Source organism: Enhydra lutris, unplaced genomic scaffold (genome assembly GCF_002288905.1).
Source record: "Enhydra lutris kenyoni isolate GAN:26980312 unplaced genomic scaffold, ASM228890v2 scaffoldscaffold4, whole genome shotgun sequence".
Classification (NCBI taxonomy): domain Eukaryota; kingdom Metazoa; phylum Chordata; class Mammalia; order Carnivora; family Mustelidae; genus Enhydra; species Enhydra lutris.
Window position 1 is genome coordinate 45886389 of NW_019154088.1, and position 72089 is coordinate 45958477.

The window sequence follows — 72089 nt, forward strand, 5'->3', positions numbered from 1 at the left end:
TAAAATGGTAATTCTTTATGAAATCTCATTTATGCTTTATATGTTCTAGTGTGAAAATTTATCTTCCTCCTCAACATTATGACAAGGTTTTTAATTTGTCTGAATATATCCCTGACTTAGAAATTGGTAGGTTAATTAGCTGGGAAATAGGTCTTTTTTCACTCTGTGCTCACTTTTGCCACTTATGTTTATTATTTATTTATTTAGATGTATTTATTTATTGTTAGAGAGAGAGTGTGGGGGCAGGGGCAGAGGGAGAGAGACAATCCACAAGCCGACGCCCTGCTGAGCAGAGAGGCTGGCACAGGGTTCAATCCCAAGATCCTGGATCAAGACCTGAGCCAAAATCAAGAGTCGGCTACATAATTCACTGAGCCACCCAGGCACCCCTTTCCACTTATTTTTAATGCTGTCTTACTCCTGACTATGCAAGCTCACTGTTCGCTGAAATGTTTTTCCTAAGTTTAAAAAAGAAAAAAATCACCTCAAAGGCCTATTGATTCTTCAAGCATGTTCTAATTTTGCAAGTTAGAGATAGAGTGGCTAGTTACCTTGTGGTTGAAGGTTGATTTCCTGTTGTCAAGAGCCAGGATAATGTATTATACTTATTAGTAATTAATAACTTAGAAATTGTTAGACGTAGATTTGCACTCAGGATATACATGTAGAATTTGAAAGCTGCATAGCCAGTGCGTATCATGGTAAATACGGAGCACTTTTTATTCCCTTGATTACAAAATGATGGTCACAAATGCCTGGTCCTTCCACTGGACACACCATTGGATTGTACTCTTAATATTCCTGTTTGAGTCAGGTATGTTCATGTGACTGGCCATTTATGAAATATGGACAGAGATAACGCGTCATCTTTGGAGAGGAAGCCTAAGGGCCTAAATGGCCTAAAGTGTACTCTGTTGCATTTCCTTCCCTATGAATTGCCATATCTCAATCCTGAAATGAAGAAATAGGGCCTCTACCAGCCCTAAGGACCTGCATTTAACAGAACTTCCTGCTCCTTTACATCAAAAGTATAACATGGATGAAACACAGATATTTGATGTTGATAGCCATGAGATTTGGGGATTATTTGTTACTACAATATAACATAGCCATTCTGACTTAGACGAAGTGAGAGCAAAACTGAGTCTAAAAGAAGGAATAGGAGTTAATTGGAAGAATGGAAGGGGAAGAGTGTTCTAAACAAAAAGGGGTGTCATAGGCAAAAGAACAAACAGATTTCAAAGTCCATTGTTGGGGGAGAAAACACCGAATTAGGGACTTGGATTTGATAAAATCAGCAGAGAAATCTCAAATAGGTTTTTAACTACGTATTGAAGAGAATGAACAGAGCTGGTGGTTTTCAATGGAATATGGTATGAAGGACACATCAAGAATATATTGGGAAAAAATCAAGTTCTACTTTTCCTAGAAAGTATATGCTTCTTGGAAATCTTCTCTGAGATACCCTAATCCTTCCTGTAGCCCCTGACAATTATGAGGACTTCTCAAATTCAGCTTTTGACCTCTCAGAAAATCTGTAGATTTTTTTTGATGGCTTTTATGGCCTGCATGTGTTTAAAAAGGTGGACAGGAAAATTAAGCCAGATAAAACTTATGGATGCTAAGCATTTTAGTGAAACATAGGATCCTGCCCCAATATAAAACAATGCAAATAAGGTTGAAACTTTTAATGGAATAGAAGTTATAACATATTTCTTTAATATTAATAATCATTTTACAATATGTAATTATATCAAGTGAACATATTATACACTTTTACCCAATGGTGTATGTCAATTATATCACAATGATGCTGGGAAAAAATAAATAAAAATTAAAAAAATAAATGTTTTTTAAATATTATATTTGAATAGTAAATATTACATAGGGATACTTTTTACTTTCAAGCTGAACTTTCATTTAAAATGTAAAAGAAGGGAGCTTGGGTGGCTCAGTTGGCTAATCATCTGCCTTTGGCTCTCATCATGATCTCAGGGCCCTGGGATCAAGTCCCTGCATTGGATTCCCTGCTCAGTGTGGATTCTGCTTCTCCCTCTTCCACTGCTTATGCAGTCTCTCTCTCTCTCTCTCTCTCGATCTCTGTTAAATAAATAAATAATAAAAATTTTAAAGATTAAAAAAAATGGCTCTTGAAAATACTGATAAATAAAGCAAAAGGATACAGTGCTCTCTTTCTGCTAGTCAGTCAATATATCTATGGACAGGGTAATAGGACCTATGTGCTCATAGAATTTTACAGTAGCTTCATATTAGATTATGTAGAGTTTCTCAGCATATGATCTCAGTTCTGGATGTACATCTTTACTGAGCATGAACAAGGACTCCTGCTCCATAACCATAACCAATCCCTGGTGCCCAAAGTTTTTTGCATAGCATCCTTTACAATAGATTTCATCTTCTTGGAGTTGTTGAGTCAAGATCTTTCCCACAGTTGGCACCTAGGAAACAGTTTTTTTACTAGGGTTTTCCAGCTCCAATTATCCTCTCAGCAGCCTATTCAAAATCCCTACATGTGGGACACTTTTCAGTACCACTGTACTTCTGAGCAAATTTGGAAGTGTTTGGGTGTGTTGTAGCCATGTGAGTTTGAACACACTTGGGTTTGATACCCAGCCTCTCCTCACTGTCCATGTTGAGTGCGCCAGTGCCCTGGCTGCAACAATAGCCTTTCAGCCCATCCTTCTTTCCACAGCAAGATTTGCAAGTAGATCTCTTCATCATGCACCACTGCCACTGTGCCATCTAAAATTGTCCTGCAATCCATACACAGAAAGCAGCAGCTGTGGAAGCTCCTCCCAGCTCCCTGAACCTCTTCCAGAAGGTTCACAGCGCTCCCACAGGCCCCACACTTGTTTCCAGCTCTCCAGATGAGCATTTGAATTGGAGGTAGGACCGCACACTGCTGGTGGGAGCTAGGGAGGCAGGGCAGAGGGAGCCCAGAGGGGAGTCAGGAAGCCCAGGAAAGCCTTTGCAAGGCTGGATGTATGGATGGCTATTTCACGGAGACTTTGTATTTTTTTTTTCCTAATAATCTTATATTCTCTCAGTACTGATTAACTTGTATATTTAATTGCTACATAATGGCCCCTTAAAAAGTACCAGTTATTTTTAAATTCACTAATGTTATTTGAAATTATTCTTGTTCTTTAAGAACCTTTATTTATTTCTTAATACTATGCATGTTCAATTATTTTTCCTTAGATTCTTAAAAATAATAACTTTATTGGGAAAAAACAATTCAAACAAAATGTACAAAGTAATTTGATTACAAATCTTCAAAATAACAGTCAAACTTCATTGACTATTTCATCGTTCTATAGTTAGTATGGAAATAAATGGGCTATAAATAATCAGGCTTGTGAAGTATAAATCTAAGCTTGTCAAGCTTAGCTAGTTAGAAACTGCTTTTTTTTTTTTTTTTGTATTTCCATTAGTCATGAAAGATACGCAGAATTGCTTCCATGTCACTTTTAAGTAGCTGAACATTTCTATATATGCATATTGCCTGAGGATATTGGAAATAGAAATTCCCCCCAAATTAAGTACCAGATTGTCAAGAAGCATAAACACAAGGGGTAAAATTTTACCTTTAGCTATGTTAATGCAAATCTAGTCACAGTCATGAATATATTATTTTTATTCTTCTCCATCTGAGATTGCTATATCAGAAATGGAATTTTAGTCCATTTATCCTGTGGGTATAACACATTACATATGTATCAGAAAGCACATCTTTTTGTTGTTGTTGTTCCTTTTTTTCTTGGTAATGCAAAATAGAGCCAGTAGCTCATTTTCTTACAGAATCTGAGAAACCTCACCAATCCTAATATGGCTATCCCACCAACATATTATCATTCCAGTATAAACCAGAGCAGTGCTTAAAGCTGCTGACCTGGGTCCACTCTCTCTCCAGGGTTACAAGATGTTATAAACTGACTGAATTAATCAATGAGCTCAGTGAACCACTGGCTAATTCCATGAAGGAACCCTACCTCTCATGAAACTGATGAGTTGTTTTACAGTCTTGATCAAATTGAAGAATCCTGTTATTACTGTGTAGACAAAGTTCAAATTTATCAGACTGCTTGGGTCACTTTTTAGATGGCCATATTTCCCATAAATGTATATTTGAAGGTATAGTATAGTGTGTGTGTGTGTGTGTGTGTGTGTGTGTGTGTGTGTGTAGAGGGGAACTGGAGTTTGTAGTTCTTAGAAATCATGTAATCCATTGCTTTATTATTTTTGCTTACTCCATCCACTCAAAATGCAGAAGCCATAGATAACAACTACACATGATCTCAGACAAGAAAATCCAGTATCTTTGAGTTTTTATTTAAAATGGAAATACACCAAGATAATTTGAAACTATGTCTTCATTAATATTTTAGCTTATATTCATATTGCCAAAGTGCATATCAGAAGTATTATTTTTTCCTGTCATTTATTTTACTTGTTTTCATGAACTCCACAGTGTGATTGTAGATGGGCCTGCTGGGATGGCGAGCTATCCATGTATATACACACAGGACAATCTATAAATTACACTGTATTTAACTTGTCTAGGAGCTGATCTTGAGGAGATATCATGAATCATAATAATCCATGTGCTGGGTCCCCATACATAAAGATAGCTAGTATTTACTGAGAAGTTGCACAGGCAGGCACAATCCAAGGGTTTTACACGAGTTATTTCATTTAATCCTCTCAACAGCTCTGTGAGATATGAATGGTTACTGCCTATTCTTGCACATGAGGAAAGTAAGACTTGAAGAATTTAAGTCACTATTAACAGTATAATTTGTGGTCTCTTTCTCCTCAGTTTTATTGAGAAATAATTGACATATATCACTGTATAAGTTTAAGGTGTACAACATGATGGTTTGATTTACACGAATTGTGAATTGGTTTAGCTACCCTCCATCATCTCACATAGATTAAAGAAAAGAAAAAAATGTCCTTTTGTGATGCATAACTTGTCTTCTTAAAAAACATGCTGTAACAATGTAGGCTTTTCCTCAGTGTGAGAGTCCCTTGAATGCAAGACTATATGTGTGTAACTACTGGTGTGAAATTCAAGCCAGGCTTTCATTCTGTCTTTAACACTAACTACACATAAAATTGAACACTGGACATCTCAATGTTGTTGCCAGTGCCTCTTTGGTTGCAACACTCACAGGGTGAATACAATACCATGACCAAAAGGTAAGAGGAAAAGCCATGCGGGGACATAGAAAGGAGACTAACAACATAACCGAGGCATGTCACATGGCTACACTTGAAACATCAAATAGCGGAGTGTTTAAAGAATCAGAGCTAATAGGTCAATTCATTTCTTTACATAGGTGCTCTTATTCTGTTCAGATATAAATTAGCCCAATCATATTAAATATCACGCACTGTGTGTAGAGTTGGGTAATGATCTCCATCAAATAATGAGTGCGGAGGGTACACTTCACTCCGAGTGCCTTCTGTTCCAGCTGTTTCTACTTACATTAATTTTCTTAATTGGGTTACGATTAGGCTGTGAATGAGATGTTAACATGGGAATCAGAGCTTTTCAACAAAAGGGTTTACTTTCTTTATTGTTTTGTGGTTCTTAACTTTCAGAGGCCTATTTTTTGCTACATGTTAATTAAAAAAATATTACAAAGTGTTTAAGACAAGCTTATAGCATATAAGGAATAACCTATTTACATCTCAGCAGATCTAACAACTTGCCTGCAAGAGAACCACTGTTCAGGAAAAAATTTTCAGTTTCTTTAGGGGATGAGATAATATTTATTTTAAAAAGATTATAATCTCTCATCTATTTCTTCCATTGTCTGCAGGCCTGATCTCACTTGCTAATAGGAATGCTCTCAGCTAGACAAGGCTGGGGTTGGGATAGTACAAGTGAGGTCCAAGGCCTTGCTAGTCAAAGTGTTATCTTCACATTAACACCATCAGCATCGCCTGAGAAATTGTTGGAAATTCAGAATCTTAGACCCAGTTTAGTTTCAATCCTGTTGAAACAGAATCTGCACTCTTACAAGATCCGCAGATAATTTATGTGCACATTAAAGTTGAGAAACCCCATAAGAGTCTGATTATAGCAACAAATGAAAGGCAAATCCAAATTTTTTTTAATTTTTTTTATTTTATTTGACAGAGAGACAGATCACAAGTAGGCAGAGAGGCAGGCAGAGAGAGAGAGGGGGAAGCAGGCTCCCTGCTGAGCAGAGAGCCCGATGCGGGGCTTGATCCCAGGACCCTGAGACCATGACCTGAGCTGAAGGCAGAGGCTTAACCCACTGAGCCACCCAGGTGCCCCCAATTCCAAATTTTTTAAAAAGGAATTAATCATCATACATTCTGATCATAGATTAAGAACATATGGGGGCATCTGGGTGGCTCAGTGGGTTAAGCGTCTCCCTTCAGTTCAGGTCATGATCTCAGGGTCCTGGGATCAAGCCCCGCATCGGGCTCTCTATTCAGAAGGGAGCCTGCTTCCCCCCTCTCCCTGCCTGCCTCTCTGCCTACTGTGGTATCTCTGTCAAATAAATAAATAAAATCTTAAAAAAAATATGAAATCCCAGCTAGGTTGAAGTAGTCTTTTGACAATTAGATTTAAATTTTTAGTAATATCACTACTTTAGATTAAAAAAAAATCAGTTAAAGTCTTTTAACTTTAAAAAATCAGTTAAAAGACTTTAAAAGCATTATGTAAGAAAAGTACAGAGCCAAAGTTGAGTTGGCAAGTGTTACTACCTTGGTTCTTTAGGCTGTTGTTCTCTAAGGAAGCCAGACAATCCAATTTTCTTATCCTCTATGGGTCAGTGGTGCTGTATGTTTGAAGACTAATGTAAGAGTCTGTGGAAAGCATTTCACTTCATCCATAATTTTCCCCATTGTTTTCTTACTCATTTTAATCATTGTAAGCCTTTTATTTATCATTTAATTTCACAATTACTCAATTAAGTGCACTTTACTGCTAAAAATTAATCAGTAATATATTTTCAAAACTTCTGTTCCAAAAGAGCTGATTTTTTGAGGAATGCTGTGGAACTGTTTATTTGGGTTGCCAACCCTTGATGTCAAGTTGACTTAGTTGAGATTGCTGCGGTTATCCTATGAGAAGCAGAACATACCTGTGAAGATTTCCTCCAGTCAGTGATCAATCACTGTTACCTTTCTTCACCTTGGCTGTCCTGAGATTTTAAAATGTCATCCACAAATTTTATCTGTACATTAATTGTTGGACTACCCAGTTCCTGGCTGAAGAGGGGCTTTGTAATTTCTGTAACTGGTTTGATGGCTGGGACTGGTACTATTTGGAATAATTTACCCAGGCTTAATGGCTATTTCTGCAGCAATTTACCATGTACTTCGTTTTATCCACATTATTACCAGCATTCGGAATGTCAGATGTCCCTGTCCTTTCCCTTCACTCTCATCATCAAGTATTCGTCTTCCAGATAGCTCAAGCTCACAGGGGCTGGGCTTCTGCTGCTCTCATAACAACTATAGAACCTGAATATGTCTCCTGATCTGTAGCTGTATTCTGAGATAATGGTGGGACTGCCATCTTTTGCATTCTGTTCACCTACCACATGTTGATTAAGGCAGCATACACTGGTTCCGTATATTGCTGGCCAAGTATATCATTCCTCATTTCTCCATGGTCTCTTCACTGGAAGAAGTTTACATACTCCTGATCAACTCAATCCCTTCCTATAAACTCCCATAGGTGCTCATTGGTCATTTCTCCCAGTGGATCTCTGTGGCTTTCTGTACTGTTACTGCCCGAGCACCATTTTTTGGGATAAGGATCTACGTTATGTGTTTACATCTCATCCTATCATCAAAGAGTATGACAACCTTTGTAGTCTTTGCTCCTTGTTACATCTGTGCCTTTGTGGATTACCTGTGTAGAAAATTGAATTTCCAGATTTCTTTTCAATAGTGTCCCCTCCCTGATACTTTGTCCTTTTCACTGTGAGAACTTAATCCCCAGTGTCTATAGAGAGAGGGACATGGTGGTGAGGTCACAGGGTAGTTATCTACACTGAGGCCATCTGTACGCCAGTCATTTCTTCTGGCTAGCCGCAATGGAGACTGCTATGTTGTCCCTTTAGGGAAAATCAGAAGACTTTCTGCATTCTGGTCAGGGCTTACATTAACCTCCAGGGGGCCTAGAACATGTATCCCCAAAGCGGGGAGGTCCTTGTTTGGATATCAACAAGATGGAAGGCCAAAGGTGGAGTCAGTGTTGTCATCACTCTCACAGATGCTTTACTTCCTTAAAAGAATTTTGGAAAACGTGGCAAAAATTTAAGTTTACATTTAAATATAGGTGGTGAGTATATGGATGTTTGGCATGTTCTGTTTATTTTTTTTAAAGTTTACATTGTTTCACAATAATACTTGTTTTAAAATTCAATCTTGTTATGTTGAGATACTTCTACATATTTAAAAAGCAGAAAACTGAAAATCTTCTATGAACATCTTCGTCAAGTTTCTATTGGTCATTATGCTATTGCTGACTGGCAGAGCAACCATGCCAGGAAAACTTAAGCCTTAAGCCAAGCAAAGCTGTCCTGTGGTTCCTTATGTCTGAATACTCCCTCCCCCCCCCAAATAAATTTTGGTCCCTTCTGACCTGATATTTTATTAATCTTAACCTCAAAAGGGCCTTTCCTGCTCAATAACTAAGTCTTTCATCTCAATCCTTCCTATTTCTCTTCCTATTTTACTTTTCTCTACAACAATTAGCATAATTTCTACTTATATATGTATTTTTATTGAATGTCTTCCACCACTAAAATATAAATTCCATGATAACACTATATATCCAGTACCCATAAAGTGCCTGCCATATAGTAAGCACCAAATAAATATTTGTTGAATGGGTAAGTGAACAAACAAATAAGAAACTTAATATCAGATTGTATGCCCTTACCCCCTTAGAATGTCTTAGTGCATGAGAGTTGGGATTCATATTTATTCAAAATCCCACTAAACTCTTGAAAGTTCTCTTTTCTTGATACCTTTGCTTCCAATACTTTGCAGCCTCTTGACATCAGGATTCAGGCAGATAAACCCATGAATGGCTCAAAGACATAAGAGCTTTGATTAAGATTTACTACCAACAGGAATAAAAAAAATGTGAATTACCACAGTGATCCAAGATAATTTAACTCTGTGTGTAGCAGACACTGTGTCCATGGAGAAGATCTTATTTTCAGGATTCTTTATTTCTCATAGCCACTCTACTGTGACTTAGCTGAAAGAAATTGAGACTCTTTCCTCAAGATCTACAATACTCAGAGGAAGGGTAAATAAATTTTATGTTTTTTACCCTCCTCAGAGCTAATAACAGAAAGAAAAGCAATGATAAGCACTCAAAACACTTATAGAGAAATGGTCAACTAGACTTCAGAAAGCCCAGAGAAAGTGGACTAGCATTGTCATAAATACCTATCTGAAATGCCAGATTTCTGATGTCTTCTCATACTTTCAATGCATCTTTTAGACAGGGTTTTTTTTTTTTTTTTTTAAAGATTTTATTTATTTATTTGTCAGAGAGAGAGAGGGAGAGAGCGAGCACAGGCAGACAGAATGGCAGGCAGAGGCAGAGGGGGAAGCAGGTTCCCCAACGAGCAAGGAGCCCGATGTGGGACTCGATCCCAGGACACTGGGATCATGACCCGAGCCGAAGGCAGCTGCTTAACCAACTGAGCCACCCAGGCGTCCCTAGACAAGGTTTTAAAGCAGATGTCTACGCTGAGTGAGTGTTGAGTGTGCTACTTCTGCTCTATAATGATGTGCTTTCAGTTGAGAGGTAATTCACACCAGTTATTCCAACTCATGTTAAAATCACAAGATGAGAAGCATTCAGGCCAGGCCATCTCTTGGAGCAAATGTTTATGACTACACCGCAGCTGTACCATCATGTGATGATGTAATATGTCTTAAAATGATAAAGAAGGTATTTTAAGTGAACTAACAAAAGTAGAAAAGTTAAAGACAAGCTTTTATATTTAGAGTTACAAGCTTCCTAGTCTTAGAGTAAAAATATGTTTTCTTTTCAGTTTTTTTCTCAAGGAATTCTATGGACTCTGACCCAGAAAACTTGCCACAGTAAGTGCATTTCTTTGTCTGTGAAGTGGCTATCAAGAATACATAAGGCTCCAGGATTTTGTTTTTTTGTTTTGTGTTTTTGTTTTTGGCTTTTTGTTTTGTTTTGTTTTTTAAGGAGACAAATAGCTTTATGTTGGAAACACATGGTGTTACTTGCAATAAGGTCATGAAAAATGTAGAAATGAGAAGCTATGGTTGGGGGCTGGAAAGATATCTTCTGTACTAGGTTTGAATAACTGCTGTAGAGATTATTCATTTAAATTAGCAATTATTTTGTTTCCTTAATACCATGATTTTACATATGACTTTTTTTCTCTTGGATAAGATGAAGAATCCAATGAGTTCTAAAGTGTGTATACCTCCATCCCCTCACACACACACACACACACACACACGAATCGTGTCTTTAGTAGTACCTATATAGCACACTATACCCTGTGTAACTAGAAGCTGGGTGCTATTGTGAACTGAGATTTCCTCTACTGTTTGAGCCCCAGTGAAAACTATCCTTGTGTTTTTATGATAATTCTTATTTCTACCACTAGTAAATTATTCCTGGAATTTATTTATGAGATTGTTTGTTATTTTGACAAAGATATATTTGCGGAGATTGACAAAAGACAAAGATCTTCTATTGTGCATTTATAATTTTGCATGAGTTAGATTCTTCTTGCTCTGCTCTTCTCCTTGTCGCCCTCCTTCTCTGCCTCTCCTTCCTTATTTCTTCTACTCTCCTCTCCTTTTCCTTCCTTCTTTTCACTTCTTTGTCCATGTCTGAAATTACTATGGGATCACTCAGAGCTCCCAGAGAGAATGGAAAAAGCACAAAATCCCTCACTCTTTGCAAATATCTGTCATTCTAGCCAAAGGAATCTTGCTATTTAATTCTAGTCAAATGCAAATATCAGACTCTTATTCTAAGAGGTTGTGTGTTCCACCAGAAGATTCATGGCTAGGTATCAATGGATGGTTACCAATCCTAGCTCTCTCAACAATAAACTCGGGAAAACTGATCATTGGTTCTGCCTCTGCTTTCTCATCAATGAAGTGACAACACTAACAGTTGTGTGTAAGGTAAGGTCATCTTTCAGTGGCAGCTCTTCTACTTTGTGCTAATCTCCAGGAATGCTTAGAAATGTGGTTCTGACACTGGATAGGAATAGGGATATGTTAGCTACTGATAAAATGCAAATTACAGTTTGAAACTCCCATATAATATAGGTGCCCAGTGCTAAATTACCCACACTGTTTTGGGATGGGTTGAAGGTTTACACTCAGTTCAATCTGCACAGCCTGGCTTTAGCTACATAACCAGTTAGGTATTAAAAAATACCATTGTAGGGGTGCCTGGTTGGCGCAGTTGGTTGACCATCTGACTCTGGATTTTGGCTCAGATCATGATCTCACCTCATGAGATCGAGCCCTGCCATGGGGCTCCAGGTTCAGCCCAGGGTCTGCTTGAGATTCTCTCCCTTTCTCTCTGTCCCTCCTGATGGTGCTCTCTCTCCCTCTCTCTCAAATAAATGAATAAGTAAATCTTAAAATACTGTTGTAAATTTTTGACTGGGCAATCCTGAAAGCAAGATGCCTTGCATGTCTTATTGATTTATAATCTGATGAAAAGAACATCTGCAGTTGAGAATAAACATGGGACTGCACCTGGAAGTGTCGGACCCTCCATGATGGGTATGTTCTTCTTTCTCCTAAGGTACCATACTCTTGACTTTTACTAAATGTTTTTGTCACCACATCCGATGGAGACTTGTGAGTCCTTTCTACCAATTATCAGGCCTTTTGTAACTGATGCACTTGAACTTTTTCAGATATAGTTGAGAGGTTGACTTGGATTTTTTCTTCTTTGCATTTACTCTTACTAAAGTAAACATATTTGCAAAACAGAACATAAGGGAAATAGTAATAAAGGATTTGTTCTTATCTCCAAAGCTGTTTATCATTATAAACCACTTTAGAGAAATATCAGATTGTAAAATATAAGGGTATATAATTTCTCAAGGGATTTTTTGGGAAAACATACATACACACACACACACACACACACACACACGCACAAAACCTTCCAAATATTAGGAAGTAGTGTTTAACATTTATTTTGACTCAGCAAAACAGATTTTTATGGTCATAATATATTGTGTATGTTGATGCTTAGTGTTATTATTGTCTTTCCTAAAAATCTGCAAATAAGACCTTTTAAAATTAACCAGTAGCTATTTCCAATTTATAGATAGTAATTTATATTTATATCTTAGTGAACTTAAGAGTCTTGACCAGATACCTTTTTTTTTTTAAAGATTTTATTTATTTGACAGAGAGAGATCACAAGTGGACAGAGAGGCAAGCAGAGTGAGAGAGAGAAGGAAGCAGGCTCCCCACGGAGCAGAGAGCCCGATGTGGGACTTGATCCCAGGATCCTGAGATCATGACCCGAGCTGAAGGCAGAGGCTTAACCCACTGAGCCACCCAGGTGCCACCCCCCTTTTTTTTTAAACAGTAATTTAAAGTTTATTCCACCTCTAATGCAGGTTAGGTTATTCTGACTTTAAAGTAGCATCACATGGCATTCCTCTGAGTCCTTTCCAGAGATGTTTTGTGGTACTTACCTCTGTCTGTTCTATACATCCATGCAGTCTCTGGCACTGGGGGGTTATCTGGGTTTGGATCACACAGCAGTGAACAAATGGATACAAGAGCTTGAGAAATAGTTAAAGCAGGAGACCACTGTGATCTTAGAATATCGAGACAAATGCTGCCATTACTGTTAATATTTGGATGATAAATTCTTGTTGCAAATGCAACCTTAGGTGGTGTGAAGAAGTATCTGTAGGAAGATGAATTGTCCAAAAGAATACACCACCTTGATATGGGCTGTCATTAGGTCCTGTAATTGTGGCTTGCCAATGAAACACATCATCTCCAACTGGACTTGCCGAACATTGTGCTGGAGGATCATGGCCCAAATACCAAAATACCCTTTAAGGGGGTCTTAGTTTGTAGTTATTTTATAATCATTCTTATTAAGGCATTTTAAAATAATGCTTTATTTTCTTGTTTATCTTCCATGCTTTCTAAAAGAATTATCATTAGCTGTCTCTACCACCTTTCTATAAAAGCCATAGTCACTGAAGGGTGCATTTTAGCATTTGAAACCTCAGTAGTATTCATAAAATGAATATAAAAAGACACATTGCATTTTTTTATTATCTTGAAAAAAGAGAATATTATGACTTCTGTGCCAACTGTCAAACTCCACTTTAGTAAAGAATATATGCATATATTTATAACACATTGTACTAGCACACAAGCACACACATGTGTTAACTTTTAATGTCATGTTTTCAAACTGGACAACAAAAGGAGAGATACTAATAAGGACCATCTGCTACTTTAAACTTTTCCCTATGTTTTTAATTTCAGTCATGAGTCTCTTAAAGGAAAACAAAAAACAAAAAACAAAAGTGACATCAGGGATGTCTGGTGGCTCAATTGGTTAAGTGCCTGCCTTCAACTTGGGTCCTGGGTCATGATCCCAGGGTCCTGGGATAAAACCTGCCATCAGGCTCTCTGCTCAACTGGGAGTCTGCTTCTTCCTCTCCCACACCCTTTCAAATAAATAAAAAATCCTGATATCATACACATCCACATTAAAGATGCACCAATATAATTTCATTTAGGGGTCAGCGATTTCTAGCCCCCAGGGTTTAGGACACAGAAGAGGTTTTAACACATTTTTTTTTTCAGTTTATACTACCCTATCCCCCTGCTTCACATTTTATATTCCTATGATTGCCTGAATAGAAATAGTTGTATTTTTTTCTTTTGAAATAACACTGTCTATCCTAGTTTCTGAGATAATACTGCAACATTTTCAAAGTGATATTCACCTCGGCTCTCTTGATCTCTCCAATTAAATTGGTTTTACCTTTTCTACCTTTAAAATCAACTTTACTTTAAAAGATACCCCAAGGAAATTCAAGCACAGAAAAACTCAGGTGTGATAAATCAGTTTCTGATGATAAAGAAGTTTTTCTCTTTCTATAAATGAACATTTCAGTTGTTGTTTGACTAGATTTGTCAGTCTAAAGAAAACAGAAATGTTCTTTTTCTCATCTTCATTAGATCATAGTTTTTATTAGGCTTGGATGTTGAATGCCAGATGCATTCAATGAAAACAAGATTGATTTATCATCTTCATTGTAAAGTGGTGATACCAAGGTAGAATACAAGTAACTGCTTTGCCTTTAAAGTAAATTAAGGAAATTATAGTCAATATATTCTTTAGAAACTCGGAGTAAACTTGAAGTCCATCTTGAGAAAAAGACCAGATATTGGACACAGTAACCCAAGGAACAAAGAATAACAGTATCCCTTTACCTACTGAGAAGAACAAGGAAAAATAAACTTTGACATAGTCTTCCAGCGCTTGAAATTTTATCATGAAAACAAACAAAGCAAAACAGCAATCTAGTATTTTTAACTTCTACTATAAATAGACAAACTAAAAGGGCTTATGTCATAGCATAAATATATGAGATTCTCATATCCTGAACATGAAAAATGATATAAAATTTTAATGGTTTATTCAATATATTGTCAAATTTTAGCTGAGTGTATGTGGATTTGATGATTTTTAGAATCCTCCCAGCTCCACAAGATGCTGAGTCTATCAAAGTATCACCTTTCACTGTTTGATGTGGTTATAACTGCAAAACATCTTTCCATCATGTACAATAAAAACAGACTTCAAAAAACTAGATGAAGCTAGGAATGTTTAATCTAAATTCATTTTACAGAAGTGGAGAAAAAACCCCCAAGATTTTGCAGTGCTTGGGTTTCTTTTTCTTTTCTTCTGTAAAAAAGTAACTTCATTTTTGAAATAAAAACTGTCATTAGATAATTTTTTACATCTCAGTGGTTTTGTGTAGCTTTGAGCAATATACAATATGTTCTCCTTTCCTTGAGTTGTCTGATATAAGTGAATTTGTGGTGGCGTAAATATATTAAGGGGAACGGATGTTTCACTGATTAAAATTTGCTAACATCAACACTTCCTTAAAAGGGGAGGACCAAAAAAAAAAAAAGTTTATCTTTGTGTAAATTGTTGTCTTTACCCAAAATAAATGCACCCCAAAATAAACGGCTTCATTTTCATAATAGCCCTATTTAACCAAAACATAACACAAAACCAGCATGTAATTGGTAAATTTCACAGTACTTATGTCTATATATAGCAATACATTAAATCATTATGTATTTTCAAAGAATGATAGCTTCAAGATGGGCCAATTCCCTTTGAAATGACCACCACAAAATGGCTTAAAAATTATCAACTTCTTCATGTTTATCTCTGATACACAGATTTATGCTTTACCTATGATAATGAGATTATTATAAAAAGCCCTTGGAAAAAACCTCCCCCTATCAATCTATAAAGATAACCAAAGGCTAACAATTTATACCAGTTCTTTCAGGTATAATACTGAAACCAAAGAATTATGTCTATATAAGATACAATACAAAAATGAAATTGGGTATTAGAGTGCTATCTCTCAGAATAATAATAGCACAAATAGCAAATAATAAATAGTATAAAAATATTAAGAAAACTATACATAGGACTTCCTCTGTGCTTGGTAATATTGATTGTAATATCAGGTATATTTATTTGATATAATTTTTGAGGTACAATTATTATTTCATCCACTATAAAAATGAGAAAGTGGGGCCACAGGAATTAAATATTTTCTTAGGATTACCCACATAGAATACGGTAAAGCTAGGATTTGGAAAAAAGTAGACTATTTCTAGAGACTTTCTTCTGAACTATACTGCTGTCCCACCTGTCTATAGAAATAATGTTTTTAAAGGCATAAGTAACTTCTGATATTTTTGTTAACTTACTTGGCCTTAATAATATATTTCTAGGCTTTTGAATATTTTACTTCATTCTATTTGTTTTCTGTTGTTGCTGTAACAAATTACCACAAATAGTAGCTTAAAAAAGCAACACATATTTCTGGAGCTTGGAGAACAGAGATGGCCTTACTGAGCTAAAATAAAATTGTCAGGGCTGCATGCATTTCTGGAGGCCCTAGGAGAAAATGCATTTTCTTGCCTCTTCCAGCTTCTCAAGGCTGCCTTCTTTCATTGCCTTGTGGCTCCCGAATATCTTCACAGTGAGCAATGCCCAGGAGAATATTTCACTGGGCTCACAGAATTATCTAGGATAATCCCTTTATTTTAAGGTCATTTGATTAACAACCTCAATTTCATCTGCAAATTTAATTGCTCCTTGCCATGTAATAGAACATATTCAAAGGTTCAGGAGGTTAGGACATATGCATTTTGGGGAACCATTATTCTGCCCACCATACTCATGACATATTTATTATACAGAGTATTTTGTACGTGTGCTTGTGTGTGTGTGTGTGTGTGTGTGTGTAAAACATTATCATCACAGTTTAATGGGAGGATAAATTAATTATCCACTTAATTGTACCTTTGACATTTTGGGTTATAAAATTGTTTTGTTTCTAAAATTTAGAAAACATTACTTGTGTTAACCACTCACGTGTTTGTTTTTTATTGGACATTGCCATTTGGTCAGTGAACCTGTAGCAAGGCATGGCAGTTTTATCTACTCTCCCAGACTCTTGGAACCATACTGATAATAACTGCAATTTGAATACTTAACTTCATTCTCTGGTGTAAAATATAAACTCTTTAAGAGTAGAATCCTGTAAGTATTTGTGAAAACTGATTACATTTTGATGACAAGTCTGTTATTATCCTGTGTCACTTGTTTACATTTACTTTGCTTTCTTTTTTAAAATTTTCCTCATGAAAAACAAAGGGAAGTTATATATATATATATATAATATATACACACACATATATATATGTAATCCTATATTATTTAACACATATGCTTATTGTGTCTCAAAATGTTGGACTGGAACATGATTAAGAAAGAGCACTCTTTGTATTGGTATATTTTGTATCTAATATTAAAAAGTAGAAGAAAGGGAGCACCTGGGTGGCTCAGTGGGTTAAGCCTCTGCCTTCGGCTCAGGTCATGATCTCAGGGTCGTAGGATTGAGCCCCCCATCAGGCTCTCTGCTCCGCGGGGAGTCTGCTTCCCTTCCTCTCTCTCTGTCTGCCTCTCTGTCTACTTGTGATCTCTGTCTGTCAAATAAATAAATAAAATCTTAAAAAAAAAAAAAAAAAGAAGAAGAGCACCTGGGTGGCTCAACCATTAAGCGGCTGCCTTTGGCTCAGGTCATGATCCCAGGGTCCTGGGATGGAGCGGAGCCCCACATTGGGCTCAGCTGGGAAGCTTGCTTCTCTCTCTCCTACTCCCCCTGCTTGTGTTCCCTCTCTCACTGTTACCTGTGTCTCTCTGTCAAATAAATAAATAAATAAAAGAAACTGTTCTAAATATTTGGGTAGTAAGTTGAATCATATTTGACTTTTTGCTCCATTTTTAAGTCCTGGCTTATCATTCTGAACCAACATAATCCAGGGGTGCCTGGGTAGGTAAGTCATTGAATGTCTGCCTTAAGCTCAGGTCATGAACCCAGGGTCCTGGGATGGAGCCCCACATCAGGCTCCCTGCTCAGCAGGGAACCTGCTTCTCCCTCACCCTCTGGTGCTCTCCCTGCTTCTGTTCCCTCTCTTGCTGTCTCTCTCTATATATCAAATAAATAAATAAAATCTTTAAAAAAAATACAATAATTTTCTACCTGAAGAAAATATTTATTATCAAGCTGGGAAATTTTCTCTACATTGTATAATATTCCTGAGGGCAATTTTATTGAGAGTTCAAGTCCTTACTTGGAAATAATGACCTAGAGATATAGGCCTGAAAGAAATAAAGAATGTATACATGAGAACAAACATTAGACAGAAAATAATCACTGTAAACACCTATATGTATGATCCACATTACATAGTGATCATATGACTATATGGTATGAATGAAAAAAGGATTAAACAGAGGCTTAAATATGATTTTAGCCTGGGCCCATGAGTTGAGGTGCAAAAATGCATGGAGCAGTGTTTCTAAACTTTTTTGTTGTTGTTTTAAATTATTACTTCCTAAGGAAACTTACTAAATACACTGATCATTTTTTAAAAATATTTTATTTGTCAGAGAGAGAGAGAGAGCACAAGCAGAGGGAGGGAGAGAGGGAGAGGCAGACTCCCTACTGAACAAGGAGCCAGATGCAGGACTCAATCTCATGACCCTGGGATTGTGACCTGAGCCGAAGGTAGACACTTAACAAACTGAACCACCCAGGTGTCCCTAAATATACTGTTTTTAACTGCTTCTTTCCTTTCATAGAATTTTAATACTATGTTATTAAAATTAAATACAGTTATTTACTGTTATGATGGCCCTTTGGAGGGCCACACATTAAGATGTCATTTACTGCCCCCCCCAAACAGTTTTTACATCCTTGGAGATAGTATCATCCCCATTGAGAATACAGAAACATAGAGTGACAGCAATGTCACTGCTTGACAGCAGTGTCAGAGCTTGACAGCAAGCTCAAAAAGCTCTTTTCAAAAACCTTCATTTTACTGACAGGAAGCTTGGACACAGAGAAGGAAATTGATTTGTCTAAAACAATACATTCTTACTAGGTAGTATGGATAACATAAAAGAAATATAAGGCATGGAATATGGCCAATTTGCTTCTATACACAAGTAATATTGATCAAAACAAGAAGCGCTGTTGGAAACAAAAATATCCATAAGTACCTACATTGTAACTAAGTGATGTAACTGTCAGGTATTACCTCTTAGTCTGATATTTTGATGTAAATAGAATGCAACATTATTTGAAAATTCAAAAACTAAGTATTACTTGTATGATAATGTATAATAGGAAAAACAAAAAACTCCTTTGAGAGAAGCTCAGTCACAGAGACTTACAAATTCCAGTAGAAGGCAAGTCTTGTTTAAAGGTCAATCACACGTATACTCTTGGTATTTTCCCTGAGTTAGAGCTTGTTCAACAAAGTAAGGAGTTCACAACTGTCAGATGCTGGCATTTCAAAGGGTAAAAGATATCTTTATGAAATAATCAGGACAAAAATCTCTTCATGCACCATAATGTATTAAATACCACCTGGAAAAGACTATCAAAATTTCTTCTTCTACCTACTTATGAAAAATGATCTCCTTTCTTAGAGTAGTAAAAATAAATATAAATAAATCACAATCAGGAAGTAAAACTGCCATTTGAAGTTAATGTCTTCATATTCCTGATTAAGTGATGGCAAAATATTGTGCAGAAGATTATGGTTGAGATCAGAGCAATAAGCAATGTACTATAATTAAATTCTATCATATAGAGAGGGGAAACGTAAGCCATGTTCCTTGGTCATAGGCATAGATGGTATCTGCCAGGCAACTGCATACAATTCTAGCTGGGAGCACTAGACCATTAATTAAAATTACCAGGATTCTTCTTGCCTAATAAAGTATTCTAAATTTCTTCACATTACATGCTTTAATTTTAATACATTCCTAAATGGTTTAGGAATACCTGTTATAAAGTAACACAAACAGTGTGGATCTCATGGAGAAAACACAATAGTTATAATAAGGGTAATATGTAACAATTCAAAGCAGATATTTAAAATTTGAAGGAAAAAATAAGTAGTTAAGTCCTTGCCTTGGGCCATACCTTTGATCATGTTAACACTTACTCCCCTCGAAACCATCTCTGTTCAACTCACCTATCCTAGATGTGTCTCCAGGCCAGTAACTCAGGCAAACCTCTCTTCATTTCCATTCATATGAATTTCCTAGGCTTTTGTCAGTTTTTTACTAGCCTTGCTCCTAAATTAATTTTGTTTTACCTGGTCCCTTGTTCCTGATTTGTATTACATCAAGGTCTTCCTCCTACACTTCATTGGCTACATCTTTCAACCCAATAGACTTTTGGCCTAATATTTTACTCCTAAGTGTCAACTAGAATATAATACCCAAGCCTCAAGTCCAGATATCACATCGCCCAAATTGATATCATTGGTTGATAGCCAAAACTGCCCTATAGAAATCTGACAACTAATTTAGTCCCTCATTTATTCTTTTACTCATCTAAAGTGTATTTATTGAACAGTTCAATAGGCAGGGAACTCTGCTGGTGTTGGAGACATAATGATAAATAAGAAAGGATGGTTCTTTATTCATGGATCTTACATTCTATTTGAGGAGACAGATATGAAATAAGTAACTGTATAATTGCACAAATAATTTTTCCATTTGATGAATACTACGAATCATCTCAGAGAATGTCGACATTATAGACCTAAAAATTTGTTCTAAGCTGGAAAGTCTGGAAATGCTTCATTGGATAAGAGACATTTAATCTGAGGCTCAAAAAATACAGTTTTCTCTGCATGGAATAAGGAGAAACACAAAACAGAATTAAAAGCATAGACAAAGGACCTAAGATAAGGAGGGGCTTGGGTCATCAGAGGAGGTATGAGAAGAATCAGTGTGGTAGAAAGTAAAGGGAGAAAGAAGGTGTGTAAAGATACTGGTAAGATAGATTGATGCCAGATTATATAGCAAAATTTTAAGCATTTTGAATTTTAACTAGAGAGCTTTGGGAAGACATTGGTAACTATAAAGTTGTGAAATTACAGGATCCTATTTGGGCTTTGTAAGCATTTTTTTGACAAAGAGTATGGATAATGAATTGGGAGCTTATAAAAGAGGCTACTAAAAAATCAGATCAAAGGACACAATTAAGAGTGAAAAGACAAAGAATGAGAGAAGACGCAAATATATTTCTGTAAGGGATTAGTATCTGGAATATATAAAGAACTCCTATAACTCAACAAGGGAAAAATGAAATAACTCTATTTTAAAATAGCCCAAGGACTTGAATAGACATTTCTTAAAAATTATATACAAATAGCCAACAAGCATATGAAAATGTGATTATCCCTAATCATCAGAGAAGTAGAATTCAACACCACACTGAGGTATCACCTCATGCCCGTTAGGATAGCTACCACTAAGAAAAGAAGAGGAAAGGAGAAGGGAGAGGGGAAAGAGGAGAGAAAAGAGAAAAGAAAAGAGAACAGAACAAATGCTGGGAGAATGTAGAGAAATTGAAACCCTTGTGTGCTATTAGTGGAAATGTAAAATGTTGTAAATGCTATGGCAAACAGTAGGAAAGCCACTGAAAAAAATTAAAAATATAGAACTACAATGCCACTGCTGGGTATATATACAAAATAGTTGAAAGCAGTGTCTTTAAAAAAATATTTGTCCACCCATGTTTATAGCAGCATTATTCGTAATAACCAAGAGATGGAAGCAACCCAAATGTCCAGTAACAGATGAATGAGTAGATGAAATGTATATATACATACTACATACTACATATGCATACATACTACAGATTATTATATAACATATATTATATATTTAATATATATTTTTACTATATAATATATATTATATATAAAATATATAATAATATATAAATTAAGTAAAATATTTAATTTATATATTATATTTTATATATATACATACTGCAGTATATACATACTACAGATTATTCAGTCTTAGAAAGGAAAGTAATCCTGTCACATGATGCAACATGGATGAACTTTGAGGATTTTAGGCTAAATGAAATAAGCCAATTATAAAAGAACAAATACACTGATTCTACAATTTTAGGTAGGTAAAGTAGTCAAATTCTTAGAAAATGGAATGGAAGTAACTGTGGGCTGAAGGGAGATCTGGGAAGGGGAGCTTCTCAAAAACTATAGAGTTTTAGATTTGCAAGATGAAAAAGTTCTGGAGATCTGTCTTACAACAGTGTGAATTAATATACTTAATGCTACTGAACTGTACACTTAACAATGGTTGAGATAATAGATCTTGTGTTTTTTAGCCACAATAAAAAATCAATTAGTAGTTATTGCTACAGTTTAAAAAATGGTAGTTTGGATTAGAATTGTAACAGTGAGATTAAGAGAAAAGGATAAATGTAAAAGAGATTTGAAGTAGAATAAACATGCATATTACATGAAATATGTGGGACAAGGGAGAGGAACCAGGCAAAGAAGTGTTAATATTTTTTTGAATTATAAAGCTGTATTTGTGTCAGTATTGTGCCTGAGATACATATTTAAAATTTGTCAGTATGTAAGTAAGAAAAATTATGGCATGAGATGAAATTATGAAGGTAGTAAGAGGCTAATAGTAAAGAAAGAAGTGAGCTATAAAGAGAATCTAGAGCTTTATCTGAACATATCCAGATTTTATAAGTCAAATCAAGGAAAATGAGTGGACAAGAAAAGTCTGAGAAGAAAGTATATTAATAGATGTACTCCAAATCAGTTAATCACCTAGACTCATATTTACCAATTCTTTGTTCATTCCCTCTTAATATTGACAAAAAAAGATTACCATAAAGAAAGAATTCCCCATATAGTCTAATCTTAGACACTATGATGATCAGTGAGAAAAAGTGTAAGGTTTCAATTAATTCTTTTTTTTTGTTTGTTTTGATTTATGTAAAGATTTGTTGAAATATAGATCAGGATGTCATTCCTAAATAAGCCACAGACCTGTAACTTCACAATCACATGCAAATCCATATATGGTTTAAATTCATGTGTAAATTTTTAATTCTTAAAGAGTTGAGGAAAGAAAAACTAAATCTTTTCCACTCTCAAGATTACAAACATCAGCCATGATATATGTCAAAACTACTGTCAAAAAATAGCAACCAAGTGCCCTTATTTCTAGCGACACACAAAGAAAGAAACTTGAATCAAAACGTGCTTATCTTCTTACCCCAACAACTGAGAGCAAGTGGAAATTTCATCTGTATTCACATTAGATGGCATGTTACATACACTTGGGTTTCACTTTTTGTAGTTTATTTGGGGGCAGAAAGAGTAAGATTATGTAGAAGTTATTGGAGGTACATTATTAATACAATGATAACTTTAAAGGATAGGTTAAGTTAACTAATTGTGTGTATTCACTGTAACTGAATTTACTGTGTAGATTCACCAGAGTTCAGAATATTTTGTTATAGTGTAACAGATTCAACTATGTATGGGGATTTATATGCATAGTTCATGAACAACTTTTAGCACATAATCATTTCTTGCCACTTTTTATTCAATACCAACTGAGCACATTGAAAAAACACTCAAAGTACCTCCTAATTCTTAAAAGTAATTTTTAAGTTGTAGATACATTGATGGATTAATGTTCAACTCACTCTTTCTTGTAAAGAAAATAAAGTGGGATGTAGCCAAATATATTATCACTGTACTGTTAATCACATTGTAGATGATTTGCTATTAAACAGAGGTAGATATCTTATTAATAAAGAAATTTTAAATCTATCCTTGAATCCCTACCTTATGAAATAGTGAGGGTTTTAGGCATTATAACTCACTTACATTTTTATTATTTGTTGTTCCTCTGTTAAGATGACCTAATCTTAGTTTCTCTGCCTTTCAATTTACATAGACAAATAAATGTAACACACATTTTTAAATCTATGCAATGAAAAATTGGGGGTAGAAGGCAAATAACTTCTTGAGTAAAATTTTTCTTAATTTTAAGACACTACTTGAGTAAAGTATGTCTTAAGATTTGTTTCTGCCTATTTTTTTTTTGAGGGCGCTTCAGTTGATATCAGAACTATCCATTCAATAAAATTAATTGCAAAGACATTTTTAAAATACTACTCCTTTAGAAACTAAACTTTCTTGTTCTGATCATCTTGCTATATTGGAATGTAATTTTCAGTATGTTAGTCATTCAATATGTTAGCATTGATGTTTACTTTGGTATGAGTCTTGCTTTTTGCAAATCTGTTTATTCCTGGGGTAATTTGTAGATATTTGAATTCACTTTTGCCTTTTTTAAAAAGATTCTGTCAGTTACTCTGATATGATTATGAATATATTGAAAGCTGACAATGACATACCATTTCCATGTTATTACAAAAATGTTTTCATTGAGAAGAATTGCAAATATATAAATAATGACCTTAATATTCTTACAGACTACAGCCTGTAATGTAGAACTGTAGAATAAGAAATATAATCTGAAAATAAAGCTCAATTATAAGAAAAAAACAAATTTACAAGAATAAAACAAAAGAACATGAGGTATTTTAAAATAATCTGTGTTTCATTTCAACAGGCATGGTGGGTGATTGCAGGAAATTATTATGTTTTAATGAATTCTAAGGGAAAATATTACTATGATAAAGTAACTTTTAATAATATTATGAGGTGAGTGCTGTGAATTGTGTAAGACTGATGATTCACAGACCTGTACCCCTGACACAAATAATACATTATATGTTAATTTAAAAAAAAAGAAAAAATATTATAAGAAAATACGAATATATCAATGGGGTCATAAACATATACATATTTACTTATATATAAGATATATGTACATGTGTATGATTTACAACAAATTTTATATCTTCTACATTATTTATAAAAATATACCCAGTAATAGTTTAGCTATTTATATGAATACATGAAAATTATATTGAAGATGAGGGAGAATAAATGGATACTGACTATATATATTTTATAAGCTATTATGTTTAAAGTAATTTAAAGTTTAAAATCATCCATTGAAAATGGAGGTTAATGGTAAAAATATATATATATATACATATATATATATACACTATATACACATACATACATATGACACACACTATTATATATAAAATCCTGATATTTTCTATTTAAAAAAAATTTATTTCCAGAATTTGAAAATTGTATAGAGGTTTGACATAGTTATTTCTGTTAAAACTTTCTTGGAATAAGTTAATGCTAATATTTAATTAAAGTCAGGACTTCAGTAAGTGTACACTTGCTCTTGGAGAGACAAATCATTGACTACGGAAAGAAAAACAGAAAGTGCACAAACTTCACCTTCTATTTAGAGAAATGTCAGAGTGACTAGATTGTCTATCTGCTGACCTTTGGAAGACACTGGTAAGAGAGTTTTAACAAAGAAAAAAGAGATACTAAATTGTTGTATGTAATGAATAAAGAAAGGAAGTAGAAGCAAATTTAGGTATTATAATTAACCCAGGGGTGAAAAAAAGATTAATAAAATTTTTAATTTTATATTGTGTTAAAACTTGTTTAAGTGAATTTGTTTTTAGATTTTATTTATTTACTTGACAGAGAAAGAGATATCACAAGTAGGCAGAGCAGCAGGCAGAGAGAGAGAGGGAAGCAGCCTCCCTGCAGACAGAGAGCCCGATGCAGGGCTCAATCCCAGGACCCTGAGATCATGACCTGAGCCAGAGGCAGAGGCTTAACCCACTGAGCCACCCAGGTGCCCCAAATGAATATTTTTTAAAGAAATGTTTGTCCACATCACTAAAGAGTTAAATCACAATAATTATTCATGACATCACAAAGATCCCTTGGACCATTTAAGCCAGTTTTTTATGTGTGGTTCCATATCACGGCCAAATTTTAATAGAGATGACTATCCCAAATGACAGGAAATTCTTTGCTCAGTGTACTGAATTCATGATTAAATCTATACCAATGGAGGAAAACGGAAACTATAAAATAGGGAAGCTCGTAGGAGGAGTCAAGAGTCTAAAATTATGTTGAATACTGAAAACCCAGGGTGCACATATACCCCTTAATGATGAGTACTTTCCTACAGGTTAACAACTCCCATTGCTCGCTCTCTCTCTCTTTTTACTTTTTTTAAGATTTTATTTATTTATTTGAGAGAGAGAAAAAAAACATGAGTGGGGAAGGGACAGAAGAAGACGGAGGAGCAAACTCCCTGCTGAGCAAGGAGTCAGATGTGGGGCTTGATCTCTGGACTCCAAGATCATGACCTGAGTCAAAAGGAGACATTTAACCAACTGAGCCGCTTGGGTAACCCCCCCACCCCCCAACCACTGCTTTCTTATATAACAAGGAAATACATATTGGGCCACAATATGTTATGTTTAGTTATACATAACATATATATATGTTTATGTTATGTTTATTTTTATGTTTAGTGATACATGTTTAGTGATACATGTAAGGACATGCTACCTCTAGTCCCTACAAGTCTTAGGATCTTTTGAAAGTCTTTATTGACCTAAGGTACCCTCCCTGTCCTTGTCCCTAAATAGCTAATGGTGTCCATTGATATTTTCCATTTAATAACTCAAAGGGAAAAGGGAAAATAATTGTATTATTTAAGTTTTTTCTAACCATCACTCCATTTCATTTTGTTTCTTTTTTCCAGTAATAATTATCAAATCCTGATAGCCTTTGTAGTTATGAATAACAAACAGTTTGCTATTCCTTTAAACAAAAACGGAAATGAACATGGAAGGAAAAAAGAAGACAACTTATTTATTACTTACTTTTCTCCTGAGAACATAAGACTTTAATTTTATTAGGAACAAATAGACTCCTGGTTTTCAGTCTGGCATGTAAAGAACTTGAAAATCATCCCTCCATCCTAACATTTCACTGGATTTAAAATTATTGATTGTTAGTTTTTTTTTTTAAACACTAAAATATATCAACACATTTTATTCTGTCCTCTATGAAAGTCAGATGTCAGACATATAGTTGTTCCCTGGAAACACTGTGTGTGTGTGTGTGTGTGTGGTGTGTTTCCTTACTTGAATTCATTGGGCTTCTAGAATCTGAGGCTCGATGTCATTCATTGTTTTGAGAAAATTCTCAAAGTATCTCTTGAAATTTCACTTTTGCATCATGCTCTCCTTTCTTTCTATAGGTCCCCAAATTAACTGTTTTGGTTTTTCACTATGCTCCATTTATCCCTTATGCTCTTTTCTTAATTTTCTTTCACTTTTTCTGCATATTTTGGTCAAAACTTTCATATTTTTAACTTTCCATTTTTACCAGTCCTGTCTTCAGCTATGCCTAATCTGTTAAACTTAACCATTGTATTCTTAATTTCATTCATTGTATCTTTTTCTTTAAAAAAAAAAAAGATTTAGTTACTTATTTGAGGTAGGGAGAGAGAGCATGAGCAGGAGGGGCAGAAGGAGCGGGAGACAGAAACTCCAGCAAAGATGTGGGACTCGATCTCACAACCCTGAAATTATGACCTGAGCCGAAACCAGGAGTCAGATACCTATTCAACTCTCCTGAGGTGCCCCTCATTGTTTTTTGTTTTTTTGTTTTTTTTCATTTGACTGTCTTTTCTCAGATTGTAATATCTGGAGAAACTACTCATCATTATCTTGAATGATTATCAAGATACTTAAAGTCTATGATTACTTCAGTTTCAAGATCATTTACATATCTCTTTCTCCTGGTTTTGTTTCCTCTCCTAGAGTTGGGTCATTTCCTTTGTATAAAATGATTGACAAGACTAACTTCAAGATTTGGTTGGTGTTATCTCCTAATAGAGAGATTTTCTTTTTCTTTGTGATAGGAAATTAGAATAGTTGCATATAAATTTAATATAATATGGGATTTAGGTAATTTGAAACTGAACTTCTTTCTTTGTAAGACCTAGACAATCTTTGCTTTTGTACTTTCTTTGGTAATAGTGTTTCTAAATCCTCACTAGAAATATGCATGGTATAAGGGTGCTGCTTTGTCAATCTCTGAAATACAAATTTTGTCTTCCAGTTGTACAGAATTACTTCAATCTATACTTACCTTCTGGTCTCATAGTCATTTTGTTGGTTTGTTTATTTGACTCTAACTCTCTAGATAGAACACCAGTTAAGAAAGCAGCAGATGCTTCAAAGAGGCTCATTTGACTCTCTCAAAGTCATTGATAAAATTTCACGTTCATCTAGAGGCATTTAGTTTTCACTGGGATTTGAAACCCTCCTCATGTCTGGATGGCTTGATTGCTCAGATTACTTGAAACAAATATTGTCTGTTTTCATTTGTTTTAAAGCACCATGACTTTTCTAACTTTCATTGGTAGATGAACTGGTTTCATAGCATATAACTCTGCCATTACTATAAGTGGGAATTTATATATGCAAATTATCATGCATAGAAATAAGCATACTTTTATGTTAATTATCAAAAGAAGGACTGATTGTAAAATTATTAAAAGAAATCTTCTTGTAAATACAGCATTATAAGGTTTGAAACAGGCTAATATTTTAAAAGTAAAATGTTACGAACATCTCCAAAAAAATCACACAGCTCTTTATTTTCACAAAGTCAACTAGAAGCTGGGTTTTCTGATTCCAGATGCAGGCTCTTAACTACTCAGTTTGATAACACAAGTTCAAGTTTACAAAATATTTTCTGTGGACTTCATGGTTAATTGTGCAGCTCTTCTTTTCTATCTAGGAAATCATAGCAGTATTCCCTGGTTGATAGTATGAAAAGTCAAGGTCCTAATATTGTTATAAGTGTATATGACAGCATAACATTTCAGTGGCTGACTTACTGAAAAACAACTGAAGAAACAATATTTTTTCAACAATTTTTACATTAGTTTACTTTTACCTTATCTTCTTTTTTTTTCTAAGTTTTTATTTAAATTCCAGTTAGTTAACATAGAGTGCAATATTTGCTTTAAGTGTAGAATTTAGCGATTCATCACTTATATATGACACCCTGTGCTCATCACAAGTGCCCTCCTTAATCCCCAACACATATTTAACCAATTCCCCTGCCTACCTCCCCTCCTGTAACCCTCAGTTTATTTGTTATGATTAAGAGTCTGTTACTTGGTTTTGCTCTTTTCTCCCTCCTATGTTCATTGATTTTTTTTTCTTTGAATTCCACATATAAGTGAAATGATATGGTATTTGTTTTTCTCTGACTGCCTTAATTTTACTTAATTTTGCCATCCATGTCACTGCAAATGGCAAGATTTCATTCTTTTTTATGGCTAAGTAATATTCTACTATATTATATTCTTTACCCATTCATCAATTGATGGATATTTGGGCTGTTTCCATAACTTGACTATTGTTGATAATGCTGCTATAAACATTGGGGTGCATGTATCCCTTTGGATCAATATTTTTGTATGCTTTGGGTAAATACCTAGTAGTGCAATTGCTGGATCACAGGGTAGTTCTATTTTTTTTTAATTTTTTTATTTTTCAGCGTAACAGTATTCATTATTTTTGCACCACACCCAGTCTTCTTGCCTGAACCATGTAGTTTTAGTCCTATAGCCAAGCTATTGAAGCTCTATCTTTATGTATGAAAACTTAAAAATGGATTTGGAGCCAAAATGATTCACACACATACACAATCACATACACATACACATAAATATATGCCATAAAACATATTCCTGGCCAATCTTTTTTTTTTTTAAGATTTTTATTTATTTATTCGACAGACAGAGATCACAACTAGGCAGAGAGGCAGACAGAGAGAGAGGAGGAAGCAGGCTCCCCGCCGAGCAGAGAGCCTGATGTGGGGCTCGATCCCAGGATCCTGGGATCATGACCTGAGCCGAAGGCAGAGGCCTTAACCCACTGAGCCACCCAGGCGCCCCCATTCCTGGCCAATCTTAAAGCCATTTCTAAATCTCACACATTCCCACATCCCACCAACATGGCCATGTCAGGAAAGCATGTTTGTAGTGAGTTATGTCGTGGATCTTTGACCCAGAAATAATATATAATACATAATCTTACCTTTTATTATTGTGTTCCAGAGTCTATTATCAGTTACCCTCAGATTGTAAAAACAGATGTCAAAATCCAAACTACACAAGACATTTAATAAGAAAAGCCATACAAGGTGCTTGGGTAGCTTAGTCAGTTATGTGTCTGCCTTCAGCTGAGGTCATGATCCCGGGGTCCTGGGACTGAGTCCCACATGGGACTCCCTGCTCTGCCAGCAACCTGCTTCTCTCTCTGCCCTTCCTCTCACTCATTCTCTCAATATCTCTCATTCTCTCTCAAATAAATAAGTAAAATCTTAAAAAAAAAAAAAAGTAAAAAAGAAAAGAAAATCCATACAATTTGTGAGAATAATTTACTTCTAAGCAAAACTTTCATGGAAAATAAATTATTTTCCTATAGTAGGGATAACTTTCTGTTTCATGTGTAAAAGACTTTGAAAGCTAAAGCCTGAGGGTAAAGAATAACTTATTATGCATTATGTCTTTTTAAAAATTTTATTGAACATTAAAAAACTTTCTCATGGATGTTTATTGAAGGAATATTTTTCTCTCTTCATATTATATAGTATGTCAATTACATATATTATATAGTATGTCAATTCTTCTTTTGTTTTCAAAATATAAAAATAATCAAATCTCTTATTTCAAATCGTCTCTAAAAACATGTGGAGTGACTATAGCAGGGACCAAATTTAACATTATGAACATGATAAATTTAAAGCAAATGTATAACTATGTAAATACCGTCAATTCACTTAAGTGATAAAAACGAGCACAAATGAGAGCAAAACTTTGATAAGCAGTCATGATTTCTTCTAAATCGTTTGGACAATTTTATTTCTATTTTCTTTTAAACTGATGTAGATTTTTATTGAGATTAAATTTTAATCCATTCTTGCTGTTTAGAGGAAACATCTCCCTTAGCAAAAACCAAGCTGGAATATCTTGAAGAATATAATTAACTAAAACCCTTTAAAAACTGAAAATTAGAAGTGAAAAACACTTCAAAAAATATAAAGTTCTAAATATATATCATTGCATGAAATGATTAAATGCAGAAGAACTTTTAAGCCACTATCTGTGTTTTAGAAAATTTAGATTTGCAATCAAAATGCAAGTATCATTTAGCTTTTTTTAACTAGTTATTAACACCAGGACACTGCTGCATTTTAATGAAAAATGACTATCAAATACTCATTTACCTTTATGATTCTTTCAGTGATTGGTTATTATACTAACTGTAACATTATTCAGTTTTAGAATATCTACTCCTTAAGTATCTTTCTTATGGGAACTATTCCCATTATAAGAACACAACATGCAGTTATGCTCCCACTGGGTCAGAACCAAATCTGTGCTATAATATACCCATATTGAAGCCCATTTTACTTTTTTTTTCTTACTAGGCCTTTATATTTCTATGCTAGGAAGTGTATCTATGTATTCTAATCACCAAATGTAAGCTGCACTTTAACATTATTAATGAAGTTGTTTAATATTAACGAATTTAAAGGGTGAAGAACAAAAACTTATTTTAAATATTTGAAACAGCAAGTTAGATAATTAGTTCTCATTGAAGCCATAATTTTCACAGTACTGTTAGAGCACTTATTAAACTCTTTTGATTACATTTTATATACTTGCTTAGTTAAGTGATTCTTAATTACAAAATGACATAGAAAAATTATTTCAGTTATATTTTTTCCCTCTCTAGTGCCTTGATTGAATAAATTTCCTTACATAAGGATACAATTAATATTAGCACTTTTTAATTTTAAAGGATATTTGACCATTTTATTTTATCATGATATATATACATATATATGTATATATGTACCCACACATATATATTTATGTGAGAGAAGTTTTCATTAAAGTAACTACTAATGCAATCTTAATTGTGTTTATAGTTTAGCTTGGTATTTACCAAGACCACCTTCATAATTTAAACAGGACAGAAAACTGTACACTTTTAGATCAAACTGTTTCTTACTGAGAGTAGAGACTCAGGAAGGAAATCTAACAGGTGTCTATCTCTCTAAGCAAATAGAACTAATGAGGCAAATTTTCATTTTGCAGAGAATAAAAGGAAAGAATAAGACACATAGCATCAATTAAGGAATATATGATAAAGCCATCTGGCTTGATGATGTAAATAGATAAGTTCCATATACAGTTCTCAATATTGGCAGCATTGCAAGAGTACTAAATGAGCACCAAATCCACTTAAACACCTGCCGGGACACTCATGCAGGTAAAGCAAACGTACCTAGCTGATACTTGAATAATCTTGCTGACCAATGTATTCTTCACTCACAAAGCAAACATCAAGGGACTCTGATGAACTGGATCATATATGACCAAGATGACTATTGGGCCAAATGTAACTGATAGAGTGGGTCTCTAGAAGTAGGTGACCATGAAACTGAAAAAAGCACAATATACAGAAAGCAATACTCCAGGTTGTACAAAAGTGTTTTATAGAATTTAAAGAAACAGTGTGCCAGCTTTCATGGACAGTTATCTAAAAGGGAAAACAGAATAAAAGAATCTGGAAGTCCACGAATATGTAATGCTGACTTACCACTCACATATTGTACCGATTCATTGATTTATTTAACAAAGACGGTTTTGTTTTGTTTTTTTTTTTTCCTTCTAGATATTAGGCCCCATTTTTTTCTGAGGGGAAAATTAAAAAAAAATAGAGAAAGAAACAGTTAAATAAACCAATGTATTTTTACAGAAAATTCTCCAAAAGTTTCAGATTCTTATTTAATATACAATGAAAAAAAAATTAAGATACTCCTGAGAAAATATTTTGCATGAGAAGAAAAACATTAAGAGAAGTTTAATTATGAACATTTTATAGTCAAAATAAAAATATATGTACACTGGAAAGGACAATGCTCACTTCTGTTTCACCTAATAAAAAGCAATCTTAGAGAACAATGCAGCAAATTATGTTTTTGTAGCAGCAGTTCCCCAATTTGATGTACTCATCAGTGCACAGTGAAGAGGTTTTTCATTAAGACATAGGAAATATTTGAAATTAGAACGATAACTATTGGTTATCTGATGATATTGCCAATATTTTCTTAGAAAACAATAACATGCTGGTTACCATGATTGCAGTTGCCTATATTTCTTATAGGCAAAATTAATTCTTGCATAATTAGCACTGCTATTGATTTTACATGTATTTATTTATTAGATATGTGAACTGAGTGGCATACATGGATAATATCTTTATTTTCATCCACATATTCATTCGTTAAACAAATATTATCAAGCACCTACTATTTCTAGACACTGGCATATCACTTGGAAAATGTCAGAGAATCAACCAGAGTTATGGACTTACAGATATATATTAAAGGTAGAGTCATCTGAATTCCCCAACAGAATGAATATAGGTTGTGAGAGAAAAAAGAATCAAGAATGCCTCTGGGGGGCATGGGTGGCTCAGTCAGTTGGGTGTCTGCCTTCCACTCAGATCATGATCCTGGGGTCCTGGGATATAGCCCTGCGTCAGGCTTCCCTGCTCAGTGGGAGGTCTGCTTCTCCCTCTCCTTCTGCCTGTCCCCCTCCGCTCATGCTCTGTCTCTCTTTTTCTCAAATAAATAAATAAATAAAATCTTTAGAAAAAAGAAAATGATTCCAGAGTGTTTTTCCAGAGCAAAATTATCCTATGGATTCATAAGAGGAAATTAAAGAAAAAAAATGATTTGAGTGGAAAAGAAATATAAATCAATTCCAAAGAACGCTAAACCAGAGCCATCCTTCACAGAACACAGCGATTAAAATTTTGGGACAGCCTTAGATGAGTCTCACAGGAACAAAAATAAATAAATAGAGAAAACTCACAATGAGAAACAAAAATTGTATTTAAAAACTATGGAAAGAGAGAGGAACATGATAGTACCATTAGAGGAAAAATTAAGCTAAGAGAAAGCCTCACTTGTTGGAAAAGAGAAAGTAAAACAACTCCTCCAGTCAATAAAAGGTGTTACAGTGAAGTCTTATTACACAACAAACCACATCCATTAAAGATGTCAAATTTGAAGCAAATGGTGTTCTAAAATCAGGTCCTTCCACTATATTCATAGCTAGAGGAATAGGATCAGTAAGAATGGTAGAGGCATCCCAGTGAGAAGCAAAGTTCAGGGAATTATGTCTCTAAATTGAAGAAAAAAGTACAGAAAGAAGAGACAGATTTTGTCACCCCATGATCATAGGTATGAATTAATGCATAGTAACATCTGGAGGCAATCTGCTCCATATGCTATGGGAGAAGCATGTCCATGAGAAAAATAATTTTGACTTCCTACTCACTTCCAAAAATAATCTAAATAAATGTTCTTTATTCTTCCCATCAAATCAGAAGACTGGGCCTATAAGAATAACAGATACATGCAACAGAATAATATTTTTGAGATACTGATTTTTTTTTTTGCTTCCTTTTTCTCCCCCCACCCCCATCATTCCATTCAATTAGAGAGATACAGAATTATTATCTTGGGGTAAGGGATATAAGTTTGATAGAAAATAGAAAATATTCTGCAAGTCTTTGCTAACTTTTCTTTCCAAAGTACTACAGCCCTTGAAAAAAATTGGAACACTTCTAGTATATTTTAAATGTTTTGATGAGTGAGATTTGAGGATTGCATATCATTTTGCTGGGGCAGTGTTCTTTATCTGGGAACAATAAACACCTACAGTATAAGCTAGACAGTTTCTCCTCTGCTAGCAAAATATTACTTAGCCTGAAATGTCAAAAGTGCTGAGACTGGGGAGCTCCTTGCTTTGGGGAAACTGGGGAATATTCTTTTAGTTTTGTAGGAAGACAGAGAATATGGGTGAGTAAAGAGACTAGAGGCAGCAGGGGATTTTGTAGGAAGTAATCCATTGACCTGGAAAGAGCTTTGGATGCTGTGTGGACATCTTGTCTCACTGACAACACCTCACTAGCTGACACCTAGAGGCATGGCACAGCCACAATAAAGGAAGGACTGTGCATTGTGTTCAGGCTAATGTGGTCTGAGCCTGGCAGAAATGGTGGCACTTTTGTATGTCAGGGAAGCTATAAATGATCTCATGTCTTGGGGCACAGAAAAGGTGGTGAGAGGTGACTGTGGCTGAAAATGCTAGGCAAAGGACAGGCAGGAGCATTTCAGTGGAGAACCGGAGACACAGGCCCAGGGGATGCTCTTTAATCTACCAGCTCTACAATGAAGCTGTGGTTTGAGGTGGATACAGAGAGCTGAGCCCTGGAAGAGAAGAAACTCAAAGAGGGTACTGTCCAGCAACAGAGGAAATATCTCCCAGGAAGCCAGTGAAGTGTAGGACACAAGGAAAAGTTTTCATAGAAATAAGTTTAAAATCATTCTGTTTCAGGTGGTTATACTTGAGGTTGGGCTAGGCAAACCAAACATTGAAATTTCTAAAGCTAAATTTAAATATGTCAGATTAGGGAATAGAAAAAATTCCTTACTTTTTCCAAGTACAGGGTTTTAAAGATTAGGCTATGGATGATTTTTAATAGAAGTCTGGATGAGCTTGTTGCTATTGTTTTGTTCTGTTTTGTTTTTGCTTTGTTTTTCTTTAATTTTGTGTTGTTTTTTTAACTTAGACATTCTAACTAAAATGGCTGGGATTGACAACATTGAATAATGCCATTTTGGAAACTTGTAGTCTCTTATTATCATTCTACCCTTAAAATTTCTGGCAGAACTTAGAGGGGTGGCAACAAAATAGAAGTTTGGTGTTTTTTGATTTTGGGGGGTTTTGCCTGAATGAACTGATATCTTTATATCATGGATCTGTAAAGATATTAGTGTTACAACTCTCTTAAAGGCTTCGCTATTTAAGTGGCTTTTTAAAATATCAAATTTAAGTAACTTTTTTAAAATACCAAATTTAAAATATCAAATATGCTGTTTCGTGCATATCGTTTATCAGCACCCCTACCTACTAGATGCCAGGAATTCCACCCCACCCCAGTTTCCTGGTGACATTCAGAAATGGCTCCAGATTTTGCCAAATGTGTTCTGGTGGGGGGTGAGGAGGGGCGCAAAATCACTCCCAGATGAAGAACGCTGCTCCAGCAAAATGATATCAAAAGTTAATAGCTGTGTCTTTAACAACTAAATTTACTAAGCACTGAGTATGTGTCAATGATTCAAACCTATGCAGACTGACATCAAAGTGCATTGCAGTGGGTTAGAGCTACCCTCTATCCCAGGATAGAAAGTTCCCAGAGCCTACTGTCTAACACTTCTAAGACTTAATACTAGCAGCAAGGAGTCTGGGGAATGAAATTTTTATTCTGGAAATTCATGGAGCCAGTTAAATTTGTAATGCTATGAAAGAGGAAAAATCAGGTATGGAAGACAACTAGAAATCTGTGCCCCTGGCTAATTGGAATAAATAGTTAATTGTATCTCCTATAAAATCATTATCTTCATCTTCCCTCCTAGTATAAGAATCAATATTGATGAACTTGTCTAGATGACCTATCCTATACTAGATTCTCTATATGCTATGTGATTAATACTGAAATTTTTGTCTATTAAAATTAATGTAAAATCAGGCACCAGGATAGCTCAATGGGTTAAGCCTCTGCCTTCAGTTTAGGTCATGATCTCAGGGTCCTGGGAACAAGTCCCACATTGGGCTCTCTGCTTGGTGGGGAGCCTTCTTCCCCTCTCTCTCTGCCTACTTGTGATCTATCTCTCTCTGTCAAATAGATACATTTTTAGAAAATTTTATAAAATTAAAAATAAATTTGAGGTTTGTTACCAAAAGGTATCCCTTATTGTTCTTAAGAAGTGCCTCTATGGGAATGCCTGACCCTTTTTTCCAAGGTAAACATTTTAACATCAATGTTAAAGTAAAATAACAGCATCCGTGAAACTAACAACTAAAGTACTATGTATGATTTGTTCAATTATTTTCTTTGTCATATGAAATCTAATATATTTTATGATTTTCAAAGAATATATGATGTCCCTCTTGCTGTGTCTATTGGCTGGAAATCAGGACTGCTTGATGGCAGAGTTTATGGCCTTCACTACCATTTCTGATCATTGCTGTTATGTGGGGAATCCTTGAGGTATAGTATGATATGCTAATTATATAAACTACCTTTTCTTTGACATTGCATTTTTTTTAAGAGTATTTAAGCTGCTATTAAATGAGAAATGTACTAACGTTACCAGTGGGAGAGTCTGTGTTGTGTGAATAGAGGTCTTGATCCTTGGATTCCTCACAAGAGCGTTTAGGTGGGAATCTGGGCTTGAATAAAGACAGCCAGAAGGGAAGTAGCAAGCATAAAGCAGTTTTATTAAAGCGAAAGTACACTCTCAAGGTGGGAGAGCAAGGAGGTTCCATGAGGTGAAACTGGCCCTAGGTTCTTTAGGGATTGTATATTTGTTGTGTCTCTCTGGGCTGGGAGGAGCCAAGATATACGGTAGGGTGGTCTCTAATGAAGTCTGCTTCTAAGCATTTGGAGAACTTCCCCCAACAGGTTGGAAGGAGGAGATTTTGACCCTGCAAGGTTTGCTCCCCAATCACCATGGCAACCTTTTCCATGGAGATGGAGGCTGTAACTGTAATGCAAATGCATTAATGAGTCTAGGGGTTACCCTGAGGTAGAGGAGGAAGAGGAGAATGCATGCTTGAAACCAGTGGCTCTTGATCTGTCAGCCCCAAGGTCTTAGAAGCCACAGGTCAGGATGTTGTGTCCTTGGGTTTACTTATCACCATCCTTGTTCTGGAAATTTCTCTATTATTTCCCTCTAAGGACTTGGGACTCGGACTTGGAGTGTTCCTTCCACTGCTCATGTGTAGCTTCTGCGTAACACTAACTGATACTATTGCCTGTTTCTAATTTTTGTGAGATGGAATCAAGAGTTCCACTATTAAGTTTAAAACTGACCATGAACAATAATATATCTCTGCAATTATATTTGAAATCTGAAGATTTAGAGGCAGGGCCCTAGAGCTCTCTGGAATTAGTGTATTGTCATTAATATCAAGAGGAAGCTGTCCAGGATCAAGAAGCAAAACTAGGGGTGTCTGGGTGGCTCAGTCAGTTAAGTGACTGACTCTTGATTTCAGCTCAGGTTATGATGTCAGGATTGTGAGAACAAGCCCAAGTGGGCTCCATGCTCAGCATGGAGCCTGCTTAATATTCTTTCTCTCCCTTTTCCTCTGCGCTCCCCACACTTCCAGCATGCTCTCATGCTCTCTCTCTCTCTTTCTGTCTCTTAAAAAAGAGGGGGAAAAAAAAAAGGCAGAAAATGTTTGTCAGGGGAAAGTATAAGAGTCACCAAATCAGTGTGAATGGGAAGAGTTTAAACACTAGAGAAGGCCCAGACAAGTAACACATTCCTGGGCAAGCTAAAACAACATGGGCTGCCATTGAATCATGAACTAATACTAAAACTACACTCTAATTAGAATAGATTATTATTTGTCTTTTCTTTCTCAGTATATTTATATTCAAACTGTTAATACATAATTAATAAAATTCTTTGTCTCTAGCCTATATTGTTTATTATAAGCAATCAGATTTAATAATAAATAAATGCATTTTTAAGAGAGAAGTCTTAGATTAAGATACCAAAATGACATTGTGATTATCATTCTGGTAAATTTGTTTACAAAATGAAACAACAAGAATTCACAGCATTGTTTCCAGCAGAAGTTCTGTCTTGATTAAGCAGCAGATAGACCCACAAGTATACCAGGATATAGAGTCTACCTTCTTGTAGCCCTTTCTGAAAATCATACCATGTCATCTTATTACTATGTTTGCTTGTGAAATATTTCTAATGCCATGCTCATGGGAACATTGAATATTGTGTACTTTAAAAATAACATGGTTTGCAAGCAGTGTCAGAGTTGTTGGGTCTTCATCCAAAAACATAATTTCCATTTTATGGAAATTCACCACATGCAATTTCATATTTTTGTTTTCACAGATAATCATGGATAGTTAGGAATAAACAGATTTTTGCCTTTTAAATGACCATGTTAACATATTTGAAATATATCTTCCTATGTGACATTTTCTTCTTCAACATAGAGTTTCAGCAAATCTGTCAACCTGAAATTCCTGTTTCAATGTCAAATACAATTTTAATTCTTTTATATTTGGATCAAAAATTACATTTTGGGGCAGTGGACAGTAGTGGCAGAATGTTGCTACCAGGGTGTTTAGCTTAATTGGCAAGTGAGCAATTTCCACTCACTATGTGTAAGAGCACATGGAAATGTCCTGAAGAATGAAGACTATGCTCTCCCCTGAGTTATGTCCACCAGCTATCCCCTGCCTGAGGTGGTCCACATCAAGAACCTCTCCACCAGAAGACTTTAGAAGAGGAGGAGAGGGCTTCCTGGAGCAGCCTCTCCATTAATGAAAAAGTTGAATTGTACCATACGAAGTTCAATTAGAGCTTTGCTGAAATGAACAGAAGCAGGGAAGAGTGGGAGATGGTTGTGGGTGCCGGCATGATCCTCACGGACTTCACCACTCATTCTGATCTGGGAGAAGCACAATGTGTACAGCTCCATCCTCCACACATTGGAAGAGGAGTGGGTGACCAAGCAGACCAAGAGGATGCTGTACATGAAGGTCAGCCTGATTCACAGGTTCTCAGCCAGGTGGTACTACAACAAGGAGGAGTGGAAGAAATAGGAGGCTGCCACTTGCCTCCCCTTGTTCTGCCACCTCCAATGCATCTCCATGTATTGACTGGAAATGGTTACGTTGCTGTACCAATGCTAATAAATGAGCAGTTTATGTGAAAAAAAAATGCACTTTGATTTCTGTGGAACTCTGAGTAAATGTCTGTCTTAGATAACAGACCAGACTGTGATTGAATGTTTGATCTGCTCACAGTTTTCTGGGAAACATGTATCACTGCTCCATATAGATATTGTAAGGAAGTTGATGTTTTTGTAACTTTTACTAGTTCTCTCATTTGTTGATCTTGTCTACTGTGAAAACAGTATGGGGTCCTCTTTTCTTTTCCAACATCCTCCTCAAATTTATTTATTTGGTATTTTTCACTTAATATATTCTTGTATCTATTTTAATAGTACTTTATTTTAATGCCTGCCCATACAGGATGCTTTATGTTTCAAGGATCCTTTAAAAATAATGTATTCAGACAGAACTTGAGGAGCAAGAAAATTTCAGTCTGCACAGGACTTATTTTCTGATACCTGCAATGGCTTCAAATAGCAGACAGTTCTACAGTGGCTTTCATGTTATTCCTTTTTATTCTTTTATTGCTACAACTGAAGTTTTAGAATAACCATTATTTTTCTTAAGTCTCTGATAGGATTTATTCTTACTAACTTACAAATATGAAAAGATGAAGTTTTTAGGGATTTTCAGTGTAAATTCTAAATTGTGAAATTGAATACTGGAAAGTATGTGAAAGGCCCTAGATAAGATGGAATCAGAAATCACTTTACTTACCTTTTCAAATGACTCATCACTTTAATTATCAGAGCTGACTAATAGGAGTGAATAAGCATTCATTACAAATTTCAGCATATAAGGGCCTATCAAATTTTCCTCTTTCACATCTGGGTCTGCTGATATGTTAAGCATACATTCTCTTGGATTCTGTCCTAAGATCAATAAAAAGTGGCCTCTCTGTCCTAGTTCATAAAATGATTGAATGTCCCTCATATGAACTTCCTCAGCAACTGGACTTGCTTGAACTTGACATGCACTCCAAGCATTTGTTGCACTTACTCTCCATTTATTTCTAACACTTAGATTAAAGTAATTCCATAGGAAGTTCTTGCTTCAAAAATAGTTAAGAAGATGTACATATGGCAAACAAGCATGTGAAAAGATGATCAACGATTTAAAGATTTTATTTATTTAGAGAGAGAGCAAGAGTGCAAGCGGGGGGGTGGGCAGAGGGAGAGGAAGAACAAGGTTCTCAAGCAGGTTCTGCACTGAGCATGGAGTCCAGCTCAAGGTTTGATCTCACTTGAGGCCTGAGCCAAAATGAAGAGTCTGACACTTAATGGAGTGAGCTACCCAGGCACCCCTAGATGATCAACAATTTAAATAATGAGACACCACTAATTACCTATTAGATCAGCTAAAATCCAAAACACTAACCACAGCAAATGCTGATGAGGTTGTGGAACAATCGGGACTCACATTCATTGTTGATAGGAATGCAAGATGGTACAGACACTTTGGAAAACAGTATGGCAGTTTCTACAAAGCTAAACATACTATGATCAAAATCACACTTCCTTATATTTATCCAAAGGAAGTCAAAACTTATGTTTACACACAAACATGCCCACAGGTGTTTGTAGCAGCCTTATTCATAATTGCCAAAACGTGAAAGAAACCAGTTGTTCTTCAGTAGTAGGTGAATGGATAAACTTGGTATATAAAGACACTGGAATATTTTTTGGCACTTTTCAGTGCTAAATGAGCTATCATCCACAAAAAGACATGGAAGAAATTTAAATGCCTATTACTAAGTGAAAGAAGCCAGTCTGAAAAGACTACACATAGTAAGATTCCAACTATATAACACTCTGGAAAAGACAAAACTGTGGAGACAGTAAAATAATCAGTGTTTGCCAAGAGTTTGGGAAGGAAGGAGTGAATTGGTGAAGCATAGGGGTTTTCAGGGCAGTGAAACTATTCTGTATGATAATATAATGGTCGATACATATTATTATGCATTTGTCAAAAGCCATATGATGTACAACACCAAGAGTGAATCCTAATGTAAACTATAGATTTTAGGTAACAATGTATCAATATAGGCTCATCAGTTGTAACAAATGCAGTACACTGATGCGAGATACTAATAATCAGAGACACTCTGTGCATATGTATGTATGTGTGTGCATGTGTGTAGGGCTGGTGGTAACAAGGAGGTATATCCAGACTCTCTCTACTTCATATTCAATTTATCTATAAATCTAAAAGTTCTTGAAAAAATAGTCCATTTATTTAAAGAGTTGTTGAATAAACAAATATGTTTTCTAAAACCTGATTACATTTTAAATCATCACAAGGCATTTTAAAATTTTTAAAAAACCAAGTTAATTTTGGTTAAATTAAATTTAACATTCAGTGCTTTCACCTAGAATATCTGGTTGGAAATCTGATTGCTTGACTGCACCTGACTTCAGGTTGAATTGAAGAACGAACTTTTTCCAAACTGCTGAATACAGTTGTGCTCTGAGATCCTTTAATCCTAGCACGCAATCTCCTTCAGGTTCATAGGTAACAAAAGAAATTATACTACTTCTGTCATGTCAAGTCAGTACAGTACTGGGATAGTGCCCCAGTGCTCTGGAGCTGATTCACACTGCCTTATGGTAGTTGATGTGTTGCTTTTCTTTCTAATTTGTTGATACCATCTTGTCTGTTTGAATTTGGTCATGATGAGTATTTACACCATGGACATCAACAAATGCTACAAATCAGTTAATTCCTTTTTTTTTCTTTTCTGCTTTAGCTTAGAGAGCTTGTTTACCAATATACCATTGACTAATATCTTAAACTTATTATAAAAGCTTCTCCCCAGAAAAGACAAAAAGATGACATTTATGACATGAATATTTTTCTACATATTTTTATCCTCTTGATTTTCTGGAGCCAGAATAGTAGTTTGGTGTATAAATGTCTAAATTGCATTCTTATAGCAGAAATGAATCAAGGGATCATAAAAGCCTATAGGCAAAAAAGACTGTGGGTTAGCAGAGATGTCCATAAATGATTAATCAGAATCATAGAAGGAACTGAAGGAGAGTCCATATGTACATGCCTGAAGCACTCAAACAATTCTGCCTTAAGGTAATTGTCAAAACCTAGTGATTAAAAGATAATGGGGGAGAATACTAAAGTTTATTTTTTTCTTGCATACCTAGTGGACTCCATGTTCTTTATATTAAACTTATGTAACATTAATGCATATTGAAAGAATTATAGCACCAGGTTGTGGAATTCCAAATAACAAGATGAAGGTTAATGGTGGTACATTGAGAAAAAGAACTATATGAGGACAAAATGCAAAATCACTAGCACATACATAACTGGTTATTAAAAGAAATTAATACACTAATGTAAAATTCACAACATAATTGTGCCAGGCACTGTACTAGGCATAGGAAATACAAAAATTAACTCATAGCTGGTAAGAGTTCCCAAGTGGTGGAATACAATAAAGAGACTACAATAAAGAGACTATTCTGGAAACAGTAACCATGTTTGTCTGACAGTTAAGCTCACTCTGCTTGTTTTTCAAGCTCTTGGTACTTTTGAAAAATATTTGCTCAGTACCTTGTAAAATGTCCTTTAATGGGTTTCAATGATATTTTCCCATGATTCAACTGGGGTTATGGATTTTGGAGAAGAATACTGCAGAGAGGATGTTGCCTTCTTATTGCATCATACATCAACTTGCCTATTCTGGTGATGGTAAACCTTGATCATGTGGTTAAGTTGAGGTTGTCAGACTTCTCCACTGTAAAGTTACTCTTTTTTTCCTTTCTGTACTCCATTCTTTGAAAATTAGTGATTCCAGCCAATACTCACAGGGAAGAGAAGTAAGTCCTACATTTTAGTGGGAGAAGTATCTTCATATATTATTTGGTATTCTCCTTTAAGGAAAATTTGTCCTTTCTCAATCATTTATGTATATCATTATGGACTCAGTGATATTTATTTAATGACTTGAGTTATAATCCAATACTATGTTATTTATTTTGTTGCTCAATTATTCCAAGTTTGGCCATTGAGAGCTCTTTCACATTGCCTTCTGTGTCCTTCTGATATTACTTGTTTCTTTCTTTTAAATTTTTCCAGTTTTAGCACTTATTAGCTTCTAATACTATAAAGTTCTCCATCTCATCACTTATTTTCCCTTCCCTAGGCTTAGTATAAGTAATTTTTTCAAGAATATCTAGTTACTTTTCCTGGAGAATGGGTATTTATAAAGTAAAGCCTGAGTGCTAAGTGTGTTTGTTTCTACTAAGACATTCACTTTTTCTACATCGTCTCTAATATACACCATATTGGTATTAGTCTGTATTCCATTCTGGCATCCTCCGATATCCTGGTTAATTTTTAAATTTTCTTATATCAAAGATCACTCTTTGTGATATACAGATATTGAAAATACAAAAAGTCATGGATCCACCAATCCAGTATCATACAGAAGAGTGATTACATAACCCTCAACATTTCCTTGCACATTTCAATTTTTATTGCTATATAGTTGACATACATTTTTATATTAATTTCAGGTGTACAACATTGTTATTGGACAGTTCTTTACATTACCCAATGCTCACCACCATAAGTATAGTTACCATATGTCAACATACGTCATTATTACACTGTTACTGACTATATTCTTTATGCTGTACTTTTCATCCTCTTGACTCATTTATTTTATAACTGCTTCACTTATTTCCTCACCTTAATCTCCTTCACTCATTTTTCCCATCTCCCCCCAACTTTCCATCTGGAAACCACTAGTTCTCTGAATTAGTGAGTCTGTATCTGTTTTTTGTTTGTTTTATATTTTAGATTCTACATATAAGTGAAATTGCATGGTATTTGTCTTTATCTGTCTGACTTATTTCACTTAGCATATATATACTCCCTGGGTCCGTTCATGTCACAAATGGCAAGATTTCACTCTCTTTTAGAGCTTAGTAATTTTATATATATATATATATATATTTACTACAAAAAGAAATGTACATGTGGAACCAACCTAATTACCCATACATAGATGACTGGATAAAGAAAATGTGGTAGGGTGCCTGGATGGCTCAGTGGGTTAAGCTTCTGCCTTCAGCTCAGGGCATGGTCTCAGGGTCCTGGGATCGAGGCCCGCATTGGGCTCTCTGCTCAACAGGGAGCCTGCTTCCCCCTCTCTGCCTGCCTCTCTGCCTACTTGTGATCTCTCTCTCTGTCAAATAAATAAATAAAATCTTTAACAACAACAAAAAAAGAAAATGTGGCATAATTAGGTTGTAATTAGGTTGGTACCATATGTACATTTCTTTTGTAGTATACTCTTTTCTCTCTTCAAAATCCAAGAGAAAAAAAAATTGTTGAACTATTTTCTTTCCCAGTGGTTTTACCTCTTCCAGACTATCATATACATGGAATCATACAACATATACCCTCTGGACATGACTTTTTTCTTTCAGCAGAGTGTCTTTAAGATTCATCCATTATGGGATGCCTGAGTGGCTCAGTCCTTTAAGCATCTGCCTTCAGCTCAGGTAATGATCCCAGGGTCCTGGGATCAAGTCCCACATTGGGCTTCCTCCTCAGTGGGGAGCCTGCTTCTCCTTCTAACCTCTCTGCCTGCTGTTCCCCCTGCTTGTGCTCTGTCTCTGACAAATAAATAAATAAAATCTTTTTAAAAAAGATTCATCCATTATTTGTTATCAGAATCAATAGCTTATTCCTTTTTATTATTCCACATATCATTTACATGTTGAAGCAAATCTTAGTTACTTCCAATTTTTAGAAACTATAAAAAAGACTGCTATAATAATCCATTCACAAGTTTTTAGTTAAAATAAGTTTTATACTTACATATGTAAATACATAGAAATGTGATTATTAAGATTAGATTACAATATGAAGTAAAATACAGTTACCTTATCACCATTTGCATTTCTTTACCCTCACTCCTTTATGACGTACTCATCTAAAATATTACCTCTACATAAAATCAGGGTCAGATTAAAACATTTTGTAATTATTTTTGGTTTTAACAGTCAGACACAATCTTAAAAACTCAAGAGAATGGTCTTATTTTTACTAATATGTTTATGCTTCCCATTAGTCTTTCTTAATTCCTGATGTTTTATATTTTCTCCCATTGTAACTTATTTCTTATATGCCCCTTCCCAGAAGATTCTGCCAATGGTACTCTGAATTCTACCTCCTTTACTAATAAGGTGGCAACTCACCCACATTTGAACTGTAACCCACAGAAATGAGTCAGTAAATGCATTCTGAATCTAAGCAAATTAACTACCTCCTAAAATGGAGATTTACAAAGGAACCATAGTCTTATGACACAAAATATTTTCAGGGTGGAGTGCAAACTTATTTGTCATTCTAAGAATAGTTGTATCAGGTAAGATTTAATGAGACAAGAATCTGTAGGATATTTATATTAAGAAGTTTATTGCAAAAAATTGGCTTATCTGATTCTGGAGGCTAGTTAGGCAAGTCTAAAAGTCATTGGACAGGCTTTCAGAAGAATAAGCTGGAGCTATTGGGGATGAGCTGGAGCCACAATCCTCAAGGGAATTTTTTTTTAAGGAAGCCTCAACTATGCTTTTTGAGGTCTTTCAACTAATTGAATCATATTATCTAAAATAATCTTCAAATGATTGTGGACTTTAATCAAATCCATAAGATACTTTCACTGTAACACCTAGATTATTGTTTTATTGAGTAACTAGGGAAAATCCTCTAGTCAATGAACACATTAGATGAAACAAAATCTCAATTTGAATTAGAAAAGATGATGAGCATTAACACTAAGATGACACAGGTGTTAGAAATCTCTGGCAAGGATTTCAAAGCAGCTGCCATTTAAAATAGTCTAATAAGCAATCATAAACACTCTTGAAACAAATTTAAGCTATCAAAAAATCTCAGCAAAAAGAAAAATAGAAGATGCAAAAAAGAAGGGAAAAATTTTGAATTAAAAAGTATAAAAACCAAAATTAAAAAAGGATAGATTCAATATCAGAATGGAAACAATAGAAGAAATAATGAATTTGAAGATAAAGCAATAGAAATTTTAAGAAAATACATTGAAAAAGCATAAATTGATCTGCAGGGAGTTGTGAGACAATAACAAAAGACCCGATAAAGGAATTATTCATCAGAATTCAAAAAAAGAAGAGAAAAAATTGTGGCACCAATGAAGAAAAAAATTGAAAAAAAATTGGGGGCTAAAACATAATAAAATATAAACTTTATAGATTCAACAAGTTGAACAAACTGAAACAGGATAATATCAAAGAAATCTATGTCTAGGCTTAGATAAATTCCTGATGAATGTCTGATAATTAAAGACAAAAATCTTGAAAGCAAACAGAATGAAACTATGTATTACCTGTGAGAAATGACAATTCAAAAGGCAGTAGATTTCTCATCAGAAAGTGTAGAGACAATAAGAAAGTGGCACATAATTTAAATGCTGAAAGAAAAGAACTGCCTGTCCAGTATTCTACATCCAGCAAAAGTATATTTCAGGAATGAGCAGATCTGCTCTAAAGAACATCTAAAGGAAGCTCTTTAAACTCAAAACTTTTACCAGTTATTATTTCTGAGAATTAGAAGAGCAAGAGAGAGAATTAAAGTACACAGCAATTCTTTTATTTTAAATGAATGCATTTTTTATGATTAATAGTTTAACAATAAGATATATTTCACAGCTTGAAACTTCAAAGTATGAATTTTGAAAGGATCCAAAACAAGAGTTAAGATTATAGTCCAGATAGAGTATCTTCAGATAAAGCAAAGCTTGAATTTTTAAATTAATAACCAAAAGAAAAATGCTACAAAAAAAGGCAAAGAATATGAACAATTTACAGAAAGTTAAATCCACATGTTACTAAATACATGAAAAGATTCTCAACTTCCCAGTCAGAAACATATAAATTAAATGAAAATTAATCATCATTTTATATCCCTCAGATTAAAAATTTTTAAAGGAATGATTCCAACATAAAGATGTTTACTGAAGCATTGCTTGTTGAGTTAAGCAGTAGAAACAAAAAGAATGCCATCAATAAGTAAAGAGTTGAATAAATCATAATTTATACCAATACCCAAACACAGAACACTGTACTGACTTTTATTTTTTTAAGTTTTTATTTAAATTCCAACATATAATGTAATATTAGTTTCAGGTGTACAATGTAGTGTTTCAACACTTATATACATCACCCAGTGTTCATCATGATGAGGGTACTTCTTAATCCCCATGACCTATTTAACCCATCCTCCTACCCACCTCCCCTTTGAAAACCAGCATTTTGTTCTTTATAGTTAAGAATCTGTTTTTTAGTTTGCTTCTCTCTTTTTTCTTTCCCCTTTGCTTGTTTGCTTTTGTACTGACATTTAAAAGTGTATATTAAATTTATAACAACTGACTTAGATTTTTATGACATACCAAAAAATAATAAAGCAAGATGCAAAAATCTATGTGTAATATAGACACTCTTTAAACATAAAACAAAAACATGCAGTTGTGTAACTGAATGTATATGTGTATGTGTGCCTGTGAATATATTTTTATATAGTTATGATCATAGGGTTAGCTATGCAAGAATACACGCTACAGAGTTAATAACATTTGTTACTTGTGGTAATATGGGTAGGGTACACATGAGACAGCAATAGAGAGGAGTGTATGTAAAATAAAATGACTCAGTATATTTTGATGAATTCAATAATAAAGGCTCTCTAACAATAAGGAGACAACTAAGCACAAATTAGGAGCAAACAATATCCAGTGTGGAAAACACTGTAAAAAGTTGCAAACCTGTCCTCCTACTGAATATCTTAATGAAACCTATGACACCTTCAACCAACTAGTTCAAGGTTATTAACAGCTCCCTAGAGATGAACATTTTAAAATTAATTTCAGAATATATTTTATATTATACACATTAGTTTGTATAGAAATATGTATAGTATACTATATGGCATTTTCACTTAAAATAATGAAAATGAAATAAAACCACAAGGAAGCTTATTTTTCTTAGGCACTTAACAAATTTATGCCTTTGAGCACAATGCATTTGGGAATGGTGGGGTGGGAGTGCAGCAAAAAAATGTGAAATTCTCCCATGAAAGCATGTAATTACTTTGTTTCTGAAATTGTCAAATTTCCAAGCTTGCCAGATTTGTACTTAGTTTAAAATGTTTCACAGATTTTATACTCTAGGTAGGACAAACCAATATCTGCATAAAAATTGTATGGAGAAATCCATGAAACCAAATTTGAATCTATATCAAAGCTAATTACTAAGTATGTTGAATGAGTGGGGACTCAGTCAGTTCTTAGCAGATGGAATTACAATCTGAAGTGATTTCCCTGACAAGATACATAGGTCTGAAATTGAATGATATCTGAGTTAGATGTATTCTCTGTTCATTTGATAGATAGGTAGGTAGAGAGATAAATAAATAAATGACTTGCTGCTCAAAATAAGAATTTCCAGTCTTTGTAGTGGAAAATAAGGGCAATGCATGTTACTAAAAAGGAAATTTGAAAAGTTTCCATTATCATCATTGTCCTTTAAAATTAGTTAAAATTAAACCTAGTTTGGGGATGAATATAAACAACCAGTAAGGTATCAGTTTTATGCAAAAAAAAAAATTTTTTTTCATAAGGACAAAAGATGGTATCTTAAAATCTGAGTCCTTCCTAAGATGTAAATTCTAAAAATCCTCTAATAAAATAAAAATTTCTTCCCACAGGTTATAAAAATACTCATGTTAAATTGATACTTGTTCTATCTAGAACTATTTGAATAAACCTAACATAAATTACATGGCACACAGAATACATTTAAAGAAATTTCTTGGTAAAGAGACAATTGGGATACTGAGTCTACAGTATGAAGATTGACATAGACTACTAAGGTTAAGACTAATGAGCAGTGTTATCTGATGAATAAATAGAGCTTCTGGCTTTTAAATTTTTGACAACTTGTGCTCTGAATTTAACTGGATAATCTACATACTGAAAACATTTGCAAGTGAGAATGGAAAATTCTACCTGAGATTTTATGCACACACTCTCAATCTTTTGTACTTACAAACCTAACTATTATGAGAACTGTTTGGAAAGTAAATCATCAAGCAAATAAAAACTTACTTTTTCAGGATTTTTCACTTAATTGCTCCTCAGAGAGAAAGACTAGATTGATCCACTAGGAGTGTCCTTCCCATGGAGCTGAAGCTGGCAATGAAAACATTGTATACCTAGAACTAGTCCAGTATGTATGAAGAGCTGAGAATTTCATGGAACAGGTTAGGGTTAGAAGATTACAAGAAATTGACCAAAATGGTCATAGCCACAAGGAAGACACAGAACTGTAATAAAAACAATCTAGGATTTGGAGTGTGGGGGAGAAACAATCCAGAAAGATAAGACAAATTCAGATTGTCAAGTTAAGTGGAAGTGGTGATGTCAGAAAAAATGAGAGGGCCATTACCCGTAATCTTTTACGTGCACAAATCATTTAATGGGCATATACTTGAAAAGTAACTACAGTTGACCCTTGAAAAATGTGGGGAGATAAGGGTGCTGGCCCCCATGCCATTGGAAATCCATATATTAACTTTTGACTCCCCTAAAACTTACCTACTAATAGTTTATTATTGACCAGAAGCTTTCCTGATAACATAAACAGCCAATTAACACATATTTTGTATGTTTTATATTACATACTGTATTCTTACATAAAGTAAGGTAGAGAAAAGAATGTTAGAAAAATCATAAGGAAGAGAAAATATATTTACAGTACTGCACTGTATTTAGTGAAAGAAATCCACATGTAAATTGACCTGCACATTTCAAATCACTACATTGTTCACTTGAAACTAATGTAACATTGTGTGTTAACTATACTCAAATAAAATAATAAAAGAATAAGTGGAATTGCACAATCCAAACCCATGTTGTTCAAAGTGTAATGAATTTCATCAAAATATTTCCTATCTTAATTTCAGAGGTAATATCCAATAAAAATTCTTTTTAAAAAGGTGAAATTTCAAGTCATGTTAAGAATGAAGAGTCAGGGGGCATCTGGGTGGCTCAGTGGGTTAAGCCTCTGCCTTCAGCTCAGGTCATGATCTCAGGGTCCTGGGATCGAGCCCCGCATCAGGCTCTCTGCTCAGCTGGGAGCCTGCTTCCTCCTCTCTGCCTGCCTCTCTGCCTACTTGTGATCCCTCTCTCTCTCTGTGTCAAATAAATAAATAAAATCTTAAAAAAAAAAAAAAGAATGAAGAGTCAGATATCTCTGTTTTGTACATGAAGAATGGAATGTTAGGGGAGCAAAACATATGAATGATAGAAGCAAATATTTATATGATGGGTTTTTGATGTTTCAGTTATAAAATGAGATTCCAAATTCTATTTATTCATGAAATAAATATCTGCTGAATATTTACAATGTGGATTACATGCTGGCTGGCACTGTAAAATGTGGTAATGACAAGTTAATTAAGTGGCAGTGATGACAAATGATTTCTAAATATCAAAAATGTGTTATAACATATAATTCTGATGCCAGTGATATATCATAAAAAATGTGAGAATTTCATAGTGGGAGTAGAACCAGTCCTTTTCTTCCATTACTGTAGTGGCAGGATATATTTTTATTAGCAAGGGAGAAAAAAAAATCACATAAGAAAATTATCTTTTATTTATTTCTTTTATTTATTTTGTATTTAGTGCCAAAATGTGGACTTTGGTGAAAACATTATAAACATTTAAAACCATGCCTTTTTATAACCTTTTAAACTCTAAAATAGGTTTTTTTTTTCCACTGGAATCAATTTTACCAAAGGAAAAATACTCAGAATATAATGAACCTATTTTATAACCCAATATTTTTGTGAAAGAGGTCATATTGGCTTTATAAAAAAAAAAGTAACAGTGGACACAAAACTCACTAGGTAGCAAGTGATGGATTTTAAAATACGCTAGAAGAATTTAAGTGTACAATGTTGAGTTTTGTTGAGGAAAGTTACCTTTAAATCCAGTAATGATTCAAACTGAAAGAAAAAAAAACAAAACAAATATAAACATGACAAAGATGTTTAAAGAAAAAAGCTTTGGGAGGAAGTTTTTATAATTGACTTTTCAGGATAAAATAGAAATCACAAAGCAGAGAATAATAAAACAACAGAATACTACAACAGAATTAGATGTAAAACCAGTACATGTGGAAAATTTTTATCATATATTCATCTCAGTATGAAATTGAGCTATAATAGAAATTTCTAAAACGTTATGAAGAAAATGTTTGGTGTATGTATGAAATTTAACATATAGCTGACATTCTCTCTTTTATGAACAAAGATAACTATCATTCCTTGACTACTGTTTTATCTTTTATTTTGTTGTCATGATAATGGTCCCAGTAATTCCACCTAAGGACTTTACAACTAATTCAACCAGGACTCAATAGTTTCCTAAGATTAGGGCTATAGTCTGTGGAGTTAAGGATAAAATATTTCATGTAAAAAACTAAAAGAACAATTGGCAAATTAAAATAATAAGATAAATCTCCAATGACATTATGTCTCATTTATCATGGGTTTGAATTTAAACCACACTAAAATTTAACTTAAAATGTGTAACTTAGACTTACTGTATTAGTTATATTCAAAAGCAACACCCAACATTACTTTATTCTTATTATCAATTATATTTTTTCAGTTAACTAAACATGAAATTAATTCTCAGAAACCCAATGATTACAAACTAAAATGTTCACAAGGAAGTGGCATGTAGTGAATGTGTAAATTGAAATAGGTATAAGACAAGATGACACTGATCCCAATTCTTTTTAAGATTTTGGCACATACAGAAAATTCTATTTATTAACTACTTTGAAAAAAATGAATAGGCTATCCAAAACTGGATACAAGAGACTGGCACTAAGTTTACCTTTCCATTGCTGTTCAGCTGCTTGATGCCTGAGTAGATCAGTAACTCAGCATAACTTTAATGTACTTGCAGTGCACATAGGGAGGGGGTGCTTGGATTGTGGTCAAGTAGAAAATGTATGCTCAAGCTAAGGGTAGTCAGGCTCACTATTTAGAATAATTTTAATAATTAGAAAAAAAAAAACCAATGTTCCATAATTTTCATTTTGATAATGTTCTTTTACCAATTTTTTTGGTAACAAGATTAAATTAGCTTCATAAATTGAAGTGGAAAATTTTTCTGATTTTTCTGGAACATCTTGAATCAGATAGAGGATAACTTTTACTTGAAGATTTGGTTAACTTTATAAAACTATTTTGGCCTGATGCCTTTTTGAAAGATGTTTTGGACTTAATTCACTTTCTTCAAAGGCTACAGTTTGATTCAGGTTTTTTTGGAGTTAATTTTGCTAGTTTATATATTTGTAGGATATTTTTACTTCAATTAGTTTCAAAATACCTGGTATAAAATATCTCATATATTCCATTGTAATTTCTTCATGCTTTATTGCTTGTGCAAATTGGTGCCTCTTTAAAAACTCAATATTCTTGATTTACATCTTATTTCCTTCTTCCTTGAACAGTGTTTCTTGAGCTTTATTTTATAGACTTTTCAATGACTGTTTTGAATTTCTAATTTTAATTTCTTAAATTCAGTGATGCCTGTACCAGCTAGAGTAGTCTAGATTATACACATCAATTCCAAAATCTTGGTAAATATACATAAGAAATTATTTGTCATTTATGCTGCATGTCAGTGTTGTCTGATATGGTATCTGCTCATACTTCTTTAGCTATCAGGCTGAGGAAGGCCTTATCTGGACATGCATTTCTGTAATCACTGCAGCAGTAGAAGAGGGATATAGTGTCTCACAATACTAGCACTTAAAAATTCTGCCCAAACATGACACATTGACTTGCGACTCTTAAAATTCATTTGGCCAAAAAATGTCAAATATACTTAAATTATACTTAAAAAATATACTTAATATACAAATATACTTAAGTATATACAAATATACTTAAAAAAAGAAGGTATAATTCTATCATTGCACAGAAAGGAATAAAACCACATATATTAGATAAACTGTACTAATGACCTTCACAGTCAATACTTCTTAGTGATTCTGTTTTGAAATATGCATTTTAAAATTAATTTGTAAATATTAATTTTAGAGATTTCTCATAGGTTTTGATTTATAGTGACACTTGCCATTCAGTGACACTTAATCATTTCTTCTTTGAACTTACTAAGACTTTTTTGTGTTTTATTGATTATTTTTGTCTTGTTTTAATTTTCAAACAAGAATTTCTTAGCTGTCCTTTTGTAATTGATTTCTAATTTTACCACTTTTTTAAAAGATTTTATTTATTTATTGGACACAGAGAGATGGAGGGAGAGAGAGTACAAGCAGGGGGAGTAGCAGAGAGAGAGGGAGAAGCAGGATTTCCACTGAGCAGGGAGCCCGATATGGGTCTTGATCCCAGGACATGGGACCTGAGCTGAAGGCAGATACTTAACTGACTGAGCTACCAGGAGCCCCTAATCTTATCACATTTTGGTCATATACAGTATTTTGTAGAATCATGTTTCTTTTTATTTGTAGACATTTGTTTTGTGGCCTACTACATGATCTGAAAAAAAATATATATATATATACATATATGCATATATATACTAAAAATATGTGTCTACGTCTGCAGTACAGATTTGAAAGCTCTGTATCAATTGTATTGTTAATTTACATTATCCTTACTAATAAGAATATCCTTAATAATAAGGATTGTGCTATCATTTTTTCTCACAAAGCTGAGTTAAAATTGACTACCTGATTTTGTGTACATCCATTTCTATCTATTTTACTTTTATATTTTTGCCATATTAATATGTACGAAAGAATAGTGATTATTATAGATTCTATGTTAAATTTTTACTTTAGCATTAAACAATTTATGCTTAATTTTTATTTTTGCCCTATAATATAATTCTCTGATATTAGTATTGCTATGTTGACTCTATCATTTTCTAGGTATGTTATTTTCTGTCTTTTTCAACTCTCTTTGTTATTCAACCAAATCATTTCCTTCAATGAAGGAAAATACCATAGAAAAGCATAAATTATCAAAAGGTATATGTTTTTAGAACAACACATGGAAGAGAATTTCTAATCCAACCTGAAAGTATCTATCTATCTTTAGGGGAATTTAATCTGTATAACATATTTTGTGTATATTTATAAACACTGATGTATATATTTATTATTTATTATCAACATTTATATATATTTTTATTATTGTATTTTCCCATTGACCATGTATTTTTTGCTTATTATTTTTACTTTTTATTTAAATTCAATTAATTAACATAAAGTGTATTATTATTTCAGAGGTAGAGTTCAGTGATTCATCAGTGATATATAACACCCAGTGCCCATTACAATCATGGGCCCTCCTTAATGCCCATCACCCTATTACCCCATCTCCCCACACTCTTTCCCTCCAGCAACCCTCAGTTTGTTTCCTATGGTGAAGAGTCTCTTATTGGTCTGCCTCCCTCTCTGATTACATGTTGTTTTATTTTTCCTCTCCCTTTCCCTATGCTCCTCTGTTTTGTTTCTTAAATTCCCCATGAGTGAAATTACATGATAATTGTCTCTGATTGACTTATTTCACTTAGTGCAATACCCTCTAGTTCCATCCACGTCATTACAAATGGCAAGATTTATTTATTTTTGATGACTTGTAATATTCCGTTGTATATAAATATCACATATTCTTTATCCATTGATCTGTTGGTGGGCAACTGGGCTCTTATGATTGTTTTGCTATTGTGGACATTAAGGTGCAGGTGCCCCTTTGAATCATTACATTTGTATTTATGGGATATATATCTAGTTGCATCTTCTTTTTAAATCATTTATTGCATATATTGATTTTTCTTTTCTGTTTTTTTTACACATGTGTTTCTTCAGAAGTTATATATTCTATTTCTGTTATTTTATTTTATTTTTTAAAGATTTTATTTATTTATTTGACACAAAGAGAGAGAGACAGAGAGAGAAGGAATACAAGTAGGAGGAGTAGAAGAGGGAGAAGCAGGCTTCTCACTGAGCAGGGAGCCCAAAGCAGGGTTCAATCCCAGGACCCTTGGGATCCTGACCTGAGCCAAAGACAGATGATTAATGACTAAGCCACCCAGGAGCCCCAACTATTTCTGTTATTTTAAAATAAATTTTAGATGTTCACCTGGCTTAATTATGTCTAAGATTGATCAATATGTACAATTTTCTTTTATAATTCTTAAAACTCTCTTAATTTACCAAATATTTTGTTTATGTCTTGTTTTTAAACCTCCCTCTTTAACTAATTGTTTAATCTATCTAAATGTTTATAGATTTCTATGGTCATTCTTGATTCATCTCACTCTTTACATTTTACTGAAGTTTGTTCTTTGGAAAATCTTTTAGTGAGAGTATGTGTGTAGGAAATCATCTTTTGTTTATGTTTTGTTTCATAGTATTTGTATTTTGAAATAAATTTTGAATGGTAGGTTAGATGGGTATAGAAATATTTTTGGGTGGACAGATACATTCCTTTAGTGTTTCTGTGATATTAACCTGTCATCTACAGGCATTCATTATTGTTGATGAGATCTTTATTTTCAGGCTGATTTTTGTACATTTTATGCTGTCTTTTTCTTGTATAGCTTTTAAGAATATTCTGTATATTTTATGATCCGTGGATTCAAAATAGTGTATGCAAGTCCAGATTTGCTTTTCTCTTGTTCATAATCTTTTCTGTTGTTTTTATCTGAAGACAGGAATTTTTGTTTTCAGTTGTGAAAATTTTGTTACAAATTCCTCTTCAAGTAGAACTTCTCTTCTTTTTATTCCATTATATACAGCCAAAAGCACAATTAGAGTTTCTATTATTCTCATGTTACTCCAGTGTTCTTAAGAGCTATTTAGTATTTTATATTTCTTTGTTCCTTCTCTGTTCTTGGTTATTTGCTCAAATTTGTCAATTATGCTAACAATTCTCCTTTCAGATATGTCCAATGCTTTGTTTAAAGTGTTTATTGAATTTTTAATTTTAATGACTATACTTCTAAAATGTCAATTGCTATGTATTTGTTTATTTATCTTTTTTTTTTTTAAATTTCTTCCTTTCACATGTTTTCCTTGCTGATTCCCCAGACTGGAGTGAAATAGTCTCAGTTCCTTGTCTCACTGGTTGAAGGACCCCCTCGTGGTTCTCTAGATGGTGTAGGGAGCTCAATCCTAACTCTGGCTGCCTTTGTATCAACACTAACTAAACTCTGTCAAACTGATGGTCTAATGCCTCTGGGAATACTATTAATGATTAAGTCCCTTGGAACCATTTTCATACTTTATTTATCTTTGTCATTTATTGCACCTCAGGCTTTTTCTTTCTTTATTGTTTGGTTGGTGATATTTATTCATTTTTTTAACATTTTAAATTTCTTTTTTTAATGGGAGAAAAATCTGTTCTCAATATTCATTTCAATTTACCTTATCATTTAAGGTTCAGCACATACAATACAAATACTCAATTTCTTGTATTGTTATTCTAAACTCTGATGCTCTTAGAGTCCCTATATTAAATGAATAATATATAATCCCTTTTACACGTATAGAATTGCAGATATAGCTGGAGTGTTTTAAACAAACCATTTTTTGCTTGGAAGAAATAAGGGAATCCAATTTGTATAAGAAATTCTTGTTTTGGGGCGCCTGGGTGGCTCAGTGGATTAAAGCCTCTGCCTTCGGCTCAGGTCATGGTCCCAGGGTCCTGGGATCGAGCCCCGCACCGGGCTCTCTGCTCGGCGGGAAGCCTGCTTCCTCCTCTCTCCCTGCCTGCCTCTCTGCCTACTCGTGATCTCTGTCAAAGAAATAAAATCTTTAAAAAAAAAAAAAAGAAAGAAAAAGAAATTCTTGTTTTTATATTTGACTTCAAAAATATTTATATTTAGCCTAAGAATGTTTAATACCCTAGCAATACTAGATTTGCCAGTATATACTAAATATGCTAAATACTAAATATGCCATATACTAAATATGCCAGTAGAATCTACAGGTTTATGTAGAGAAAACGATCATTTCTGATGGGAAATCACTAATCAATCACTATACTCTTTCCCACTGAATCTGGATGCAGCATTGAAATGTTTCAATGCTACTAGAAGCCACAACCAATCAATCAACATTAGCATATGAATTGAAACATATTAGTCATCCTTGATTTGATACATCAGACATAAATTGGTAATAATTCTAGTTAAATGGTATAAGATCTGAACTCAGACCATCAATCTGGTGCTAAATTGGTGTTTGCAATTTTAGACAGGAGAATTATATTTTACAAGACTCCTGTTATGTACTGTATCTTTGTAGTTCTCTCATTCGGTCCTCACAACAAACCTGTGAAACTGAAATCATATTAACTGAGGGAAAGATATATGTTAATTTCCTCAGAGACACAGAACAATAATTTAGCAAATCTAGAATTTGAACCTAGTTTTGGTCTTGAAAGACTTTACTTTTCAGATACTCCTTCGAAAGCCAAAATAAATTGCTGACAATATTTTTAATCACATCACTCTTTCCTGTTAGAGAAAGTAACAATGTCATTTGAATGATTCTGAAAATCTGCACAATATTATAGACAATTCGCAAACTGGTGAATGTATACTTATAAATCCAAACATAAAACATATGCATAATATATATATTAAAGAAGAAAAACAAAGATTTGGCAAATTACTTTGAACGTTGTTTATCGTCTATTTTTCCTCCATTTGACACGCAAGTTTTATAAGTGAATTATTTGAGAAATGTATTATATGCAATCAGTACATTTTAAGATTTAGATATGCATCAATAATATGTCATGTTTCACTTCCTTTAATAAATAAGGTAAAGGAAATAATATATAATTGGATAGTAAAATGCTTCATGATGTAATCATACATCTTTATGCAACTCCATTACTATTTTTATAGGTTTCCCTCACTATCTGCAAGTAGAGCATCTGTATGAAAACTTTCATAAATCAAAATGTCATAAAGCAAAGAAGCAATTACCATTAGTTTCTATGAAAATATCTTTGAGAGTTTCCAGACTAAAAAAATATCTTCTTAGGCTTTCCTGTATCTTGTCCTACAAGATACTGTAGGACATATCCTGCTCACAGATGTACAAAATAAATAGAGAAAGTCACAGATGCCCACAGACATTGCTCATAGTTTTGTCAGTTTGATGCTGAGATGCTGAATCTAGCTCCCAGAGAAGGATTTAGTGGTACAGTTCTCACTGCTCAGGATGCTGCTGACTCTGTAACAGCTCACTGCAAAACAAACATTGAACAGTATTTTCATTTCTTGCCTTTTTTTTTTTTTTTTTTTTTTTTTGGTAAAAGTGAAAAATCCTCTCCTGATTTCTTTTGGTTAGGGAAAACAGACATCAACTTAGGTCTTGGGGCACCTGGGTGGTTAGTTGGTTAAGGGACCAACTCGTGATTTCAGCTGAGGTCAATCTCAGGGTTGTGAGATCAAGCCCCAAATCCTGCTCTGTGCTCAGCAGGGAGTCTGCTTGAGATTTTTCTCCCTTTCCCCCTGTACCCCCTCCCAGCCTCTTTCTTTCTCTCTCTTTCCCTCAAATAAATAAGTAGATGTATCTTGGGGCACCTGAGTGGCTAGGTCAGTGTATCTGTCTTCAATTCAAGTTATGATCCCAGGGCCCTGGGATGGAGCCTCACATTGGACTCCCTGCTCAGTGGGGAGTCTGCTTCTCCCTCCACCCCTCCCCCCTGCTTTTGTGCTCTCTCTCTTTCTCTGTCTGAAATGAATAAAATCTTTAAAAAAATAATCTGTTTCAAAAATTCAGGTCTTTTATAAAAGTTAAGTGGCATAATGCAAACTTTCAAAAAGTAAGGGGGTACCTCTGTTTTAATTATATTGTCATTCCAATTATCTTTCAGTAAAATGCAATATCAAAAGGAATGCTGAGGGTTCTCCATTGAGCTAAGGATGGTATAACAGGTACCAGATTGACCTTCCTACTTGAAACATCTAAGTACAAAACATGAAATAAGAGTTTTGAAGACATGAGGCATAAAACAAGGAATGGCAATCCTCAGAGATAGGAAACAAGTGAGGCGAGCCCTATAATTTCCCTAGCATACAATTTGGGAGAGATTCCAGTGATATCACAGGGAGGGGGAGCCAAGTTGGTTGTGATGCATTCCCTGATTTGAGAGGATGCGGTTGAAAGCCTGGAAGATGAAGGCAACAAGTGTCTGCAGGACAGAATAGTAGAAAGGAGAGGCCTGCAGGGAGAATGGTGCTTGGAGACTTGCAGGGAGTTTGTCTAATCACTGCAGATGGGTGAGAAAACTACCTGAACCTGGGACAAAAACACCACCACCATATGAATATACTTGAGGGAACAGTACTGGGAGACTACACAGGGCCCAAAATTGTGTCTGTTCTCACCAACAAGACTAGAAAACTTGCGGTGCCTGGGTGGCTCAGTGGGTTAAAGCCTCTGCCTTCGGCTCAGGCCATGATTTCAGGGTCCTGGGATTGAGCCCCGCATCGGGCTCTCTGCTCTGTGGGGAGCCTGCTCCCCACCGCCCCAGCCTGCCTCTCTGCCTAGTTGTGATCTCTGTCTGTCAAATAAATAAATAATTAAAAAAAAAAAGACTAGAAAACTTCATCATTTACAGGGCATTGGGTAAAATAATCAGAAATATTTTATCTACATAATCAGAAAGAATTGCCTTTAAACTAAATGCTTCTCTGCTCCTGCGAATTAAACATTAAAAACAAATGTCAGAGGGCTAAGTTATTTTCAAAGAAACTTGTCCTAAAACAAAACTCAAGAATAATTATAATTAAAACTTAAAAAAAAATTATGAGTATAAAAATACCAAATACTCAACAAGGTAAAATGCAAAATGTCTGGAATTCAATAAAATCTTATTAGCATGCAAGGGAATATAACACCTAAAGAGATTAAAAATCTATCAATCAAAACTGACCCAGAAATCTAACAAATATAGAATTAGTGAAAAAAAATAAATATTGCTATAGCTGTATTTCATGTGTTGAAAAAGCCAGAGGGATGATGCGTATGGTTTGGCAGTGAGAGAAGAAACCAAATTAAAAATTACTAAATAAAAATTATACCTTGTGAGATGAAAAATTCAATAACATTAATGGTGTATTAAACACTGCAGAAGAAAACAGTAAATTTGACAATATCTCAATAGGAATGATCTAAATAAAAAATGGGATTTTAAAAAAATAATTATATTAACAACTTCAAGCTTGCTATACATGTAATTTTAGTTTCTGAAGATAAGACAGAGGGACGATAAAAGAACAAAAATACTTGAATGAAGTATGAATGATAATTTCCCAAAGTTGACCACATATACAAGAAGTCTATCAAACCCAAAATACAAAAAAGGAAAAAAAAAAAAAGCTTAAGGGATTATAGATCAATTCCTTGAAGCCAGTAGTAAAGAGAAAATCTTAAACCAATCAGGAAAAAATAATATAAACAAAAGGACAAGATGTAAGAAAGGAACAAATCGAACTAAAAAAAACTTTCAAATAAAATATGTTCTTTCCTGCTACTTTGGCAGTATACCTTCATAATGACATATATCAGAAAATATGCATAATGATAGTTTATAGTAGTATTGGACTGTTTCTCATAGGCAAAAGATAACTGAATTTATTGTTGGCCATGCCTAGGTATTTGGAGGGTGATCTAATGATGTTTGGATATGTAATAAAGACAAACATAAATGATAAATAATTATATATTTTACTCTATAAATTTCTTTAAACTTTCTTGGCATGAAAGTGGTTATGAGGAGCATCTGGGTGTCTCAATTGGTTAAGGATCTACCTTCAGCTCGGGTCTTGATCTCAGGGTCCTGGGATCAAGGCCTACACCAGACTCTCTACTCAGGGGGGAGTCTGCCTCTCCCTTTCCCTCTCCCTCTATGCTCTCCCTCTCTCCCTCTCAAATAAATAAATAAAAATCTTTTAAAAAATGGTTATGCATTAAGTTTTACGAATTGAATATAGAGCACCCCTCTAAAAATACCTGGAATCTAATCCTTAGTAGTATTTCCATAGGTCTAGTAGAAATGACCAAACAGATAAACAGATGTTCTCTTGATTTACTTCCTTTTCAGTGTAACCGATAGTTAGATGAATTTTTAATTTGGTTCCACATTTGTATAAACTAGGGGTAGTCTCTTCATTTGGAGAGAATATACTCTATGCATTGGTTATTTCATTGCCAAAGTCTGTCTAATTATCTAATGCAACTGGCCATATAATCTAATTCTTACTCACTTTCTGCCCCAAATAGTTGGTGATACACTATGTTAAAATCAAAGTTATCATTGACAGATAAATATTTTCTAAGACTGAGATATATTATTGATGTGTTATTTGTGTCACTTTTACTATAGACTAGATTATGATTCTGTTGTATTAGCTCCTGTTGTAAACTATAAATTTTCTTTCCTAACACTTATTACAAACTTACTCATTCATGTAATTTATTGTTTAATACCTATCTCTCCTCCTAGGCTATGAACTTCATATGAACTATGAACTCTTTTCACTCATTGTTGTAATTCTAGTACTTAATGTGGATCTTCATTTGATGAATGAATGATAAAAATGATATTTCTAAACTCCAAATTAACTCACTGTATTATCTACATATACATTTTGTGATTAGACAATATTAGGCACTATTTAAAAACAGACTGATGAAATGCATTTCTGAATTTACTATAATAATGTAGTTAATTATAATATAATTGCCTCTTAGATCTCACAGGAAAAACTTTTCTCTTGGCTCTCAATCTGAGGTATATATTTTCTCTTTCAAAATTATTGGACATATATCTTGAGAACTTTATATATTATAAAATTCACTGTGTTTTTCTCTGTTTTTGCTTTTAGAAAGCATAGAGACGAAATTTCAACCTGTAAACTATGTACAGGCTGAAATGTGTAAATTTTTTTGTGTGTATTATGGGAACTAGCTGCATCCCCAGCTCTTTATCCTAACTATTCTTTGCTCATTTTCCCTCTATTTTGGATCTCTGTAGCCACTTACTTCAGTTTTTGTTATGTATGTAGTCTTACAACCCACTTATATAATTAGTGTTATAGTATTAGTACTTCTACAAGAGATAGGTATAAATAACATAATAGGAAACAATGATCAAATGATCATATAGATGTTTAATTCTTAAAGGACTTTGAGGAATTAAGTGTGTTAGGAATATAGATGAAAAGCCATTAACAAGAAAAATTGTTCCAAGGAGAATAGAAGATGGGAAGAATCATTAAACCTACCACTATGAGATCAATATCATGTATCCATTCTTTCAAAATTACCATTACAAACTAAACAGAGCAATCAGGATTCCCCACCCAAATGAGAGAAAAAAGAAAGGAAAAAGAAAAAAGAGAGAGAGAGAGAGAGAGACAGGAAAGAAAGGGAAAATGAAAGAGAAGGTTCACGGTTGCCAAACTGTGGAAAGAACCAAGATGCCCTTCAACGGACGAATGGATAAGGAAGATGTGGTCCATATACACTATGGAGTATTATGCCTCCATCAGAAAGGATGAATACCCAACTTTTGTAGCAACATGGATGGGACTGGAAGAGATTATGCTGAGTGAAATAAGTCAAGCAGAGAGAGTCAATTATCATATGGTTTCACTTATTTGTGGAGCATAACAAATAGCATGGAGGATATGGGGAGTTAGGAGAAGGGAGTTGGGGGAAATTGGAAGGGGAGGTGAACAATGAGAGACTATGGACTCTGAAAAAACAATCTGAAGGGTTTGAAGAGGTGGTGGGGTGGGAGGTTGGGGGAACCAGGTGGTGGGTATTAGAGAGGGCACGGACTGCATGGAGCACTGGGTGTGGTACAAAAACAATGAATACTGTTATGCTGAAAATAAATACAAAAAAATGATATAAAAAAAAAACTAAACAGAGATAGCCAGTGAAGAGAGAATTGAGACTCTAATTCAGTATCCTGAGATACAGTGCTCTGGTTTAAAGAAAATAACCAAAGGATGGACACAAGGGAAATGTTTGTTTTGTTTGTTTTTTTTGTTGTTGTTTTGTTTTACTTTTTTAAAGTTTTGCTCATATATTTTAAGATATAGGTTAAAGATCTCAAAGCTAGTCTGTTTTGTTTTGTTTTGTTTTTTCCAATAAGGAGTCTTTCCCAATACAAAATTTTCAAGACAAATCTTTAGTCTGAAAGAACTACCGAGATGATGGGGAAATTCTAAGGAATTTTATATGAATCAGTGAAGTTTTAGGTTCTGCCTATCTTCCTAAAAATTAAGTACAATTTAGGGTGCTTGTGTGGCTCAGTTGGTTAAGTGTCTGCCTTCAATGGCTTCTCGGCCTTTTGGCTAAGATCAAGTGTAAGTGTCTGCCTTCAGATCAAATCATGATCTTGGGGTCCTATGATCAAGCCCTGTGTGGGTCTTCCTGCTCACCAGGAGTCTGCTTGTCCCTGTCCCCTCCCCCTCCCATCTCCTTCTGCCCCACCCTGCTCATGCTCTCCCCCAGTTAAGTTCTCTCCCACCTCATGCAGCAAAACCCATGAAAATTCTCATCAGTGATCATACATCAACCATTTTGATAACCCAATAGTTGAAACACAAAGTTCTAAGTATTGGGAAAACAGAAATAACAAAGCAGATAAAAAATTTCACTGCCCTCACAGATCTGTATTTTACTAGATTATATAAGCAGTAAACAAAATATATAGTGCTGTGTGTGTTTGTGTGTGTGTGTGTGTGTGTGTGTGTGTGTAATTTAATGCATTGGTAATTTCTAAAGAGACAAGGTAGGGAAGTAGGATAAAACAGGTTTTAGAAACATATGTGCAATATTAGGGATAGAAGCTCTCCCTGTGAAGTTTGGACCTGAGAAGAAACTTGAGTGAAGGAATCATATGGGTATCTGGGAGAAATGGACTTTAGCAAAGGGAATATATAGCACATGCAAAGTCCCTGAGACAGGAGCAAGTTTGGTTTATTTAACAGTTAAAATGTTAATATGGTTTGGAGTAGAGTGAGCTGAGGGGACAGTAATTAAAAGATAAGTCAGAATTGGGCCTATCATATTCAGGGCATGTTATGTTATAATTAGAGGGCTTTTTTGGTTTCCTGTTTGTTTTTATTGACTTTACTTTTTAGAGCACTTTAAGGTTCACAGAAAAATTGAAAGGAAGATATAAAGATTTCCCATATATCCCCTGGCCTCAAATATGCATAGCCTCCCTTATTACCAGTCTCCCCTGCCAGAATGGTACATTTGTTGCAATTGATGACTCTAAATGGACACATCATTATCACCCTCAAATCCATAATCACACATAGTTCATTATGGTTCACTCTTAGTGTTGTACATTTTATGGGTTTGGACAGATATATGATGACATGTACCCAGCATTTTGACATCATGTGGAGTAGTTTCACTGACCTAAAAGTCCTCTGTGATAATTGGAATTTTTACATGAACAAATCAGAATACTATGACATACTGAATTGTTTATACTCTCCCATCCCAGCCTTAGCCAGAAACATACAGTTATGCAAGCCATACTTTCCTAATACAGATTATCATGATGTATGCACGAATCTCAGTACTTATAAGAAAGGTAAGAATGTGAATAGATGTTACCAATACTGGTTATTGTAACTTTTTCTAGATATGCTGAATGTTTTTCATTAAGAATCTGGAAAACGGGTGCCTGGATGGCTCAGTGGGTTAAAGCCTCTGCCTTCGGCCCAGGTCATGGTCCCGGGGTCCTGGGATAGAGCCCTGCATCAGGCTCTCTGCTCAGCAGGGAGCCTGCTTCCCTTCCTCTCTCTCTGCCTGCCTCTCTGCCTACTTGTGATCTCTGTCTGTCAAATAAATAAATAAAATCTTAAAAAAAAAAAAGAATCTGGAAAACATGGGAGTTGGGATACCAGAGTGTGAAAAAAAATACCCAAGACTATCAATAAAATAACCTGTGGTTTTACCTATAAATTTAGGTAAAGAATTAATAAATAATGTTTGTTTCATTGCAATGTCATCTATAAGAACTACATTACTATCCTATAAGAGTATACATAATTTTTCCGAATTCACTGTAACTATTGTAGAAGCTGTTGTCTAATGAAAAAGCAACCTGTTAAAGAGGCTGTAAGTGTGATTTATTTCAACATTTAATCAAAAACATACCTAATATCAATCTTATGTTTACTCGATGATTCTTTTACAACATAAATGTTATGGGTAAATCTTTGAGGTAGTGCTCACAGGAATAAGAGAAAATTATCCAACAATTTCAACAAGAAGCATATTATTTTGCTTTTGTGGAATAATGGGAACAATACTAAGAAACACTGTAAAGGAAACATACTAGTTAAGTAGTTACTTTTTCTATCAGCAGGGGAAATATATTTTCCCTATGTATTTCTTAGCTTCTAGAAAATATGCTATTACAAATAAAGTACATGAAATATTATTTGAAGGAAAATGTATATTTTCTGCCTCTTGAATTTTGATTAATATGGAGGTAAAAATAGATAGAAAAGGTTGAGAAGATAAGATAATTTATTGTTAGTGAAATATTCTCCAAAGGATTTAAGAAGGTAAAGCATAATCTTGTTATAATCCCTAGCAATCATTTTCTCTGGCAGGTCGATTTGGAACCTGGCTTAAGATAGGAAAATTAGCGGCGCCTGGGTGGCTCAGTCATTAAGCATCTGCCTTCAGCTTAGGTCATGATCCAGGGTGCTGGGATTGAGCCCTGCATCAGGTTCCATGCTCAGCAGGAAGCCTGCTTCTCTCTCTCCCACTGCCCCTGCTTGTGTTCCTTCTCTCCATGTATATCTCTCTGTTAAGTAAATAAATAAAATCTTTTAAAAAAAGATAGGAAAATTATTTGAAAATAATACTGAAATGTGTAAAATAGTAAACATTAAATGGTAAAGAAATGAATGGGATAAGAACTGTATCAAAGGACCACACAAATATTTTGGAGCTGAATATGTGGAGCAAAATCAGAGATATCAGAGGGATGAAGAGGTGATTTATAAAGCTACATTCAAAATGAATTCTTCAGGGGCATCTCAGTTGGTTAAGCATCTGACTCATGGTTTCAGCTCAGGTCATGATCTCAGGGTCATGAGATCGAGCTCTGCATCATGCTCCACGCTCAGTACAGAGTCTGCTTGAAATTCTCTCTCCCTCCCCCCGCCCCTTCCTCTGCTCGCATACTCTCTCTCTTTCTAAAATAAATAAATAATCTTAAAAAACGAATTCTTCAAAAAATAAACTCATATATGAAATGTAAATTATTCTATTCACTTATCATCCCTGGTGAAGTGATAACTGTTCTAGTAGCCTAATCACTACCTCTGCTGCTCCTGAGTATCAAAGGTCATTAAAACACCTGTCTGTAGAAATTCAACATCTACAAATTCAGTTCTGATTCCAAGTCTCTCTGAAGCTTTATGAGCATTATGCTATTCAAATATAAAGCATTTGTACTTATGAATATTACATTACCACTTGTCCATTTTCTTTAGATATAGATGACTGACAGGTTATTTTGTAATTTTTTATATTTTTTCTGCCCCTGATTTTCACCATGGTAGGTCTTCTTTTCCTTTGGTCATTTTGTTCCCTCAATCTACTGTTAAAATCTGTCAGTTCTGGGACGCCTGGGTGGCTCAGTTGGTTATGCAGCTGCCTTTGGCTCGGGTCATGATCCCAGCATCCTGGGATCGAGTCCCACATCGGACTCCTTGCTTGGCGGAGAGCCTGCTTCTCCCTCTGCCTCTGCCTGCCATTCTGTCTGCCTGTGCTCGCTCTCTCTCCCTCTCTCTCTGACAAATAAATAAAATCTTTAAAAAAAAAAAAATCTGTCAGTCCCCCCCCTTTTTTTCATTTTATTTTGTTTTATTGCTTTTCAGCCTTCCAGCATTCATTGTCTATGCACCACACCCAGTGCTCCATGCAATACATGCCCTCCTTAATACCAACCACCAGGCTCACCCAGCCTCCTATCCCTCTCCCCTCCAAAACCCTCAGTTTGTTTCTCAGAGTCCACAGTCTATCATGGCTTGTCTCCCCCTCTGATTTCCCCCAACTCACTTCTCTCCATCTCCCAATGTCCTCTGTGTATAAAACTACTATGTGCGTAGAAAAGTATGTAATTCTTTTGACCTATTTATATCAAAATACAGAAATATTGCCTGAAATTAGCAGATACAGAATAACCTTAACTCTAATAAGAATCAGGAAACTCATAACTGCCATCCAAGAAACAGCATGCTTTTAGGGGTCAGTGAGACTTTGGAGTAAATGTTACCAATTGTGAAATCTTTCAAAACATAGTGTAGATTTAGTCTGTTAATTTGTAATAGGTATTTAATGTTCCAATAGATTTTGAGTCATGAAGTTCAAAGATCTGAGGAGCAATAATTTCTTATGCTAAAAATAATTAGGAGATTTTTTAGTTAGATTCAAGGTCTTTAATTTCTAAAGTAAACTCATAATCTGTAGAGAATCTTAGTGATTCCTCTAGAAGGAAGCTTTGAATCTTAATTTAAGATTTAAGGATTAAATTCATAATTTAAGGAAGCTTAAAATCCAACTCTTTATAAGATTCACTTAAGCCCGAACAAGTGATCAAAGTAATGTTCAAAGATATTCCAGTCTGCCTCCTCCTCAAGGAGCAATAATCTATATAACCCGCTTATTTTTTCCTCTCATTTGTGGACTTAAGTACCACGTCTAGCTAGATTTCAAAAGCTACAACTATGGGCAGCTGGCATTTCTTCTTAATAGAGGATTCATTTATTTTCCTAAACCTAACTGAACACTGTGCTAAAGGGTGGGTATGCGAAAAAGATAAAAAAAAAAAACAAAAAAACAAAAAAAAAACAACCACCCCAGTTTTGAGCATATATTCTTCACTGCTGCCTGTCTTAGTAACTTAACTTACATTATCTCCAGTTCTTACAATGCTTTGGTGTAGGTATTATCACTCCCAGTTTATTGGTGGAAAAAGGGGTAAATGATTAGCTCGTGGCTCTATAGTTAGCAAATAACAGAGCTTGGATCCAAAGTGTTAATTTTTTTAAAAAATACTGCTCCCTCTTATCACTTCTCAGAGTTTGTAGGCTTCAGTGTGTTTTACATAAATTTGAACAACATAATGACTTAATATGTAACATTTATATAATATGAGATACATAAATATTTTAATTTAATCTATTGTTTGTTTTCTGGGTTTTACCAGGAGCAGCTATTACTTCAATATGTGGTCCTTACTTATAAATGTTTATGATTTACCTTTTGTTTCTGGGTCACTAAGATATGTTCCTCCTTTTTCTTCTAAGTTCGTATTTTACCTTTCACATTTAGGTGCTTAATATATATAAATTCTACCTTTCTAAATGGTGATAGGTACTCAGATTTATTTTTCTCTTCATACAATATAGTCAATTTTCCCCAAATTATGCAATGAACATTCTTTCCTTTTTTAGTCAGTTGTTAATTTTTATCACTTTAAGTTCCATCTATATGAGATTCTTTCTGTCTTGACTATTGTATTACATTGGTCTTATTTTTTTCTTTTTTATGATTAATGTATGGTGTTTGTTTGCTTAACTAAGATCCTGGAAAGCCAACTTAGTTCTCTTTCCTCAGATCCCCTATCTATCTATCATCTATCTATCATCATCTATCTATCTACCTCTCTATGGTTTATCATCTATGTATCTATCATCTATTATCTATCAATATACCTATTTATTTATTAAAGATTTTATTTATTTATTTATTTGAGAGAGAGAGAGAGAATGAGAGAGCAAAGGAGGAGAGTAAGGGGAAGAAACAGACTCGTTGCAGAGCAGGAAGCCTGATGTGGGGCTCAATCCCAGGACCCTGCAGTCATGACCCTAATAGAATACAGATGCCTAACTGAATCACCCAGGCACCGTTCTTAGATCTTCATTTAAAAAATCTTACTTAGGGGCTCCTGGGTGGCTCAGTAGGTTAGGCCTCTGCCTTCGGCTCAGGTAATGGTCTCAGGGTCCTGGGATCAAGCCCCGCATCGGGCTCTCTGCTCAGCAGGGAGCCTGCTTCCCCCCCTCTCTCTGCCCGCCTCTCTGCCTACTTGTGATCTCTCTCTCTGTCAAATAAATAAATAAAATCTTAAAAAAAGTTTAAAAAACTCTTACTTAGCTCTTTGTGGACCTTCATTTTCCACACATTCTTTTAGAATAAATTTCTCAAACTACTCAAAAGATTAGTGCAATTTTAATAGGATAGTTTGAGTTTATAGATAAAATGAAAGAAAACTGACATATTTATGTTATGATTCCATCCCTTGTGAGGGCATAGATTATCCCTTAATTTATCCAGATTATCTTCTCTGTCCATTAGAAGACTTTCAGTTTTTTCCATAGTCTTCCATTTCTGGATTATTTTTCCTAGATATGTCTTTAATTTCATTCTCTTTCTCATTTTATAGTTGTTTCTTTAGAACAACAGAAAACTCTTGAGTTTTGTGGACTAATTTTTATATACAGCAAGAATGGAAGCTCAAATTAACCAGAGTTCAGTAAACGTACTCTAAGTGAACACCAGCTTTGAACCTTGTTAGCTTCCCTGGGTTACCACATTCCCTTTATTTTCATCTTCTTGGGAATGCTTAGTGATTTAACCAGGAAATTATTTCTATACCTTATTATTCTTTATTTTTAGTTGTTTTCAGTCGTGTTTTTCAGAATGTTTAGTTCTCCATATTGCCTGAAATGAAAGTTCAGGAAGTTTTTCTTTAAGTTTTGTTAAATTCTGTTTTTTTTTCCTATTTCTTAAGTTTCTTCTCCTTTTAAAATATTATTTCCTTCTTTTTTATATTCTTTCATCCAGAATTTCTGAACTAAATACCAACCTCCTTTATATGTAGTCTTTCTTTTTCTATTAAATGTACAAGAATTTGAAATTTTCCTCTCAGTTTACCACAACTCTCAATTTTAATATATAACATTTTATCTGTACTTTATTTTAAAATATTCAAAATATTTGTTTCACATATGATTTTAATTTTTTTACTTCAAAATATAAGTGCATTGTGCTTAGGAATTGTATCCTATATTAATTCCTTAGAATTTTAAATTTTCCTTGTTCTAATAAGCAATTAATTAATGGAGATGATCATTTGAGATAATTTGGGGTGGAAATGATTCTTTATTTTAATTGTATACTATGTACTGGTCACCATTTCAGCATAGGAATTCAGTATTAAAGATAATGACCAATCCTAAAAGGAGATTATATCCTAGTGAAGGAGAGATAAAAAGGTGATAAACAACTAAAATCGAAGTCACAGTGATACATGTACTGAAGAAAATGAAGCATGATAAAGAAGATAGTCATGGCTTGTATTCATATATTCAAGGATATTTTGGGGGCGCCTAGGTGGCTCAGTTGGTTAAGCGACTGCCTTTAGCTCAGGTCATGATCCCGGAGTCCTGGGATGGAGTCCCATATCAGACTCCCAGCTCCAGGGGGAGTCTGCTTCTCCCTCTGACCTCCCCTCTCATGCTCTCTCACTCTGTCTGTCTGTCTGTCTCTCTCTCAAATAAATAAAAGCTTTAAAAAAAAAAAAGAAGAATATTTTGTTAAGTTAGAAAAATCTCCCAGTTTGAAGACTTGACAAGTTTTTCCTTGTTTTTTGTTTGTTTGTTTTTGTTTTTGAGAAAGAGAGAGAGATAGGGAGAGAGAGAGAGAGAGAGCAGAGCAAGGAGGGGCAGAGAGAGAAGCAGGCTTCCTGCTAAACAGGGAGTCCAATATGGGGCTTAATTCCAGCACTGTGGGATCAAGATCTGAGTTGAAGGGAGATGCTTAACCAAGTCATCCACCCAGGTGTCCCTCCTTGTTTTTTTTTGTTATAATTTTGCACTAATATATTTGAGGCAATAAATTTGCTAGGTTCATATGTGTTATATCATATATTCTTGGTAGATTAATCTGTTTAATATTATGTGATCCTATAAATGATTTTTGTAACAATATTTGTCTGATAACATTTACTTGGTTAAGTATTTGCATGGTGTAACAATTTTATTCTTTTTTAAAATTTTATGTTCAGGGTATATCTCTCTTGTTTTGATTTTTGAAACATAATTGCATAAGCTTTGCCTGAAGTAAGTTTAATTCCTCTGTATTTACTGGGTTAGTTAATTCTGGAGTGTTTTTTGCAATTTATCATTATAAGGTTTTCCTTGAAAATCTTTTTCCCCCATTTTCCTTTGGTTTGACAATTTTTTTTAAAGATTTTATTTATTTGATAGAGAGAGATCACAAGTAGGCAGAGAGGCAGGCAGAGAGAGAGAAAGAGAGAGGAGGAAGCAGG

The 72089-nt window shown here is 34.4% G+C and overlaps 3 pseudogenes; 1 reads left to right on the forward strand and 2 right to left on the reverse strand.

The window, feature by feature from the left end:
* Positions 1-2322: 2322 nt before the first annotated feature.
* LOC111140710 lies at positions 2323-2896 on the reverse strand (annotated as a pseudogene).
* A 9812-nt stretch (positions 2897-12708) lies between these two features.
* Positions 12709-21171, reverse strand: LOC111139799 (annotated as a pseudogene).
* Positions 21172-37373: 16202 nt separating this feature from the next.
* On the forward strand, positions 37374-39500 carry LOC111139805 (annotated as a pseudogene).
* The last annotated feature ends 32589 nt before the right edge of the window (positions 39501-72089 follow it).